Here is a 72,089-nt window from a genome sequence, read left to right on the forward strand (position 1 = left end):
AGATAAGCATTATCTTCATTAAATAACTTACATTAATCGACTGAATAGTTTTATAATATTGTAATTCATTAATTTCAAAATTCCTTCTTTCTTCGATGCCTAGAGCCGTTATATAAAAGATGTATAAACAAGTAATTAAATTAAATGAAACAAAATATAATGCAGTAATATTTTTTATTGTTTTTCTTTTAACTTCCCAATTTTTAACATTCAATTTTGGTTAGTATGTCTTAGTAAATTAGTCCGACTTAGTAAAGTAAATAAGTAAATAATGATTGCTTAGATTTTACTGGTTGAAATTTGCTAAGACTCGTACGTTAGTCTTAAAGTTTTGTAAAATTTTAACACACGCTATGTTTAATTAAAAATACATATTATGTTTTCTGAAATTGTTTCAGTGAAATTTGGATTAACTTTTAAAATTTTTGTGTTTAAAAAAGCTATGCGTATGAAAGCCTTGTTGTGTTAAGTTTGCATAATATATGCAACATCACTCCTTATTTGAGTTGGTATAATAAAATACACGAAGAGTGAAGGTACGATCAAGATAAGGCTGTACCTAAGTCGTGGAGGCTTTTCACAGTATGTTAATAGTTTCCCTATTGTGGTGTTTATTTATACAGATGTTTTTGTCATGAGTATTGCGTAGAGTTACATTTTTGTTAAGTATCGTCCGAGAAGCAAAACTATTTAAAATCTGTTTTAAATATAGTACTTTTTTAACATCCAACTGCTGGGTACGAAACTTGCCCTTCAATAGTAAATTAATTTATTTATAACGATATAGTAGTAAACTTAATAACATTAGTAAATTTAATATAATTGTAATGATCTCATGAAATAGTACTAAATACCAATATTCATTAAATACTCAACATGTTCTCCAAATTTTGATAGTGTACTCGTATCAGTTCAATTTATTTATATATAGAATTCACTAACCATAGATAGCTTTCTTATAATCTACTGACTCAAAGAAAATAATATGACATTTCAATGATTTATGTATTACCATGTTTATATATTATGATAGTGTAGTGAACGTAAGTACAATCTACATCGTCACAGTTGTAAATAAACATTATGCACTTATTATTAATAGGCAAATTGATTAAATTTATGGGCTGGCTGATTAACATTTTAAGTTTCGAGTGATGGTGTTACGAAGTTTAAGTAACGTGCCATATTTATACATCTGGGAGTACATACGATGTACGTGACGGCTTAATTACCAATTCGCTTAAACATATGGACGTAATAAGCACCTTATCAAGGTTTGTCTAAAATTTCATAAAGGTGCCAGCGCATCTGATAAAGGCAGGGTCTAATTGTGAAATATACATTTGCCGTCAACAGTTTAGTTAGACCATCTTGTGCCGTTTGACCCCGACTAATCCTGTTCTGCGTGTGGTATTTGATGATACTCATAAACCTACCTTCAATCAACATTTAAATTTATTCGTGAATCCCAAATAATTCTTCAATTACGTATATGTTCGTATTAGTAATCTACACGCAATACGTAGCATTATTTATTAAGGAAAAGCTTCTTTTTTTAAATTGTTTAATACTTAACTACGTGTGAGTTGTTTAATACTTAAATTTTGTAAGGTTTTAAGACTGCGTTTTCCTTGTTATAAAATCTTTAGTATCTACAACTATGTATGAATGTATATTTTAACTTTTCATTTTTATTTTTGGATGTAGATAGCTAAAAAAATGAACTATAAAAAACTAGTCTATATATGACAGAAACGAAATTCAAAACACAGTGAATACTGGACGTTGTTTTTCGTCGAGTCGTTTAAGGGTTTAAAAGCATTTAGAAATATATTTCGTAGGTGGTAGAGTCCTTTGTGTTTTGACTCCGACGGCATCACCGCCACACTTATTTCTGCCGCATAACAGTGTTAAGCGCTTTTATGTTCTGGTGTTAAGAGTGTGTTAAGGGAGACCTACTTTTCCGAGGCGTTCCAACTTAATCCTCAGGGGTAGCGGCGCATCTGTTGCCGACCTCTGGTAGGAATATCTAATCCTATCTATGGTTGATTACGGATGTCCTTGGGCAGCAGTAGCCACTTACCATCAGGTGGTTTTCATGCTCTGATACTTCTACATTATAAAAAAATATATAAAAAAGGATTACAAAAGAATAAAGAATAAAATACAATATCTTGTAGTAAATAGTTATACATATAATTAGACAGGTATGCATCTTTTTCATATGAGGTAAATCTTACAAATTAACTTACCTTTCAATAAATAATCAGTAAACGTCTGGGAAATCTGTTAATATTTTCATGTTAATGTTATTACAGGTAAGTAACATTTATTAAAGGAAATTTGTAATGCAGAAAGGTATATGGTTACCGCTTTGCCACACCGAATAGTCTATAAATATCAAAATGTTAATACGTTCAGTAATTTTATACTTAAACTTCTTCTTAGGATGTGTTATTCAATTAGACCTTTCATTAAAAACTAGAAATAAGCATTACTCTATTATGATGAGATATTATAAGACTACTTAATAGTAAAAAAAATATATTTTTATACAACGTATTTTAATAATGTTTGCTTTGTCCGGGATTCAAATGTTAAATGTCTATTATATATTTTTTTATAATTTAGGAGTAACAGACTAGCATGCAATCCACGTGATGGTAAGTGGTTGCTTCCGCCCATGGACAATCAACTCCTGATAAAATTAAGTTTCTACCTTAGGTCGGCCAGAGATGCACCGCTTGTATAATATCTCTTCTCTATTATTTCAAGCCAGAACATGAAAAAAAGTTAACTTGTTATTATGAAGGTGTAGGTGTGCCAGTGGTGGCTAAGGAGTGGTTCGACCACGAAGACTTTTATCACATAGCCTCTCGACCCTTTTAATTATTTTATACTTTTTTGAAAACCCGAAGCAATATAACCGAAAATATTTTAATGTTTCGTTTTCTCTCATTTCAGTACATTGTATAAGGTTTATTTGTTGAAGACCCGTAGACATGCACAAAGATATATGTAAAACTACACCCAGAACATAATATTTCGAAATTAATTATTTACGAGTACTTGTTTACCTGGCCAGGGTCGAATCTAAGACAAACTAGTATTGATCACTATGCCAAACGATCATCGATACACAATAAATATTACGTGAATACTCGTTTGAATATAATAAGTAATCGACGCTCATTACATAAAATATAACTAATATGAGTAATATTCATTTGGACACTAACATTTAAAGTTATGACTACGAGTACGTTACAGGGATATAGGACTGTGAATATATGTTGCTTACAATTCATTTTACTTAAAATGTTATCCTTTATTACTGTTATTTTCAACTGGTCTCAGGGACAGCAGCAGCAGCAGGGATAGCTCTTTATATTTCACTAGTGATGCCCGCGGCTTCGCCCGCATTTTAAAGAAATAATATGACATACATAAAACGGAAAATTTGTACCTGCATTGAAATGACTGTGGTGCCGAATCTGTCGAAAATTGGCCTTACCAACTCCCAAACCCTCGTGGGCTCTTGGACAACAACTTTGACAAAAATCATCACTCTATCAAATGCATAGTTTCCGATTCTATAACTACATACGAATTAAAAATCAATTAAAAAAACCTTTTCCAACGGACTAAATTGTGAATCTAAACCATTCTCAAGTTCCCTTGAACACACACAACAAATTTCATCAAAATCAGTCCAGTCGTTTAGGAGGAGTTCAGTGACATACACACGCACATAAGAAATATATATATAAAGATTTAAAATATGGTTATATTATTTCATTCTCTTTTTTATATTACTTATTATAATGTTTTTGTTGTATTTATTGTTGTAACAAATCTTGAACATAAATGGCAACGCAATTTATTTCTATATTCAGAGCAGACTAGCAGTTATACGCGGACTACACCAGTGAAAAGAGGAATCCAGTGGTTTGCTTTTGTAAATCACTAATAATGCAAAGTGTCGTGAAATGGAACCTGAAAAAGAAAATTACCTAGACGTAGGGTAATTAGATTAATCTACCACTAGTACTTGTCAATAGTCGTTCCTGGCAGTTTTGCTATGTCCATGATTTACTGCTCTCTATAAATCGATATTAATCGCATTTTAAGTGCAAGCCTTAGTTTCAGTATGTTCAGAGGCATAGCGTATCTGGGCAGTCCATCCTAGACGGTCTTCAGAATTACCTTTATGAAGGTATTTTTTCACGGATATATTTTTAGGGTACGGCCACTGCGGTACTTCTTCTAGATTATGAAACAAGTATCCCATTAATAATCTGTATATTTTAATCTGCTGTGGGTGCCTTTGTGTGTATTTCTGGATGTCTCATTTTTTGGCAGCGTAAACGGGTAGACGGAAAGTAAGTGAGTCGTTGAATTCCCCTAAATTGTTAATGATATGGGTTACATTCTTTCTACATAAATGTCTTTACAACAAGAAAGAACCTATGAAAATTCTATGAATGTCTCATTTAGTGGTAAGATTTTCATGACATTTCACAGTTTTGCTATATGAATTACTAGCTGACCCGGCAAACTTTGTACCGCCTCAAAATCTATTTATCAAATATATTTCATATAAAATATAGCCTATGTTACTCGTGGATAATGTAGCTTTCGAATGGTGAAAGAATTTTTAAAATCGGTCCAATAGTTTTTGAGCCTATTCATTACTACCAAACAAACAAAGTTTTCCTCTTTATAATATTAGTGTAGATGAGTCAATATCAGTTAGTAATTGTGATAAAATTAAGAGAGCTTTCTTTTATCTGTCTAACTTGTTGTCTAAGGATTTGTTAAAGTTAGGCATATTAAGTAAACTGGATTGTTATTACCACTTGAACAAATAAAAAGGTAAGAAATAAATATCCGTCAATAATATTCAACATTTTTAATCACATAATTATATCAAAGGATAAGTTAAAATATGTACAAAAGTATAAAATAAGTATACTCTTATAACACCTCCTTGGCATCTGCTGTTCGTCACATTACAACAAAACAAGAAAATAAGTTACATTTACGGGGTTATATCAGTTTCAGTATGTCCTGTATTATTTTATTTAAATTATCGAACGTGCAACAAATCGTTAGGCTGTTTTTCCACCACAGAGTGCGAGAAAGCTAAGCTATGAATGTGTGTTTCATCCACTATAAGATTGTAAACTATGAATGTGAGTCATTCACTTTTAAGATTGTTTGATTTTCATTGCTTAGGTTATGTTCGCTCTGGTGGAAATTGGTTCAACAAAGCTATGTTTTATATTTATAGGGACGCGAACTAATAATCGGACAAACGGTGATACGTATCTGCAACCTGTATAGCTACGTATATACTTTCGTGCGATGTAGTTAGTGCGTATTTAGCTTTGGTGGAAACAATAAAATAATTTCGTAGCTTAGCTCCGTTTTCTCTTACCGCTTAGCTACCTCGCACACGCTGGTGGAAAAGTCTAACTCTAAACATTAAAGCATATTATCACGGATTATGATTGTACACGTAAGAGTTCCTATCTTAGTAGCATTCAGCGTTTTGTGATGTCATATCAGTCCCTAAAATAAGGTGTACGTTAAAATACTCACAGAGCATTTTCAATGTCAATGGAAGTCACTGACTAATATTTAAAGTTGTTTGTGGGTTAAATGGCAGTGGTAAAGTCACAGTTTGTTCACAATATTGTCCACACTAAAACTATTGTTGATAGTAGAGACCCTTGTAGTCAAGAGCCGCTTTATCTTCGAGAGCCTTGGCAGCCTCTGGGTTGTTCTTGGCTTCAATGGCAGCGCGTTCCTGAAATTGAAAATAATCAACTTTTACTATAAGTTACGTACGATAATCGATTTAGAGTATCGATTGAACTATTATATATGTTCTGACAGAAAGTATAATATGAACTTGGAAGTAGGTTATAAAAACTTATTTTCTCCCACAAGAACGCAAAAAATACGAGGGTATAGGTTCTTTAGGTTTTCCATGTTCCCAAAAGAATAAATCCCATTTTAAAATCAATTATTATTTATCATTTCTCTTATTGTTAAATTATATCTATATTTAACGATTAATTACAATAAATTAATTAAGGCTGTTCTATATTTTACTGACATTGGTTGACCTACTGTATCTTTAAAGGCAATTTATATTTTTTACTATCTACTACTTTCAAAATTAAGTTAATGACTCAATTTATACAATACCTTAAGAATGCATGTATATAATGGATTTATCACAAATTTAGTGCTATGCATAAGTCAGAATATTATACCTCTTTCAGGATACGATTATTAAGTTTCATCAAAGTAACATAACTTGATATAAAAATCAATGTTACTAATCTACGATGACATTATGTCTGTAATCTCTATAAGAGATAATGTCTGTAATCTCTATAAGGTTTTTCGTAGTTGTTGTTATTTAAAGGTGATAGAAGCATACGTGGTGTCACCTCGGGGGCACCTGAGCCACGCCTATTACTTTCTTGTAACACCTTTCATAACATAGTTCGCTACTGCACTGTGGTTTTAAAGGTGTGGTGACAGAGATACACTTATAAGTGGCTTTTCGGTTTAGTCGTTAGACTCTAATCATATCTGGAATTGATTATAGATTTCCATGGGAGGCACTTTCCACTTACATACAGGTCACTAAAAACCATTTAATTTGTGATTTACTTCATCAACAACCCATTACTGTCTCACTGCTGGGCACGGGTCTTCTCATTATGAGAGAGAAGGATAAGGCCATAGTCCACCGTGCTGGCCAAGTGCGTATTGGTAGACTTCACATACCTTTGAGATTTTTTTTTTATAAATCTCTCAGGTATGCAGGTTTCCTCACGATGTTTTCCTTCACCGTTTAGCAAGTGATAATTAATGTCTAATACGCACATAACTTTGAAAAACCAGAGGATGATGAACCTCGGACCCCTTGATCGAGAGGCCGAGTTTCTTAACCACTAGGCTATCACTGCTAGTGCTGTGATTTACTTATACTACACAAATAGCTGCTCTACTACACAATATACAACAAGCGCAAGTTATTTACCGCGTTTGCCTTGATTCCAGCGTAGATCAGGTCCAAGCCCTTCTGGATTTCAGGGGAGACAGGTGGTGGGGTGGGGATGTGGTCTCCCTTAACCCTGAAGCCGAACTCGTCAGCGGTGTACTCGACGGTGATGACCTGTCCGTCGGGCGCGGTGTAAGAGTAGCTGCCTTGCTGTACCAGCGCTGGGTTGTCTTGGTTCTCGCCTGTGTTCTTCAAGTAACCTTCCTCCTCAGCCTGGATGTTGTTGCCGGTCTCGTAACTGGAATTTGATGAACAGGACATTAAGTAATGAATTTCCAATATTTGTTTGACAATATATTGGTATTAATAGTGGTAATTTTTTTTATAATAAATATGAAAACTTCTTAAAAACAGTTATTTCCTTTAATTACGGTAATATTCCTTGAGTTAATATTTTTTATATAAATATAAATAATATATGGTGTCTTTTACAACCTTGACTCTTTATAACGCGATAAAAGAAACGAATGAAGAACAAATCTACATAAATTTATGCAGAAACGACATATGACTTATTCTTCAGAAATTAAAAATTATACATCCAGTAACTGTTTCTTAAATGCAATGCATATTACTTTTACGTTATTTAATCAAGGAACTATATAATAATTAGATCTAGATTATTCAAATTAATTCAGTTATGTGTATGTTGAGTAATGTAATCGATTGGATAACGTAATCACGTGATTGCTAAATCTGATTTTATTGTAGACTTTATCCTCATAAATGTTTTTTAACAAGAGTAGATTTTTTTACAGTTTAATTTCATTTTGGGAATATTTTTAAAATATTTTGAGTCCGATTCACACTTGACCGATTTTAAGAACATTAGACATCAACGCGCGACACTTTTATTCAATATATATATATTTTTTTAAATAAAAAATTAAAAAGGTGTTTTAAAAATACATACGATGTTTTGTAGCTGCCATCAGTTCCCTGTTCCTTGTCGAAGCGGATGATGGGGATGTAAGTGGTGGTTTCCAGCTGAACCTTAGGCCTGAAGTCTTCAACCTGCTTAGGCCTGTATTCCTGTTGTTGCCTGAAGTCAGGTTGTGGCTGGTAGTTGTTGTAATTCTGTTCAGCCGTTAGCTGGTCTTCCTCGGCCGGGGCTTCTGGTTTCAAGGACAATCTCCTTTGTGGGATAGCTGCCGCAAGGGCGAGAGTAGCTGCGATTACCACCTGTAACACAAATCCATTCCTAAGTGAACGAACGAAGAACTCGTTATTTCTTGTAAACACCGATGTGGAAAGACATAGCTATTAAGTACGGTATGCAATTAGTAGGCAGATTCAATGTGACTGCAAGATGATGTCAGAAGAAGAGCTTAATCATATAGTATGTCGCAAGTAAAGGTGGAGCGGATACAATAGGTACTGCAATTGCGAAACGACCTCATCCGACACGCAGCTTGGGCGAAAGTGGGTTCGAGTAAAACATGCATTGGCTTGCATACTCACTATGGTATTGTTTTCATTCAGTTTTGTTCAAGTTTAGTTGCGCTTCGTTATCTAGTTCGACAATGTTTGCAGTTACGCAATAAACGCCATTCAGCTTGTAACTATTATGCTATTACTACGTGACCTAACCTCGAATGATATAATAGAAAGTCTTCTTTTAAATACATTCATATGCATTTTATTGTTCATTAGTGTAACGTTAACATGCAATCGATTCGGTTCGATCGTTTATTTCTTTATTAAGACAAAGTTATGTATTTAACGTAACCATACCTATAAAAGCAGATATAAGTCAAATTTGTAAAATGTAAGTTGTCTGGTTGAATTTTATTTAACTTAAATGTTTTTGAATTGCTAAAACATACCACGTTTGTTAAATATTGATCGTAAACTTTGATGTTCTGTTTTAAATAAGTGATGGGCTAGCACGAGAATACAGATAAGTTTAATATGTCAAGGTCATGAATACATTATAATGTCAAGTATGTGAATGACATATCGGGTTACTTAATCAAAGTATGCGGATTCTTATTGGATTCCTCAGAAGCCAACGCAATATTACTGGAATTGGAAAGGACTGAATAAACAATTCGCATGATTACACATCATTATTGCTTGTGGGATGATTCAATGATGCCAAGAACCAATGTAAACGACGCTTTTACGCCACCCACAGATAACATCATGTACCTCTGAGCTAGGGTTGCCACTTCATATAATATAATACAGTACATACAGTAACATACTATATTTAAGTCAATTGTATAGTACAATTTATAGTATGATAAAATCACTTGTAGTAAATATAGTAGTCGCCAAGATATTATATTTTCGTCTCTAATTCATGTATAGACTTCACCGATCCTCTATAATAAATGGGCAACGAAAAACAAGGTCAGATAAAAATAAGTAAAGACTGCGAAAATTAAACCTGATTATTGTATTTTTCTGGAATGCCCTTAAATACTTCATTTTTTATTTTTTAAAGAAATATATTTTTTAAAGGCGGCAACCCTACTCTGAGGCCAAATTTATAATGACCTAGAAAGTAATGTTATGCAAGTCGGCGCGATGAACGAGATGGTTTGTATAACGTCTAGTAAACGGGGTTATGTGCATATGAGTTACGGCAAAAAATCGATCGTTCAAAGCTAGATTGATTAACAAAGATAAGTGACTATATAACTAATTACTTCCCACTTGTACTGTATCGTATCTTTTTGCACTGCAATATTAATGAATGCTAATGGACCGAACATTATGATAGTAGAAAAAGTTTACAGTTTACACTTTGTTACGGAAATTGTCTGTGAAAGTTAAAATTGCACTTATTATGCGTCTAACATAACTATGAAACGGAGTATTTCATTCGTATATACTTATATTTACTTGGTATATAATTATAAAAGTTAATCTTATTTAACACCATTAAGTAAGTAATTTATAAAATATTGACCTTAAAACTAAAAAAAATAAAACCACTTTAAAGTAACGAAAATATTATCCAATTATTGTAAATAATTGCCATTATAATGTAATATGAACGAATGCTTAGTAACAGACTTAGTTATTTAATAATACGCCTAACAGTTTACCATATATTGCAAATATAGAATCAGATTACGAGTATCAAGAACGAGTTTATCTAGAAGACGATTCACGAGTCTCATAATTAGGGACTGGTATCCACCATTATGTCAAAGTTCAACCACCGACTCGTCTACGACCTTATTCGGGTTAGTCTCGCAATCGATTGCGGAAATTCCTTAATTTCAAATACATTTAAATTATCCTATTTGAAATCCTTAGGTCAAAAGTCATAAAAGTGAAAACTTTTTTCGTTAATTATAATTTCTCTGATAAAATTAAATTCAATGAGCTTTCTGAACTTACCAGTAGCTTCATTGTTGTGTTTGAATGTGACGTGGTGCAGCAAGGCACGTGTTGTCCTCGGAACTGTGTCAGAGTGGTAGTAGAGCGCCCACTTATATACTCCACCCCTGCCACTCGCTCTGCCCTGAGCCATCACACTTTCATACCCGATTTGTCGCTGCAATACGCTGGGTTTGCTGAGCCATTGGATGCCACGATTTCTGGTCACAATACCAACGTTATTAAAACTATTTCTAGGTTATAGGCACGCGATTATTTACATTATTATTTTACGTATATTTGATCTCAGTTAGATATTTTTTTTTAATACTTTAATGTGCATCTCTTATTTATTAACTGTCTTTAAAAGGTCTTATTCGACCGCTATGTACATACATACATATGTAAGCTTGCATGTACACGATCTTCTCAAAACCTATTGATCCAATTTTGATGGGGTTATGGTTTTTACAATAATAATTAATTTAAACATGTTTTTTATAAAATCGTATATTTTTATAACAATAATTATTTTGATATTCAAATACATTTGCAATAGTCATAGTAAAAGGAGGACTTTAACCTTACATTAGTCATAAAATTGGGCTCCAATGTTAAGAGCTCTTGATTTAGACTGTGCACTTGAATTATCGACAAAACACAACAACTTTAAACGGGTTAGCTATATAACATAATTCACCAAGTACGAGTCGAATTCGCACATGGAGGCTTCCGTACATGTTCATTATATTTTACTTATTTTTATAAAATAATCATATTAAAATATATTTTATTATTCTTATTTAAATTTATTATAATAGCAGTTATAGTAGTAAATGGATTGTAAAAATTTTTTCAACTGCCTTCTTAGTACGGTTTAACAAATAGATCGAGAAATGCCGAAAAATACAGGTTTGTTGTATTAAGCTTTATTTTATTTTTAGTATTTGTTGTTATAGTGGCCACCGTCATGCATCCGATGTAAAAAAAATCCAGTGTCTATCTATTACTGTTACAGAGATAGAGCCCCGTGACAGACGGACAGACAGCGAAGTCTTAGTAATAGGATTCCGTTTTTACCCTTTGGGTACGGAACCCTAATAATAAACAGCTCAAAAGTGAGCGACACATTTTATTCGCGGAAGTTTATTGTTCAATTAAAATTGTCATGATATATTATTTCAGCAGAAAGTAAGCTCAAGGACTAATTTGTTCCAAAGTTACTTTTTGGGACCTTAAACTTATAAAACTATGCCAAATACTATGAAATTTAGAAATGGATCACCTTAAAAATTTGACTTTGGTACATAACACAAAAGCCTACTGTTAAAAAAAAACAATAATGCTGTGAGTGCGACAAGAAATGAATGGATTTTGTAATGACATTTAAATGCTGGCTATATAATTGAATCAAATATATTAAATTATTGACATTGTATGTTATAGTGATAATAACTGTATTTTTTTAATAATTATTACTTGAAAGTTTGCATCTTTAACAAGTGAAACTAAGTGAACTTGTGTAAGTTCACTTATCATAAAAAGCGTTTTCCTAATAAATAAAACTGTGTAGTTTTATTTATTAGGAAAACGCTTTGGCGCTGTTACCTCTGTCAGAAAATTATGAAAATTATTTTGTCGATTAACATTTATTACTTTCTTAAAAAAATACATTTTTTCGCCAAAAAAAAAAAAAGATTTCATTCGTTTTTCCTTACATATCTTTCTGTACCCATACCCATACAAGTTAAATTAGAATTGTAAAAAACCATGATACACAACATAGGAATTATATAGAGCAGTTGCAACAATTAACTAAGTCCTTGATGGTGACATCTATAATAAAAACACCATCCATTTTATGTTGATTGATTCAAAGCTCTTGACATTAACAGATTCTTCAGCCATTAGCCATAGTTATTTGTGTTAATATGCATATTATACTTAAGTTGTTTCTATTTCATCTTAAGTACTTACTTATGGACTCGGGATTGTATTTTTGACTGTTATTAAATGTATTATCATGAAAACACCCGAGTGCTTAAAATAATTAACTGAAAAGTGAATAAATGTAAGATTCGTAACTCCCACAATTTAGACGAATGCAACGAGATCTCATATGTTAATATCCGTAAAGCCCTTTGAGCTGTGAACGTGTCAACGAATGAGACATACATATAAACATACGAGTACATGCATACGTTCGAAAAACATTACCCCTCGCAGTTGGGTAATAACAGATAATTTTATTATTTTATGTATGTATGTATTTATGAAAATTGGATTGAAATACTCCTAATTCTACTGGTACTTTGAGTTTTTTAGTATTAGTATAAACAGTGACTATGAGAGACTTATATTCAGAAATAGAACGTAAAATAGAGAACGGTCTCCTACACATATAGACATACATACGAACATTACAATAACGTATTATTACAATTTTACATATGTAACGAGCTATCCCGCGACTGCGCTTTGTACCGTGTATAATAACCGTTCTTGTACAGAAAATATATGTTAACTCATTTACTTGATGCATGGAGAATCCAACCGCAAACCACAAGCATTGGTTAAAATAAAATTATGAATTTACCATTTTTTTTATTTATAACTACTGTACCACTTCATAGGCGTGTTTTTTATGGATCTTCCCTAAGTCAAAATATACATAATTATATACTTCGGATATTTTAATATAGTATTAACTACATAGTTAAAATGTTTTAAATATATCCTTAATAGTAATATGTTGTACTAATATGTATGTATTAGTATTACATTTTACTATTAAGGATATATCATGTTTAGGTACCTACTAGTTAGCTTTAACTTTCATATCCTGTTATACGCCTATATAGAGTGGTTTTGGATTTCTGTGTCACACTTATCTAGTTATCTAATTTACACTGAGTTATTCTATTTTAAAAGACTGCTACTGACGACCCACGTGGCGGTCACCATACCGGTCTCACACATATAGTTCCGGCTTAGATTTCAGATGAATTCAACATCCCTACAAAGTTATTACTCCTTTTCATTTTTCGGGGACAGAGTAGGTACCAAATGAGGGAATATTTTAGCAATTAACTGTAATATCCGATTCCGAAGGGGTTTCCCCTATTAGGCCCAGTAATTTTATTGGGGCTTCCCTTCGATCACTAATAGTTCCTATTCCTTCCTTCCATAAACTTCTAAGATTATTCAGTTGTTATTACAATTATTAATTTGCGCTTAATATATTACATATTTTCTACATAAATATACTAAATCCTGTTCGATTGTCAAACAAATATAAACATTACATATATAACGTTCTTTAATTTATTTCTTCGATTATCAAAACCTATAAAGACACTTTCATATTCTTTACAAAACTCATTGTGCGTAAATCAATACACTCCATTGCACGGAGATGTCTGGTATGGTAGTGTTACATAAGTGGAAGGCGTTGTTTCGCCTGCCGTGTAGCAACGTATTAGTATCAGTTATCGATGGACTTGTGCAACAAGTTCAAAGGGTACCTGTCCAACCGCCGTGCTCATCACCACCATTCAACCTCGAAGCTTGTACGCAACGGATTATCTCCATCTTCGTACTAGCTGTGCCCGCGGCTCTTATCGTATGACAGCTACATAGAACGTTCGCGGCGCGACATGATTTTCGTTTGGAAAAATACATACAGATAAATTTGCTACTACTTATCAAAATTAAATATAGGTGTAGTAGAATGTAACAAGATTACGTATTGCCATATTTAAAAAGAAATTAAATAATTAATTAAAAGAAATTTAATTAATTAAAATTTTAAATTAAATGCGCACAAACGGATAGAGGGGCTTATATTTTACAATATGTAAAGATAATATTTATCCGAATCTTATATCTCTTTTATATTTTTTATTTACTTTTGTTTAACATATCTAGGAAGTGGCTCGATGTTCTTTGAAGGGTGTAAAATGCCAGGACCACTGACATATGAAGCAAGATTAAAAATAAACAACATAGGGATATTTTTTGTTGTTTTATCGAAGAATTACGCAATTTAGATCGATGTTGTTTTAATTTTGTTTTTGCTGTGGAGGTTTCACTGTGCAGCATAATATAGGAATAATTTTGAATACCATATTAGTGATTACATACCAATAACATACTTTACAATTATGTAAATCATATAGCAAGGAATGAGATAATCGGTGATAAAATTATAATAATCGAACATCAAAATCTAACGTTACTGAATATAGCCTTAATAGATGTAACAAGCTCATTCTAGGTATGAATATATTCATTCATATCATTTCTCAGCCAATATAAATATTAAATCTTGTTAACATTTACAATTCACAATGGTGTTAATAGGATTTATTATGTAAAATGACTTCCCAGTTCTTAACGACTTCTTCTCTGATTTGACCTCTCAATAATTTTACTTTAATGTTTAAAAAGATCTATTAAAAATGTTATTTCATGTTGTGACAACTTTTTACCCGAAATCAAACCAAAATCAAGTCCAGCATTTTTATTTTATATGTAACTATTATATTTAACTTAATGTTTTTTGGTGAATTGAATTTTCCGAGATTTCGAGAAATAGTGTGTACAGCAGTTGACATGTGTCGAACGCTACTATGTTCTGGTTAAGGGTGTGGTAAGGGAGACATACTTTTCCGAGGCGTTCCAGCTTAGTCCTCAGGGATCTGTGGCATCTGTGGTCTCAGGTAGGAATATCTAACCCTATCTGGAGTTGATTACAGACGTACATGGGTGGCAGTAGCCACTTACCATCAGGTGAACTGCATGCTCGTGTACTTCTTCTATATTTTGTAATGTTGACTGTCTTACATAGTTGTACGCTTTATTGACATAACTTGTCATTACTTTGCTTGTTTGAGTGCTTTTAGTGTAAAATTCCTAGATAATATTCATGATCTATCTTAAAACAACTGCTTTAAGATGTATGCGTAAATTCGCAATGAGAATTGTTTTTATAAATCATAATTCATAAATTAAAGTGCGTTAACAAATATTGATTTATGCACACTAAATTATTAAACAAATATCCTTACTAGATATAAAATATTAGTAAATCTTGAGCTAGGCTCGAAATAAGTGTTTGGAAAAACGAGTCTGTCGTTCAATAGATGCATTCACTATTGCGAGCAAAGAGATGAACCAGTTACGTAAGGTGAACTCCGCCCATAAGGTTACCAGCGCGTGCCAGGCTAATGGTATAAGCTATTTGTATATTATAACTCTCACGCTAAAAAAGTTGAACAATATTTTATTTAGGACGGATTGTTATTTTGAAGATTTTAGCGCGAGCCATGGAGGTTCTCATAATTATGCGATTCTTCGAAATTGTGTACTCATTAGGAATTAACTATGCTTTTACGGCGAAGTAAAACATCGTAAGAAAATCTACATACCCAAAAATTCTTGAAAAAGTTCGTAAACATTACACTACGAATAAATGACTTTGGCTAGCGTAATGATGCCCTAAGCCCTTCTTAACCTGAGAGAAGGTCCTTACCTAATAGCGGGACAATTGGTTAACAATGATAACTTTTGTATTCTATTGTATTAAATAAATAAACAGTATTCTAAATAAGTATAATTATTTATGTGACCAAGTACGAGTAGTAAGTCATCAAACGAAAAGAGACATGATGTTAAAGTGTACACTGCATCTTATAAACGTCTGCATTTTGCCCCATATAAATAAATTAGCTACATGAAGCCGATCAACATTACATTACTATATCTGGGCTTTACCGCACCCTAAATACCAGTATATATAACCGTGTGTATAATTATTAACAGCCAAATTAGCGTCGGTTCCAACTAACAGCGGCTAGCAATAATCAATCTTAACCAATATTTGCCTACAGAAGTCCGAAATTTGATAATTTGTTTCGAGGACTTATGGACGGATTAAATTGTAACGATATATTTGTATAATTAAATCTTTCGCTTTTATTAAAAATTTAGTAAGTAGTAGTTTTACTTCTGAATTTTTTTTTTTTTGGTAATTTGGTATAATAATAATTTGTTTATGAAAAATAACAATCACTTCGGTATTAGGTAATACTAAAATAAGATTTAAATTTTGTTTGCAGAAAATTCAACATTACTAAAATTAATTAATATTAATTTGTTTATTGTATACAAATACGGATTAAGAGACCATATGTTTTACGAATAATGCATTAGGAGCCAAAAATATTTTTTAAATTGAAAAACATATTGGGAACAAATATTAGTAATATAATAAATACAACGTATTTCGGCTAATTCATTGCATATTTAGGTGATACTTAGAAATGTTAATGGCGATTTTTAAATATTGAATAATGCCAAATATTATAGGCATGTGTCACATATAGGTGTGGTAAGAATCTTAAAACGTGTGTGACTAGAGGACCTATAAAATGTTACACAACAATAACGTGAGCTTTATATATGATCGCGGATTTAATCAATTCGCAAATTGTAAATAGTTCTAGATGAAGAGGTTATGTAATGCTGTATTTGTAACTGTACAAGCGGACATATAGCGCATTTGATATAGACTGCAACATTCTTTAAAATATAGTCTTTCATGCTTATATAATTATATTTAGTGATTTTGTCGACATACGCTGATATAACGTTAATATTTCGATCATAATATAGTATTTACATGTAGCATTTTAATATAGTAATAGTAATCTCGACCTGCGTGCCGGAGCGGTCACCATGCCGGTCTGACGCGCGACGGGTCCCGGGTTCGATCCCCGGTCAGACAGATATCTAAATGACGAATTTAGATTTCTGTTTCTGGGTCTGGGTGTTTGTGTATTTGTCTATGTGTGTGTTCATGGCATCCACGACATAGGGAATCCTAGTGTGGGCTGTGAGTGTAGAAAGCGTTTAGCGTTTAATCTAAATATACAGCCTAACGGTTGTGTCTAATGTTTGGCCTACCAAAAATCGAAATTTGTTAATTGTAGGAGCCAGATATTGACAAATCTTAATTAGACAAACATGTTATTAAATAAACACGTGTTAACAAACATCATCATTAAACATTAAACTATTTATATGTATACTAGTGGTGCCCGCGACTTCGCCCGCATTTTAAAGAAATAATATGACATACGTAGAACGGAAAATTTGTACCTGCATTGGAATGACAGTGGTGCCATCTGTCGAAAATTGGTCTTACCAACTCCCAAACCCTCGTGGGCTCTTGGACAACAACTTTGCTAAAGATCATACCTTGATCAAATGCATAGTTTCCGATTCTATAACTACTTACGAATTAAAAATTAATTAAAAAACCTTTTCCCATGGACTAAATTGTGAATCTAAACCATTCTCAAGTCCCCTTAAACATACACACAACAAATTTCATCAAAATCAGTCCAGTCGTTTAGGAGGAGTTCAGTGACATACACACGCACATAAGAAATATATATATAAAGATGTCGTTTCTTCGTAATAATCGGTATGTAGGAGATCTATAGATGTTGTATCATTAAAATTGTAGATATCTCAGGATTGGTCGTGCACACGTAATAAGATAGACAGGATGTGACATTTAAAAAAGTAATCCTCATTTTTAAAACTGACGTTAACTGAGATAAGTACTAAACGTAACCACTCTATTTTAATAATCAATTCGTCACGAAACAACGCATTATAAGTTGCACGTTTCGTCAATCATGTATGAACATGTACCTACAAAAACGTTCGATGTATTAGAAGTTTGATTACTTGTTGTTAAGAAGGGACGCCAGTAGCAAAAAGTTTAACGAGTACAATAATAATCTATGAGCAACTACATGTCGGCTAATGCGTTAACCTAACAGCATTGTGGAGGTTATGGTCAAGCTGTACACACGATAATGATTAGATATTTCTCGAATCCTCTGTCTTTTCTATAATATCTTGAAAAACCCTTCCTCTCCTTCGTACCGGCAGCATCGTTTCTCGTATGCACGGCCTTCTCTGGCACCCTGCAGGTCACACCTTAGATCTCTATTAAATTACCCATCCCATAAAACCTCTCTTTATTCTCACCCCTTCTCTGTTCATGTTTAAACGAAAAGTTAATGAGTATTACCTGTCACTTTCATAACTAATTGTATATGTGTATTTTCGGTATATATCCATCTATGTTATATATATATGTATGTATAGTATATATTTATTATTATTATTATTGATATATATTTTTTTTTTGCACACTAATTTTGCCTTTCGCATGCACATTCCTGTCCCAGGGTTGCTGGAAGAAATTCCATTCGGGAATAAGCAATCCTTTGTACCTTATTTCTGACTTCTGTATTGTATGATTTATTTTGTGTACAAAAACTTATTAAATAAAATAAAATAAAATAAATATTTAGGTAAGTAGCTACCGTATCCGTATGTAGATTTTAGTTTTTTTTTTTATACATAGATGAAACTTGGCAAAATAAAAAAACAGGCTATAAAGTATTAACTTTATATCGACAACCAGAATGTCGTATCGATAAAAATATATTATCCTCGTTCTATTAATATTGTTCAGATAAAACAAATGGACCACAAATAAATAATTGTCTTTATTTCGTCATTCTAGTGTACTTTTTTAAATTTAATCTTATTCAAAACAACATGTCTGTTGTTAATGTAAACAGATTAAAAAATGGCAAATGGCGCTAATTTAACCACAAACAATACGAACAAAACATCTCACAAAAGGTCAACAAGTAAATTCAACAAATCATAACTGGTTTATTATTGGTTTATATGGATTTAGTCTGAATAAAATGCTCTACACTACTTGCGTATACCATTCCCTCTATTCAATAGATTGTCAGATGCTATTATTACTTAGAACGATGCTATATATTGTGGTTATAAAAAATATATTTAATGCAAGGACTGATAATAGGTTAAACATTCCTTGTTGAAGATAATCTAAAGTACACGGTACTATGATTCAAATTTAAAATTTTAAAGCAAAGATCGAAACTTGACTTGAATTTGTTTCAACCAGAAATTGTTAATTGTCAATGTTTGCTAGGAAAAATTTTCAGTAAAGATCGAAATTTAACAATTTCTTTCTATCAGAAATTTTTAATTGTCAACCTTTGCTACGCAAAATTTTAATGATTGATTATTAATAAGTAATGCAAGACTAAAAGTAAAATTGTACTCGTATATATTCCTAAACGATCCACTTTTGAATTATGTAAAATATAAGCTTGTGTAAGTAGGATTAGGGTGTCGTTTTTTTTTGCAAAAGACAATAAATTTACATATTCATGTTTGTCTTTTTTTTACTTCATTTCTCATATAAGTTTCGCCCAAATGATGTGACTAATACTTAATTGGAACTTTTAAGGTAAAATAAGTCATTGCTTGCACAATAAAAGTGAGAGGAGAAGCAAAGACTTCTTCACGAGAATGCGTTGGAGACGTACTGATCTTGATGCGGCTTGATATTTCAATTACATTTTGGCTTAGGCATGCAAGATGTATGCAGATAAAATACTTTCTTTTAGGCAGATTTATCTGGTACTACTATCACGATAATATAAAACGTTAAGTAGTATAATTTATTATCAAAAACATCACGAGTAGACATTAAACAGTAAATCTTAGATCTTGTCGTGGACGTATTAGTTTCGCTTTCGTTTGTATTAAAATTTGGTTGATTCTTCCTGGTGTCAGTTTTTATAACTGATTAAAGATATGACAATTTGTCATCTAAGTTAGCAAAGCATCAGTTAGTTAATCATTAGTCAGGTTAACTTCAAATATAACTCCTGCCATATTTACGGCAAACGCTAGATCAGTATCAGATACTTAGGTTAAGTATGAGTTTTTAAGTTTTTACAAAAATGACTGTATTTTTATTTGTTTACGTATTACTCATACATTTCCAATCAGTTCTAATACAGTCCGCTGGGGGCGCTGTCAGACAAAAACAGTCATTTTTATTAAAACCTAAAATCTCATACTAAGGGTACAACATTATTAAAGCAAAGCGCCTTATTACATAAACGTTAAACGTACGACTAAGTGTTGCCGCGTTTTGTTTATTAGGCGTATTTCAAGTAAATATTAATATTATGTGTATTAAGCAGTGATAGCCTAGTGGATAAGAAACTCTGCCTCTTGATCGAGGGGTCCGAGGGTCAAATCCCAGGCACGGACTTCTGATTTTTCAAAGTTTTGCACGTATTAGAAATTAATGATTACTCGCTTAAACGGTGAAGGAAACACTGAGGAAATCTGCACACCTGAGAAATTTTATTTTTACTATTAACTGTTCCTTATTTGATTCCTAGATTGAAAATTATTTTCGACTTTTCAGTTCATTTTATCATATAAGCGTGTTTTTTAGCTTTTTTTTAAATATATATATATTTATTATTGTTTAGTATTTGTTCTTATACCGGCCACCATTATGCATCCCCTGTAAAAAAAATCAAGTGTCTATCTATTACGTTTTAAAGGATAAGAGCCCCTTATCCTTTGAGTTCGGAATCCTAAAAATCATTCTACAAGAGGGCATTATAGATATGTTTCAGAACATTTGAGTTATAGGGAAATAACATTATCATTCAAAGCTAAAAATCACGCTATAACAGTTATTGAAACTAAAAAGTAATAATTGTTGCAATCTAGTAACTTTGCGATGAACTTTTTATAAGGCGCTCGAACAATAATCTGAGGATGTCGATAAGGACAATGGTACAAATGATTAAAATCGTGTATTGTCATTGGATTTTGATAATTCTTTAATTTTTTTAATTAAACTGAATATTTAAAGTAGATAGAAATCGTGTTCAAAGATTCCGTTACTTAGTTACATACATACACCCCAAGCTAATAAAAGCGTGTTAAAATGTTTTCAAAGGTATGTGAAGTCTACTAATTCACACTTAGCTAACGCAGTGGACTATGGCAACATCTTTCTCATACCGAGAGGAGACCCATGCCCAGCAATGGGACAGTAAAGGGTTGATGATGATGATGATGATAATGATGATGTATTACAACCCCTGAGAACTAAGTTTGAACTACCTCAACATCTACACTCCTACACTCTTCGTTAGCATACCTAATGTTCTATCTACATTTATCTAAAACAACAACTGAAATAAAGATTTTACTGCTTAACCTTAAAATACATGTGTTCTTAAGGTTCAGTATTTCATTAGTATGAGTTTGGTAATTATAATCACGTGTCTTTCAATGATAACTGGAAGACGCTAACAATGGTTATGCGTTACAATTAACACATGACTTGTTTTATTAGATAACAAAATTGTACTTCAACTTGTGTTCTATTGTATACGTAAATTTAAGGTCAGTTCGAAACGTATTTTCATAAGTTACCTAAAGGTTACTGTATACAGCTAAAAACGCAAAGGTTTCCAAAATAACCCTTAAACCCTAGGGATTAAAAATCCAAAATACCGGATAAACGACATCAAAATATTTTTTCATAATGCCCTTCTATGAAGTATGACTTAATGAGCGAGATTACAAAATCTTTTTCATAAGTCGGAGTATAGCTAAATTAAAAAGTTTTTAAAATAATTAGATCACTGATAGATTTTTTAGTGTTATTCCTTAATACATGTACTAATATGTATAAGCATTTGTAGTGAAATTAATGTATTATTTTAGTAAAGTACCTATTCATTAGATGTCTAAATTTTGCATTATCACTGCTTGTGGTAGGCTGAATGTTATTTGAATTAAATGTAACGAAAGGAATTTTCTACTTTTCTTCTATTTTCTTGACGGCTGACAATCAGTGTGCGGACAAGGTTTATAATTGTTTTTATTAGGGTAGTAATGAAACTCTTAATATAATGGTTATAAATTTCCATTTATTATATTATATTGTAATATATGCTCCAATATTTACAGAAGGCAGTGTGAATAATATAACTTACCTAAGACTTAGATTTCAAGAGTAATTGCATCAAAATCGCACTATTTTGTCATTCGTCAAAAACAATGTGTTCAAGCAATATAAATCACCCGTACCAGTAAAGTATATTAAATTTTAATAAATAGTGATGAAAACATGAATCACTGCTTAGTGTTTATACTTTACTAAAAGCTATAGTCCAAATGATAATCTGTTTGATTAAAGTGAAACAGTTGTCGAGGAAGGTTCTCCAGGCGCTGGTTGTTCGGAAGTCGGGGCAGGAGCTGATTGGTCAGCATCAGCTGCAGCGGGAGCTGGTTGCTCCTCAGTTGTTGCAGGGGCTGGTTGTTCTTCAGCAGCTGGAGCAGGTGCTGGTTGCTCATCGGCTGCGGCAGGAGCTGGTTGCTCATCGGCTGCGGCAGGAGCTGGTTGCTCTTCAGCTGCAGCAGGGGTTGATTGCTCATCAGCTACGGCAGGGGCTGGTTGCTCTGGTGCCGCAGCAGGAGCTGGTTGCTCTGGTGCCGCAGCAGGAGCTGGTTGCTCTGGTGCCGCAGCAGGAGCTGGTTGATCAGCAGCGACAGTGCTTGGTTCTTCCGCGGCTATTGTAGACGATGGCTCAGCAGCGGCGGCAGCAGTAGTTGCTTCGTCTACTGCAACATTCGTAGTGGCTTGGTCAGCAGCTACAGTTGTCGATTGGCCCGCATCAGACGCAGTAGTAGGTTGCTCAGCAGCAACTGTTGTTGGTTCAGCTGCGACGGGAGTGCTGCTTGGCTCAGCCTCGGCTGTTGCAGGCTGCTCTGGCGCTGAAGCAACTTCAGTAGGTTCGGATTCAGTAGGTGTTGCAGATACCGATGCAGATGATTGAGCAGGTGCAGCTGGAGCGGGTTCTGGTGCGGCCTCGGGCTTGGCAGCAGCAGCCGGTGCTGAAGCAGCTACGGCACTATCAGCCGATTTTAGGGCACGACCGGTTTTTTCACCTGAACCAGAAGAAACCTGTACTGGTGCGGGAGCTCTGGGAAGGTGGTCTCCGAAAGCCTGGAATCCATTTTCATCAGCAATGTACCTGATGAAAAATTAATTGTTATGAGTATAATATAATACAATCATGTTAATCTATAATTTAACCAAAATAAACTTTTTCATACTATGTAGTTCATTTTGTGGTTTATTTCTCATTAAAAAAATATAACTTGTTAGGCAATTAATTTAGTTTATTGTTATTAGTCCATGGCTTTGCTTAATTCTTATACTATTTACATGTATATATTTTAAACAAATATATTAGAAACACAATGTGTAGAGAAAATAAGTATTTAATTTTTCATAATCGTGTGTCATTCGAATGAATTTTGCATTTAGTGAAAATGTTAATTTACCTCAGAGTGATAATAGTGCCATCGGGTGCTGTATAAGAGTAGGACCCCTGCTGCACGTGGATTTCGTCGCTCTCGTCACTCTCGCCACCTTCGTTGCTGGAACTACGACCCTCTACTTTAGGCACTACCTTGTCATATGAAATTTCTTCGCGCTTAATACCATTTCCTGTTTCATAACTGAAAAAAATATATTCAATTATTTAAAGATCCGGTTAAAAATTAAATGTAATAAAGATAAAAAAGTATCACCGAACGCAATTCGGTTATTAATATAAAATAATCAATCCACCAATTATAAAGTTGAGTTGTAATTGAAAAATCCTGTTTCGAAATTTCTACCCTAATCAGTCTGTTAACAAAATTCCATACCTGAATTTATAAGTCCCGTTAGGTTCCAGTTCATCCGACTGAGATATGATCGGTATCACCGTCGGCTGCTGTTTCTCTAACGGCACCTCTGCTGGAGCCGCGAGAACAGCTGCTGCCGTGAAGCACAATATTACCACTTGATAAAACATGGTTTCTAAGTATTCACTCCCGAAAATCACTAATGAATGATACTCCAGACTTCTTGCCCACTTATATGTAAGACTCATCTATTTACACTATCCTCCCCCCGCCTTCAAGCGGAATGAGCCTTTGCGTACGCTAAATACTTCAACCTTAGCAGTTGACTGATGTATTCTTCAGAAAATTGCACAATCGTCGAGGTGTCAATAATGTGATATGAAGGGTGACAATCGCTCGCAATTAAACTGATAGGCACTACTGAATACTAACTTGTTTGAACTTTGAAGTGTAAGTGTAATTTCAGATTTCAAACAAAGTTTTAGAAAATAAACATAAAATATCTACGTTAAGTTTAAATATAATTTTTCACTTCAATATTTTTTACAATGATGCTGTAATAAAACCTGCGCTTCAATCGAAAATTGACGTAGAGACACTGTAGAGTTTAGGGCGGGCGGAAACAATATATAGCTACACTTTGCAGCAGATCCTGATAAGTAGAATAATGTACATTACTCAAATCACATTTTTTTTACTTTTACAGTGGTAAAAGTTGTCATTTAAATTGTTTTTATATATTTGTCTGTGTTCAATATATTTAAGTCATTGTATTATTTTTAAAATATTTGTTTATTACTAGTTGATTAAAATTTTAACTATTGGTAATTTAATATGAGGCTTTCATATTTTCTTTAAAAATGACACACAATTTATGCACAAGTGCCTGCTCCATTAAAAAAACAACTGACATGTATTTAATTTTGCAATTTTAATAAATATTACTAGTTAAATTAATAATTTGTTATTTACAGTATACGAATACATACATATATTCATATTTTTGTATTCTGACAAAATATATGTAGTCAATGTTCACAATTTCTTTTATTAAAGAAATTTAGACCTAACTTAGCTAAGGAGATTGCATAAATACAACCCCAATAAAATATTTGCAACAAATATTCGTTATCGTTCGACATATAATATATATTACTCCATACTAATCGTTAATTTTCATAAAACGTTGAATGTGATTTCTATAATCCTCAGAACACTCCTTGTAATTGAATACTAAATGCAAAAAAAATATTTAGTTCCGCGTTAATCGAATATATAAAAGTTGACGTAATGAATTTAACAATATAGCCTAATGCATATAAAATAATATGTTTAATTCTCGTCTGACTGGTGGTTTGATGTTCTACGAATTTAAAATTGATTTAGCCTAAGTTGACTCATCTTCATTACGAGTTCACGCGCATCAGTCGCACGTTGTTGTGTTTATTAAAACAAATATTTGTGGTTCAGAATGTTAATTCCGAGCTGGTTCCTTCCTGGCATTATATTATTAGTACAAAGTGCACAATGTGGCGATGTACAAGACGATAGAAGTTTAAAGGAGTCGTCTAAGCAGATTCAAGCGAGATCAGAAAGTTACAGATATAACCACCCTCCGCTACCAGAACCTGAAGAAAAGGGAGTCCGGAATGAAAAGTCACTTAACATCAATGATCGTTCACCTCAAAACAGAACACGTTCAAGGGTTGTCAGGCGACAGAGACTACGTAAAACAAGTACAGCGTCTACTTTAGAAATACCTGTTGAAGTAATTTACGACACCGAACCTACAACAAAACAAACCACAAGTTCTCCCTTGAAAAGTACTACTAGAAAATTTGTATCACGAAGACGTTTGCCATCTGATACAAGTAAGAAGTTGGATGTAAGACAAACAACAAACAACGCAAATATTGATGAACATAACGTCGCAGCCAGTACTACTACCACTACTACACAAGTAACTACTAATACAGTGAAAAACGATGATTCATCATCAACCGAAATTCCAAAAAGATCAAGACAAAGCTATTTCAAAAAGAGAACCGAGCCTCCTGCACCACGTGTTAAGATTGTGGAAGAGAAAAACTTTGTCTACGCACACAGTGGTAATTTTCACTACAGGTGAGGTTTCAAAATTATTTTTATTCAGAACTATGTATGAGAAAACATAAATCTATATTTTGATTTACTAAGCGGTATGCGTCGGTCCTGTTTAGTGTTGTTTAATTAATTGAATGAATCCCTGATTTTTTTCATATACTCATATAATGGAGCAGATACATGCAAACAGCTTTATTATTTTTTGCAGTCTACCTGATGGTAAGTAACTACAGCCGCCCATGGATATCTTTAATCAACACTAGATAAGATAAGATCCCTATCTACCAGTCAAAGATGCGTTGCTACCCCTGAGGACTAAGCTGGAATGCCCCGAAAAAGTATGTCTCCCTTACCACATCCTTCAAACCAAAACATAGTAGTATTTAACGCTGTTGTTATTGGCAGAATAAGAAATGGCGGTATTGACGTTGGAGTCGAACCAGAGAGGGTTCTTCCACCTTTTCATTTTAATTGAATCTAGCCAAGCCATTAACATAAATGTTTGTTTGCATTACAGTTACTTGGGAGGTGATGGAACCAAAGTTTCAAGTAAAGGTACACTGAAATCTTATGATGATGAGAAAACTGGTGAAGCTGTATCCGGCAACGTCTCTTACAAAGTAAGTTATAACAACATACTCCTCTACTTCGGATACCTTTTTGATTTCAAGGTATCCTATTTCTTAGCATTATGCAGTCCACCTGATGGTAAGAGGCTGCTGCAATCAACCTAACCATTTGTAATCAGCCCCAGATAAGATTAGATTCTGATTCTACCTGAGGCTTGCCACAGATATGTTTTTACCTCTTTACCTGATCGCAGCATCAGTGATCAAAGACGCTTTACGAGTCGCGGCAGTTTCTTCTTTCTAACACGGTTTCAATCCCCGGCTAGGCATCTATCCCATAAAGGTTTACAATTGTTATCGGATTTAGATTAGATTAGTGTATGTATTTTGGCTTAGAAGCAAAAGCTTACATTTTTTGATTTGATCATAAGTATCCATAAAAAGTAGTAAATTAAGAGCATCTTTGATATTCTAAGTCTCTATTTGTAAATACAAATGACTTATTAAACAAAACTATTTCACAAGATATTGAGTTAAATTGAACTGAGTTGACAATTGATAATGGATTCTGAGAATAGGATTTCCTAATCCATAGCTTTCCAAAGGCTAGAAGTTACAAGTTAGCATTTAAGGCAGAAGTCACGTAAGATTCGTCATCATCGAAACAAAAATATAAAAGTATATGTAGTAGTTAACTCAGGTCTGTTGTCTTACCACATCTTCAAAGATGTATATACGAGTCGTCATCAACCCGTTATTGTCCCACTGCTTGGTACGGGTCTCCTCTTAGAATGAGAAGGGATTAGGTCATAATCTACCGCACTGGCCAAGTGCGTATTAGTTGACTTCACATACCTTTGTGATTGTTTATATAAATATCTCAGGATTCCCCACGATGTTTTCCTTCACCGTTTTAAGCAAGTGATAGTTAATTATACGAGTATTTTCATCAAAATACGTTCCAATTAGTATGTGGATGGACAATAACACAAAATAATTCAATGGTTCATTTTTATAATGGTTATCATGGTTTTTGTATAATAACGTATTAATAATATTTCCGCATCATTTATTTTATTTTTTTTTTTTTTTTTATAATATAAGAGTAGCAGACGAGCATGCAGTCCACCTGATGGTAAGTGGCTACTGCCGCCCATGGACATCTGTAATCATCCCCAGATAGGATTAGATATTCCTACCTAAGGTCGGCCACAGATGCGCCGCTACCCCTGAGGACTAAGCTGGAACGCCTCGGAAAAGTCTGTCTCCCTTACCACACCCTTCAAACCGGAACACAGCAGCGCTTAACACTGCTGTTATTAGGTAGAAATAGGTGTGGCGGTGGTGCCGCCGGAGTCGAACCACAAAGGGTTCTACCACCTTTAAAATTTTAAAACATGTAAATCGTAAATTTATAAAAATATATATCTTTATTTATATAAACCTAAATTAAATCTATATTTTTTATTTTATAAAAGTATTTATTAACTAGAAAATTATTATAAAACATAAAACCCGCATGCTTAAAAATATTTATATGAAAAAATGTCACTCCCGCATTATAGACGAAGTGAACCACAACTCATATTTTAACATCCTTCAAGCCCTTGGAGCTGTAGGGATTGCCAAAGAGGGAGACATACAAACATACATGCGCTCATAAAACATTAGTATCCGCTAAAAATACTCTAAGTTGAAAGAGTGAGACTTTTTTGTACACAAACTTTATGTTTTAATTCTGTCGTTTATGTATTTTATAGGCAAACGTTTTTAGGAGTACGTCTCCAGCAACTTTGTTACTTTCTTTCTTTTAGCTCCAACTCATTTTCCAGCTGAAACAATATGTTGCCTTTACTGTGTCTATTGCGACATTTTATCATGATTTAGTCCCATTTTTCATTAAGCTCCTACGCATGCAGTACACATGTTTTAAACTTTTTGGACTGTTTGACGCAGTACGAGAATACTATTACATTTAAAAATAAAACTTATCATTATTTAATGTATATTAGAGCAATTCATGGAATAATTAATCCTATATTAACCTTGACCCATAGGTACCTAAAATTTTAGAAGCTGCTAAACCAGTTGTATTTTCGATAACATGCTATATACCTATTTTTTTGCTATAATAATACATAAGTTTAAAAATATAGGTTTTGTAGTATAATGTTAACTGCTAAAGTTTTTGGGACAATTCGTAACCACAATATTTAAACAATTTGTAGTCCATGAGGTTATAAAATAAAATTCAATTAGTTCTGAGTTCTTCTATAAACTTCAATATTAATTTATGTAACATAATAATGAGCAACAAAATATATTTCTTAGGTTGCAACATAAATAACGTTCACACTGTCCTGTAAAGTCTTTACCAGTCCGTGTATATTTCTCATCAACAGCAAATAGTACAGGATTCCTATCTGAAAACCTTTATTATTATTTTAACTAATATTATAAATGCGGATGTGATTTGGTTTGTTACACTTGATTGTAATGAAATTTTATACATAATTATGTCGTCAGGTGATCAGAAAAAGACAACTCAGACAGACTCAAACTGGTTACAATTATTATTATAATGAAACATTAATATGTATTGAATATTTAAAATAAATTAAAAAGTATGTTTATAATTATTTTTAGGACAAAGACGGAACTGTCTTCAATCTATCGTATACAGCTGATGAGAATGGCTACAGGCCTGTGGGCGCGCACCTGCCCACGCCACCACCCCTACCGCCCGCCATCGCTCGAGCGCTGAAATACATCGCTGATAAAACGACGCCGTCACCTCAGGCAAAAGACTAGTTATACATACTAATACAATATTTTAGAAATAAGAAAACAAGGAAATTTATAATATTTGACTAATAAACGAAAGGACAACGCAACGACGAGTCATCAGTTTCTCGCACAAGTTGCGTATTATGAAATCATCGATTTTATCAGATTTGATGACCAATATAAGGTAAGGCAGGTAAGGACAAAATATGCGAATGACGCAAGTTTATAAAAAAATCTTTTAGATAGTGTATCATGTCCGGTGTTTACTCAGGTACTCTAAGACGAATAGTGTTTCGCTCTCAATGTGCAACAGATAGTCGATATCGCAGATATGTACATTGTATATGCATTGCAGAAATTAACACACTGTATTTCAGATTTCATTAATTATTGTAATGGTACTCTTATTAACCCGACAAACTTCGTACCGCCATAGAAATAAATCTAGTTTTATTACCTAATTATATTATTTTTTATATAATTAAGATAACATTTATGAAGTTTAGTAAAAAATCAAAAAAGAGCTAATTCACGTGTTGGCATATGGTTTATTAAATTGAACCTAAGTGATTCGTGATATTACACTATTTTTGTTAGATTATTTATAGAATGGGTTGCAATTGTGTCGATTATATTCAATGAGCAACTTATGATAACTTTATTTTTGTTTTTATGCCAGGCGCGAGAATTAACAAAGCGAATGATTTGATTACAAGTGAACATGCTACGTACAATTGACCATGACAGAAATCTTTAATTGTTTTTCTTAATCTTTTAAATGTTTAAATAGTAATTTCAATCCAACAAATGATAAATTATTAAAATCTTGAATTCTTGACTTTAAAAATGATGTGACTAACACCTTTTCACAAATTTGGTTTACAATAAAGACTTATAAAATAAGGGACATTATTGAAGAGCAATTAATGTAAATTAAACAATATTTATAATTATTTGCAAAATATTTTATGGACATCGGCCATTAATTACATGTATAATGACATAAATGTAAGTTATTTTTATGGATAGTATGGATATTTTATGGGACGTTTATAGAATAAAGCTGTTGGGTTTAAACTTGAGATTTAAAATATTTATTTTCTTGCCATTAATTTACAGAATATTAATAACACAATTTACGACAGGCATTGAATAATATTATCTAGAATAGACGCAAATATCGCGAATATTCTATGCCGATATAAAAGTGTCGAAAAATGTTATAATCATTAAAATGTTGTAACTTCCAAAACTTAAGATGTAATTACATAGAACTGATACAAAGTATGCAAAATTATCAAATCAAACATCCTACACGTTCATATATGTATGTATGGATATGACGACAGTATTTGACATAGTGCGTATTATTTCTATTCAACCATTGAAGAAGCAGGTGTAATGAAATACAATGAATATTTAACGGATCAGCTATTGATAGTATATGTAGAATTGTATATGGTACTTGTCTTTTGTTACCAAATATCTTAGCAGTCAATTTGTCAATAGTTTGCTTAAACCTAATTACTCAAATATTATTAACATCCTTTACCAGCAAACTGTGATATGTACTTACACTTTTTGTCAACACAGCCTTCGACACCTTTAACCATATGTTCTCCAAGTGTTATCTGTCTAATCTATTGTTTCAACATTTTAATTTTGATTGTCTTCGTTTAAGTAGCTCCAAGATCCGTTTAGCGGTGTTCTCATCAGTGACCTTGGGACGCTCACTTCTACAAACAGGTTTTTCGAAGAATGTCGGTCTGAAGTGAAGCGTCTGGACCGCTTTTGCTTTTCACCGGCACGTACGTCTGGTTTCGTTTTCTTGGAAATCATGACGAGGGTTTACATCAGACAAGTTATGCTTAAAATTACCAGTTGTTTACGCAATACCTATATACCTAAGATTTTTGAGAATTATCATAATCGAGTTTCGCCACACAGCTTCAGTCGTACTCTACACGTGATTATTCGACTTTTTTGAGAAATCCTTGATGTATCTAGCATAAACAGTAAAAACAACTTTCATGTATTTATAGTCTATGTCACACCCCGTGAAATCACTGTCTTCAAATGAAATATTGGTTTTATATTTCCTAAGGACGGAAAGGAAGCTTATACAGTGGTAGTTGTGTTCATGTTAAGATTTTAAAATACAAGGAATGAACAACAGTTTCAAGAATACCTATATGACGCATAAAGCTTTGTAATTTTAGGATTTTTTAGATTAAGGTTTTGATAGGAAAAAAATCTATTTTCCTTCCCTGATTGTATATCTGTCAACCACTAGATATTTACGAGTATGTGCAAAAAATGCAAATGTTATTTGTCGAATTACACAAAATATGTTAATCTATATAAATAATACGTAGGAAACAATTGCAAGATCAGAGCAGAAGCATCTTCCTGCTAAGTTGTTCATCTAGTATTTACCCAAACGACATGTGCGGAGAACATGTTAAATCTCTTTTCAACTGTTGGTCGTAAGACTCTCCTACGATGAACTTATGAAATAAAACGAATTGATAAATTATGAGGATAACTGAAGGTACTCTAGGAGGGTTGTATAAAAAGCATATTTTTTATGTTGTTGTATAATAAGCATTTTTATAGTTCTTTATTGCCGTAAAAAATAAATTTTATGTCTTAATCATTGCCAATTGGCTGAATTGATACATATTGTTCTATCCTTTTATTGTTGAGAAAGTTTGTTTAAAACTGCAATAAAACTAGAATTTCTGATATAAATAATTTCCTGGGTTTGTATAGATTTTCTTAATCATTATTCTCCATATTTTATCACTAATAAAATTTAGCTGCAAAGGGTATATAAATGTCTCTCACGTTTCTCTAATATCTATTTACTTATTTCAACAAAAAAAATATTTATCCTGGAGGTAATTGAGGATAGAATTTATTTATTACCACTGCGTAAAATTTGTCAGCCATTCTGCGAAACTCAGTTCTATAAGTCACTCTTGAAACATAGATCAACAAAACGGTTTATTCTGAACGATCACGTAATTGTACACGGATTCTATTTACCTCGTCATATCGTACGTCTTTTGTACTCATTGTTTTGATGTTAAATTATAGTCTATATAGGAAATGACCTCAACTATTAACACCAGCTTGAGACAACATTTTGTCAACTCTCATGCTAATCAATACTCTTCGAATACTTGTGCGTCATTTATAAATATTTTTTTACCTTGTAAATTTCAATAAAACATACCATTTTCATTTGCAATGCATCTTTGGCACTGAATTTGCATTTATTTAATAAATAATAAATAGCATTAATATTTTTGTCCATGCAAACATCGTCGTCTATCACAGATCAATCGTTGAGCATTCATTTTTATATGATTTTTTAATGCTTTGAGTATAAAAAATGCTTGTGCCGTTTTGTAAACACGCTAAGTTTGTTCCATACAACTGGTTTTAGTGTAGCAAATATGAGTATATACAAAAAAATATATTGTATGTATAACTAAGGGTGTTTTCAAAACGACACATGCGTCGGCAGGCGTTGTATGAGTAGGTGAAGCATGTCGTCGTTTGAATCATGAAGTGGCTTAAGATCTGGATGGCGGCGGCGGTGGTAGCGTTGCCAAGTAGTCAAGAGCCTTCTGAATTGCTGGCGGTATCGGAGGAGGTGTTGGCAGATGCTCTCCCTGGAAATAAAAAATGAAACGATTACAATTAAATGTAATAAATGTGTTTTACTAAAACTGTGTTTTGAGGAAACTGTTACAATGCAAAGTATTTCAAAATTTTATGTAATATAGATAATAAGTATATTCTAGTTTTAAGAAAAGGTTAATGAAGGCTCATACGCAAAGCACTTATTAATGGCGACTTGATAACTTTGTATATATTTTACTTGGTAGGTCGGTCAATAAAAACTGCTCTAAAGATGTTTTTTTTATGTACGTGCGTACATTGTGTACAAGCTCAAGCTCATTTGAATCAAGATCCAATTTTTATATTTTAAAATAGTAATATTTGTTATAAAGTACCTAATATACATTTCAAACAAACGTGTCAATGATTATAAAATTGACTACATATTGTTTGACATTTACTTAAATTGCATCCTGTCTATAAGGAATCTTTCCACTGTGTTTAGCATAAACATACATTGGGCCGTTGTATTAAGTATTTTGTTTTCTGGCTTTTGTTATTTTATGTGTAAGATTAAATTCAATGTTATTTTCTGCAAAATCATTATATTATTTCAAAGTTTACTACGTCAAAGTTTATTACGTTTATTACGTAGCAAACTTTACAACTAACAAATTGCCATATTATTTTGTAAGGTGATGTATTTAAAGAGAAAAGAAAAACATACCGTTTTATATTTTTGCCACCCCTCAGGGCAACCCGTAGCGGACCTCAGATACGATTCTAATCTCATTATCTCATCTCTCATCAATTACAGATGTCCAGTGGCGGATGGCCAATTACCATCAGTTGCTGCCTCTAAATTATGAAACAAAAACTTGCCTCGGGTTTGAAGCCATTTTCATCATCGGCGACGTATTGTAGGTTGATGACAGTGCCGTCAGGTGCTGTGTAGCTGAATCCTCCCTGGGCTACGATGACGTCATTACTGTCAGGTCCACTGGCCTTCTTCAAGGTGCCTGTCTCGTCTGCCTTTATACCATTTTCAGTTTCGTAGCTGTAAAGTGTAAATTAAAACGATCATGTATTAAGTTACATGAGTATCGATACACAAAGTTTTGGAAGAGATTAGATTTTACAAAATTCTTAAACACTAAACCTCAATCGAAAGTTACGCCTACTTTATTACTTACTACTTTGTTAGAGACCTTTACACCTTTATTAAAGACTTTTAAGGGCCTTTTATATAACTTACTACTTTATTAAAGACCTTTAGTAATTTTACAGTTTTGTTATCTGTGCACTCGCGCTAGGACATTTAAGTGTTATGGAGTTAAAAGTTATATGATTGAATAGGCATAAGATGTAAATTCATCAATTGGTAACTAAACTAGATACAATTCGTCAGGTTGAAAGGAAATTATGTAAATATAATTGAGAAGTATCGCTTGTTAGATCGATTTGTTCAGTTAAAAAAATCTTAAACAAGTCAAAGTTTAACATATCTGAAACTTATTTTAAGAAAGTTCTCAAATGTATAGGAAGTCTTACAATGGGCTCGACACAGGATCAGTCACCATTGTGTATACAGCACAACGTAATGTATTTAAAACAAGGACGTACAGATATCCAGCTTTTACCTGTAAACGTAAGATCCATCTGGTTGCTGATCGAAGTCCTGCTTGATAATCGCTATGACCTTATCCCCTGGGCCCTGAGGAGCGGCTACAGCTAAAGCGACCACGCTGAGCAAGATGAACACCCTCTGCAAACAAGGAGTTGTGAAATCATTAATTATTCAATACAAACAGATACCAATCTCAGTTATAGGGTTAGTCGATGTGGTACGAGTTGCTTTAGTCAATGTTAATATTAATACCGCACTAAGTATATTTTAGGAAATTGTATCACATATGACTCTAACTTCAGAGATAATTCAGATGATCTAGCAATTTGTTCGAGCGCAGTTGCATTTTTTTATAATATGGGAGTAGCAGACGAGCATACAGTCCATCTGATGGTAAGTGGCTACTGCCGCCCATGGACATCTGTAATCAACCCCAGATAGGATTAGACATTCCCACCTGAGGTCGGCCACAGATGCGCCGCTACCCCTGAGGACTAAGCTGGAACACCTCGGAAAAGTATATCTCCCTTACCACACCCTTCAAACCGGAACACAGCAGCGCCTAACACTGCTGTTATTAGGTAGAAATAGGTGTGGCGGTGGTGCCGCCGGAGTCGAACCACAAAGGGTTCTACCACCTTCAAATTGCATAGTGTTGGTTACTGTTTTTTACAGGAATAGCTCGGCAAAAAAATCAACGGGAAAAAAGTACTTATGTAGGTGTCTAGCTCTATATTACTCAATCTGTATTATAGTAAATCATCTAATCATATAAAATAGAAAAAATGTTTTATTATATTTTTTCCTGAAATTTCCAAATATTATATTTTTTTTCCATTTTTAAACAAGTAAGTTTAGTCCCCTTCGAAATAAACGTGGCAACCCTACTCAAATACAATCCGCAATGCCTACAGTGATTGCAGAGCAAACAAAATCTTACACCTATCAGACTATTTGCCACCCGGTAGGCATTCGATCAATAAAACTCGAGATGTTTGTGTGTATAGTTTAAAATTAAGTATTAATTACACATGTTTGTACCAAAATCTTAGAGGGTATAAATAATTCACATGAACGCATGACATTTAACTAGTAAATTCCGGCAGTAGAAAAAAATAATTTTACAATACTCAGGCATTTTAGTAGCTAAATATACAAAGTTCGTGTTTATTTCATTTAGTCTCTTAGCTCCTAAAATATTTTTTAAACTTAATTTATGATTATGCTTATAGCGTCCGTAACAACGCCAGGAAGAAAAGTTAGAATACTAAAAGACAACTGGTCTTGTGAGGAAGCAATGGAGATATAAAGGTGAGATGGAGACAGGTACTCAAATAACTTAGAGATGACACCCTGTTTAAGGAAGTTGTGAATACATAGAATCTTAAAATAAATCATGAATGCGTTGAAAACTATAGAATGCTACCGTGAGTTGTGTGATTTCGGTGACAACGCCGCTACATGTATTTCTTTCTTATACGAGTATCATTCGTGTTGCTTTTTCATGACTTAAGGCGCGTGTGGGCAGTTGCCCGTCACGGACCAAATGTGGATTCGGCATAGAACACACATCCAGCACACGGCGGGATGGAAGTGAAAGACTTTTTGGAGTTTACTCCTTAAGAAACGATTTGAGTTATAAGGCCCGGTACGGAAATTTTATGAGGAGTAAAATCAAGTGTAACACGAAAAGTTGAGGCGTAACGGAAACCAAAATATGAATCAAGAGTGCTTTTATTAATTTAAAATACAGTAAGTTCAAATCCCATATGAAAGTAATTATTACAATAAAAATAATTAGCAATATATAAAACATTAAAACGTCATTAACTAATTTGTTTACATTTTTGCATAAATTAAGTTATAGGTTTGATCATTTATAAACACTGTGAAAAATATGAACATTGGCGCCATAATATGATTAACAATCTTTTATGAACGTTTTTAAAGAAGAGTAACATATAAAATAGCAATTGAATAAGATATAATATTAGCAAAATAAGTTTTTAACATAAAGAGGCTTTTGTAAGTTACTGATATATTAATTTAACTTATAAAAATGGATGCATTATTGATCAGCACCATCTATCAACGATAAACGGGCAAAATCAAAACAGTATTATTTAATATTTATTACAGAATTATTGCTAATGAATTATGTTCAAAATAAGTTATATAAAATTAGCAATACGTTTTAAATGAATTCTAGAATTATAAAACATTCAGAAACAATCCAAATTACATATAATAACATGTTTATTGAGTCTCATATAAATTTCATCCGTAAATTGCAACAAGGATATTTTATAGATGGCAAAGAAATTATAATTATTAAGTTTTAAGTTATAAAACGTTTAACATTGTTTTAAATATAAATAATTATATTATATTAAAATTTACTTTAATATAAACAATTATATTAAGTTACCATTATAATATTTGGAACCAAAATACATAGATTGATAAACTTGCAAACTTACAGTTTATAAAACTTGCCACTAGATGGCGCTATTTTATATTATTTTGTAACATACTTTATGTAATACGCATTATTGAAGTAATATAAATAGTCCGAATAATTACAGATATATGTTTGTTTCTCTTATCATTTTAGCAGATGCGTTCATTTACCTACCCTTTTTTTCTATTCGATATATATCATAATTATCATTCGTAAGGAGTAAACTCCAATCGTGCGTCGTAGCTGACACACACACACTTTTTTTTTATTTCGTCGACCTGGGCGTCAAAATTGTATTCACGCCAGGACGGAACACCTCAGAATGCAGAAAGTAATGATTTTATTTTGTAAAATAGATAGGTAACTATTTTCGTTTTTCGTTATATTTCATGTTATATTTCGTATTATATTTCATGTCGTTATTTTGTACTACCTATGGCTCACGATGATGGGCCTATAAACTCTGAACCTGTTGTTTACATATATCCAAAAATGACAGTGACTATTGACTACCCGGGGTCTCTTGCTACTAGAAATTAAAAAATCCAGGGAGACTGATATCCGGTACCCACTAAACAACTGAATTCATTGTATGAGATCTAAATTTATGATTAAGTGTCGGTGTGCAAATCTTTAACTGTTTCAAAGACACATTAAAATCAAATAGGTCATGTACATTGTACGTACACTTGCATAATTATAAGGAAGGTAATGCACAAGCGTCACCGGTGAGGAATGCAACGATATATGGAAATTTAGATTATTACCGATACGATATTATTATATAAGAAAAAAAATATATACCGAAAATTCTAAATATTTTATATATTAATAGGACAAGATCGCCGAGAAAAAGGTACACGTACTTCACTATTTTTCGATTTTATCGATTACAGATCGAGTCATTAAGATCCATATTTATATCGATATATTTTATTCTATCGATTATTTGAAGGTGGTAGAACCTTTTGTGGTTTGACTCCGGCGGCACCACCGCCATACCTATTTCAACGACTAACAACAGCGTTAAACGCAGCTGTGGTCTGGTTTGAACGGTTTGGTAAGAGATATATACTTTTCCGAGGCATTCCAGCTTCGTCCTCAGGGATAGCGGGCACCTGTGGCCGAACTCAGGTAGGAATCTAATACTATCTGGGGTTGATTACAGATGTCCAAGGGTGGCAGTAGCCACCTACCATCAGGTGGACTGTATCCTCGTCCGCTACTCCTATATTGTAAAAAAAAATATATATTTCAAGATTTGCGTCTCTACCGAATACCTTTACCGGTAATAAACGGCGACAGTCGCCAACCCGAACTATCTTTCATATACTACCTTTTAGTCGCCCGTGTGTTACCTCCCTAACATACGCAACGCCTGCTAATTGCCTAAGCAAGATAAAACAATTACCTGAAGTGGCCGGCAAACAGCATACAACCTTCACATGCCGATGACACGTGTACAAACATAGTTACCTATTCATCCTCATCTGTATACGTTAATTAATCTACACTAAACCGCGTTATCGAATGAATCTCATCAATATCCTGTTAAAAGTATTAAACACAAAACGATAGAAAACTTCTATTTTTTTAATTAATTTAATTAGAAAATACTATTGTATTCTGTGTTACTGTAAATTTATATATTTCCAGAATTTCATGGGACTCCAATATATTTATTTAGATTAAGATCCATGCTTATATATCATTTTTTTTCACTGCAAGTAGAGATTTGCTTCATGGCTTGTTAATTTATAAATGCCTGTCGATTTCAATAAAGATTTATATACTGCACTTATATAAACACATATACAAATGCACCTGAAACTTTGTGAAGTATTTTAAATGTTGTGTATAATTTAAGACAAACACTATTACTAACGATACATGAATTAGCGTTGAAAATAGAACACGACTTCTTCAAATACTTCAATAACTCTCCATACATTGTCATATGTAGAGCTACAATAATATCACACACGACGCGTATTGTGATAAACTTCATTCGTGATTTTAACAAAGGCTATACGTGTGAAGCAATCTCATCTTTTTGCATTAAGTGACATTTTATTTGTTCGACATTGACCGTTTTAGCAAACGAAGATATAAATTACGGCGCGTATGTCAGTTGTAAATCAATAGAACTTGTCAAATGGAGACTCATCCACGCATATAACATTATGTTAAATCGATTTATAATTATTTTATTCATATGTAAGGATTTAATGACTCGTATATTATATACAATACGATGGAATAATATTACGAAGGTCGCGACCCTTCACGGGTCAGTAATGTTGAATGCATACAAAGTAATGCTGCTACCGGTTGACAAGTCAAAGATTTATATACCTTTTAATCATATTACAAATCCTGGTTTTAAAAATCTGGAATAGAAGAATCTATTTAAAAATATATTACATATTCATAACAGAGTCGTTCAAACTTTGTTTTTGTATAAAATTAAGATTAATATGCGATAATCTAGCTATTTTTAATAAGCGCAATATATCATATGAATATATTTTATTATCCGGTTAAGCTTTATGATAGTATCTACTTACAAATAATCCGACAATATAAGGAACATATATAATTATTGTTTCCGGGATTCATGACCACTAGTGACTATTTTTCACATGCGTTTCCGTATTTTAATTGTAATAATTTGTAAATATGATATTTTAAAAATTGCTAAATCCTATCAGAGGAATGCAGTAGACTGCACTGACCAAGTGTGAATTGATGGTTTTCATACATAAAACCTCCAATCCGTGTCTAAAGTTGATAACGAAGATCGACCAATATTAGGACCTCAGTTAACCTATACTGTTAACGTTATCACCATTCCTTACTGAAGCAACTTAAATGAATATGCATTAGGCCAACCTTTAGGTTAAAGGGCAAGCCGTTGGGGCAGCAATAAGAAGCAATAGAGACATGATATAAAATTAAATAATTGTTATTATTTTATTCAATTAAATATATAGATTTCTTTTATAATATAGGAGTAGCAGACGAGCATGCAGTCCACCTGATGGCAAGTGGCTGCTGCCGCCCATGGACATCTGTAATCAATCCCAGATAGAATTAGATATTCCTATCTGAGGTCGGCCACAGATGCGCCGCTACCCCTGAGGACTAAGCTGGAACGCCTCGCAAAAGTTTGTCTCCCTTACCACACCCTTCAAACCGGGACACAGCAGATCGTAACACTGCTGTTATTAGGCAGAAATAGGTGTGGCGGTGGTGCCGCCAGAGTCGAACCACAAAGGGTTCCACCACCTTCAATATTATTATTATTATTTCATACTCTACATTATCACTCGATGATTAGCTAGACCTGATTTTAATTTGGGCGGAAATGTGCCATACGATAATAACCGGTTGCTGATGATCCGGAACCCATAAAGCCGTATTGTATTATATTTGTAACTAGATCTATTAAAATTATGTATTCCACTTTTATGGCACCTACATCGGAAATTTTAATGCTTGTCGTCACGCTAAATGCCTTAAATTGCGATTCACCCGTGATAAGAGTATATAAAGCTGTTTAGATGGAATTCAATAGCAATTAATGTATTACAAGTTATCTAAATTTAAAGATCATTTTATATTCAGCGCCACCTTTTTCGATATTTGACAATTGACTCTACTTATTTTCACAAAAACTGAAATAATACATTGTATTATGTACCCTAGATTTATTATAAATAATTAATTCTAGGGTGTATTTATTCACCAATACTTATAAAAATAGTTTGGTGGAAAAGCTCCAGGTGCTTCTTATAATTATTCTAACTCTTAATTCCTCGATTCCTTAACATTCGATTACTCGTTATTTGACCTCAAATGTTTTACGCTCGTAGAAACTGAAGACCAAAAATCAAAATAGCCTCGAGACTTCAACACAAAACAACTGAAGAGTAACGCTCCGTATTATTTGGCAACAATTGAATGGAAAATCATAAATAGGTTTCTCTATAATTTACGCATACAGACATCTGCATAATAAGTTGTCGTTTTGCAAGTGTATTGAGGTGTGGGAACGTGGCACAGAATTTGTGAGTCGCCTCCAAAGACAATGTCCTAAGTACAAAAACAAAAGATTTGCACTTAATTAAGCGCTCGCACGCCTCTCGCGGTAACAGAGACGGACTGCAACACTTGTTTCTTATCGTTTGGTCAATAATAATATAATTATATATTTTTTTATAATATTAGAGTAGCAGACTACCATGCAGTCATGATGATAAGTGGCTACTGCTGCCCATGGACAGCTGTAATCAACCCCAGATAAGATTTGATTCCTACCCGAGGTCGAACAAAGATGCAACACTACCCTTGAGTATTAAGGTGGAATGCCTGTAAAAAGTATGCCTCCCTTACACACCCTTCAAACCACAACACAGCCGCTTTTAACACTGTTATTAAGCAGAAATAGGTGTAGCGGTGGTGCTGTCGGAGTCGAACCTCTGCGAGTGCTACCACCTTCATACTCGTAATACGTTAATCGATAAAAATAAAAGTAACATAATGCTTTTAAAATAATAATCCATGTTTGTTACAGGAATTAATGTTACGAAACTACGAAGAATAAAAAGCACCTACATAATACTCTAATAAATATTGAAATATATATGATAAATAATCATTAGTAATGATTTGACTAACTAGGAGCTGTCTTTATGTCAATCTGACGCAATACACTTAACACCATTGGAGCGCTACTACCTACTACAGTTTAAATACCTACTAGTCGTATATTGTCTAGGTCCGCGATAGAAATTATTTATGACTTCTTGTTCTTCTTTCGGATTTATTATTTTTAAATGTCAAAGTTCTAAATTTGGAGACTACGTTTTACAAACTGTATAATGAAGTAATGTATAATGAAATACATTTATTTTTTATTTATTTTTCTATACTTCTTTTAGGACGTTCGGAAAACGAAATCAGATAGGCTAGTAATATTGCAGGTAAAATGTTTTAAGGATATGTTACGATACAATACATTGTACAATACATTATTTTGTAATAATTTATAATATCGTTTACTTTACACTCTTTGTATTTTTTATTAAATACTCCACGAACACGACATAATTATTATACAGTGTATATCGATTATATACACTGTATACGTAAAATTGCGTGTAATATATATACTGTATACGTGTCAAATACGTCCAAAGTTTGTGCAAAATATAACAAAAAACGATAAGTAATTGGATGTCAATACAGATAAATTATAATTACACAGTTGCGTGAGAAAAGCTTGCATGCGTGCCACTTATAAATTACTTTCTTAAACTTTCAGCACACACTTATTTCTTGTCAAAGTTACAAAAGTGACTGATTAATATCTGGGTCACTAACCATATACACAAACACAGGAAAGAACAAATGTACCTAATGTAGTCGCAAATGTACTTATGTATGTAGTAAAATGCTTCGCTTATCTCGTAAGACGTTTCGGTGATTTTTTTTTAAGCAAACTAGCGGTTTCAGGAATGTTTTAGCTTGATATCTATCACACATTCTAGAATGCTACAAAAAATTATCAATACTACTTTCTACGTTAGTTTTACTAAATATTTCACGAATTTTCGGTTAAAACAATAAAAAATAAGAGGAAATGAATTACAATCAAAATTAAACTGATATTTAAATAAATGAACTCTTTCGAATTTTAATATCAGAGCATTATTTGAGTACAAAATTCACCACTCTTTACTACATCAAATCATAAAAAATATTTAGCTTCATATTGACATTTGGAAGATGCAAATATCTTCACATATAACAACCCTAGTAGGCCATTGCTTATTGAATATTGAAAGAACATGCCTGCCTCTAATGCCACCGAGTCGAACAATAAATATTCCTTCAGACGATCTTCGCTCATCACCAAGATAAACAGCGTGGTGGTTGGAAAAGGTTAGGTATTGTGAATGCAATAAATGCACGAGAGGTTGCATAACGACCCGCGACAAACGGTTCGGATGCCCTATGCGCCATCTTCCTAAGATCCCCGCACGGTGATATCAAATACCTACTTGTTGCTAAGAATTTATTTTGTAGGTCTATTAGGCAAGTGTTAGGTTAAACATTTGGCATTTTATCTTAGAGTTAACCCAAATTCTAATGTGTGGTTACGAACCTAATGGTATATAATATGTGACATATATTACCATGATGGGCCAGGAACTTAGCTCCATACTTTATTATTTTGTAACTCAATGAACTAACTACTTACAATATTTAAAATTTAATAAAGAAAAATAATATTTAATCCACGAAAAAATATCGTAAGGAAGTCTGCCTATGGCGAACACCATCCCCAAAATCCCCAAAATTTGATATAATGATATCAAATCATTACATCAAATTAAATACATATCATACATGATAAATCTATTCGTATTTTATTTCTTTATATACCCACAACTTTATAATTACTACTCAAATTAAAACTAACATGGTTTACGTATTAAATAAAGATGGCGATTTCAAGAATATTTCTAGTACGCACCCAAACTAGGTAATTATCTCTAAGTCTAGCATTTCCACAGAAACTAATGTTAGTGTCTAGCCATGTGCGAAGAGACTTTTTATATTTACGAGTATGTGAATGCCGCGGCATTGATTAACCTTTTAGTTGCAACTTAATCCGTTCCTATATTCGCGTGTTTTACAACCGGCCATTTGAATTTACATTTTTCGAGTAATTTTCCGACATTGTCAAGCAATATTTTTGAGAAAAACCAGTTTGTCGGTCTTTTTAGATGAACATAGGTATAATAATGAAAATGATTAACGAACCTCATTTGTAGGCCACACTTTTATTTAAACAAATTCCGAACAAACAAATTATCTTATATGTTTTATATACTTAATTTGATTCTTTTACAGTGTGCCTGGGCTATTCCCGAATGGGAATCAAATTCTGGAACTTCTGTAGTTAATAAGAGGTTATGGTAAAAATTACTACTGATAATACTATGCGTGTGTTCCTCTAAATTTCGAGGTTATGTTTATTTTATAAACGTAACGGTGAACGATAACAACTTGAATCTCACGTGTAAATGATTGCAAATTTATCATAACATTTTCAAATTGATTGAAGACAAACAACACGCACTTCATCAGTTTACTGGGCAATTGCCTTAAACCCATAGTGGGTTTAAAATGACCATGAAATGCTAAAATTCATTGTTAATAATGACATATTATTCAATGACATATTATTCAAGTTTTACAACGGCGCCTCTTTCGTAACTACAAGTTATTAACAAAGTTAGGCTCGTCTACAAAGTTGTTTGTAAACTTTAGTAACTACAAATTACCGTGATTATTTTGATTTATAATGACAGGATGGTACGTTGGTTCAAAAAGCCTGAGGCTCTACGAGGTAAACTAATGGAAGAATGCGTATATTGCAAAAAAGAACTTGAATATCACATGTAACAAATACTTCACAAATATACGAAAAAGTAACTAAAATTGGAATGTCTCTTAATTTTATCTGTGTTAATTATGTTATGTACTTAATATAAAAATAATACTTTTTGTCTCTGTTTGCGCCTGGATAATCTTAGAATATTGAACCGATTAGAAACGGACTTTCACGTAAATTAAGTAAATCTTACAAAACGCAACACAAGCTTATTTTCATCCTGAAGATATTTAGAACTTGCATAGAAATCCCAGATAGGATTGGAGTTATACTTAAAGTTGACCACAGATGCGTTATTAGCCCTGAGGACTAAGTTGGACCATCTTGTATAAGGTCATAGGTTTCTCTATTACTATTGAACGATCTCTAGTACTGTTTTTTCTTATGGTAAATTGAACCATTAAGGGATAAAAACAAGAAGAAAGGCAGCAATGTCCTGCTACAAGATAATTTATCTACTGCACAACTTACAAAAAACTAAGTGCGATGATTATGGCAAAACTAGCTTATTAGCTATTTCCACGTTCATTTGTAAGGGCTTAAATAGCAATAAAGTGTTTTAATTAGCGTCTCACAATTAAAAAAATAGACGTAATCATGCCTGTATTTTAAAAGCATTTTCTTTATGTTGGTTTGTATCTAGCTAACAATTATTGTGGTATAGACATTATTATAATAACTATCCTCTTTTAATAACATAATGCATTTACCACAATTATTAATAACATAATTTTATTACATAAGACAAAGAAAACAGGTGTAATTATAAGGAAGACGCAGAATAATAAGGAAAAAGCATTTCCCTATACATAAAAATTAAAAAAGTCCTTTTAAATATAATTATAACTTAAACATATATTACATTATATATATTAATAATAAACTTTTAAACGTCTTTTAACGGTCATTCGACATTAAAACCGAATTATGTAATAAAAAAATAGATATAATTACTTAGTTAACTAGAAATTGCGAATATTTTTTGTTAAATAAGATATTTTAGTCATTAATGTAATTGAATGTTATATTATGGTATATTAAATAAGGTACTTTTAAATAAATAGTATTGGATAATATTTAAAATCAAAGTTTTTTAATTACTAAGCTGCAATTACGCACTATATTCTATGCAATACATACTGTACAATTTTTAAAAAACAAACACGAATAACATACTAAACTAAACAAAAGGTTTAACTTATCTAACCTAATGTTTTGTTTTTAAAACTACCCACTTTAAATAAGTTTAATAAATTTATAAAAAAATATAAACTCCCTATGAAAATTTTATCGTATAGTTTTGTGAAACTTACCGTTTTCATGTTGGAAATCACTTGAAATATTAAGGTCCGCAAATATGATATCCCATATGGGATGTAGTGGGTGTCGACGGCGTGTGCCGATTGTACTTAGCCATCTAATCACATGTCCCTTTTATAGAGACGCAGGTTTGTCTAGCCATTGCATGCAGAAGGGGAGCCTGCAACAACTGCAAAGTACAGGGCCGTACTTAGAGCGAAATTAAATTCGCTAAAATTACGCAGAGGAAATAACGATTCGCTTGGTGTAGATTACGACGCGACTCGTTACGCCGCGACGACATTCGTTTTATTTAATAAGTTATACATATATGTATGTAAGTAAAACTTTTAAATGTTTAATTTTAAGAATTAATTAATTAAATTATTGCCTGAGTAGGTTATAAATTACATAAGAAATGATGTAGGTTAATAGTCAAACTATTTGATAAAGCTATGAGGACAATGTAATGCAGCTCAGTAATTTCTAATTTTAATTTAACATGACAAGTAAATTAGTAGTAGTTTACTTTATTAAACGTATTATTAAAATTTATGAAATTACATAAGATTTTTGTTACGTATTTTTTACAGTTATTAACGTTGTTACTATCTTAGAGAGTTTTTTTTTAATATTTGCAATTAATCAGAGTTCGGCCCTTTTTGCAACATTATATCGTTCATGGTTACAATAGAGTAACCATCGAGTGACTCGTAAAACTCCAGCCCACTAGATGTTATGTACGCTTTACGTCTAACACTGTTTAGTAATCATTTTTAACATACTTTATTACTTAGGTGTTTAAACCAATGTTTATTAGTAAGTTAACTAAATATGTAAATTGAAATATACGTGTGCGGTCGGGAAGCCCGAGGAACGAAGTTCTTAAATATAGTAAATAGTAAATTAGAAATACAAGAATATTAAACGCATCTAAACACTTAATACTTGTAATATGTTACACAACTTGATTTACTTTTAATTAAATAACAATTTTATTTAATCATACTTTTCTAAGTTTGCATTATACATACTTCTGAAGTGCCCATTTCTCAAATCTAAATCTAAATTTCATTTCATAATTGCAATAATGAGAAATTGTAATTCTTCATTATAACTTGCCGCGCACGACGCTCGCCTGCTGGAATCTTAAGTCTTGAAAAACACATACAATAGTAAGTAATAGGAAAAGGGTGAGAAATAAAATGTTGCACTCAGGGGGCATAACGATTTTTCCTAACGTGACAGACGTGAAGATTTTTACTATTCAACAGCTATCACAAGCCGCTTTAAAATAAGAAGTTTCATCCAAATAAAATTGTTTAGATACATTTCAAATTATTTTTTGTTATTTATCTGTTTATACAATGTAATATCGAATGTTACTGACTTGTCGAATTTATTTAAAGATAAATTCTAAACATTAAGACATATTGTGTAATTTCCATCCCTAAATCAGTGTACCTCTAAGTACGTGAAAAGTAAGGAAGCTTGTATTGAAATGAAATACGCATGTTATTGGTAATTTACTACTGCGTAAAGCTATATGCTTTACGCAGTAGTGTTTAACAGTAAATTTATTATGTTGTCTTCATAAAGAAAGAGCTACCTGTAAGTAAATCGTAAATCAGTTAAAGTAAAGAGTATTCACCTATAAGTATACACATGTGTGTAAGTTCGTTCTAAAGATCCTTTAACCAGTAAAAGTAGTCAAGATTTCGTAAATTTTTAATATAATGAAATTTATTTATTTATTTATTGCTTACTGTTAAGAAGAACGGTTATACACCAATAACTTTTACCACCAATTTATTTCTATAGAGTATAGAGATATAAAAATTAATTCAGTTTTAATGTCGATGTTACTAATAATAAAAAAATGTCAATGATGATAAGAGATAAGTTATGAAAATACGAAATAGTTAAGTATTAATTATTACATTTGAATTCCATGGTTAATAATATAAAAAAAATAATAGAAACGAATAACAAAAAATACAATTTAAAATGAACATTAAATGAAATTGTCGACGTCAAAATAGCAGAGAAAAAAAAATATTATTTTTCAGTGTATTTTAGTAGTGTGAGTATAAAAAAAAACCTTTTTTCTAAAATAGGTGTAAAATTTCATAAAATTCGTATTTAAAGTTATTAGCTTTCATTGTATTCTGTATAATTAAACGCTTTAATTTGTTTCGAACATAGGGACCTATTTCTGTAATGCTTCTCAATACAAATCTTGAGAGCCCAAACTCGACGGGTCTACAGTTTGTTGTTAAATTGCTTCTATGGTAGCAATTACAGTGTCATCGAGGTGCATCGAATATGCAAAATTGTAGCTCAATCGAAAATTTGCAAGGTTTTTTGTTTTGTAAGATTTGAGTACAAATAATAGGATAGAAAGAATTATCTTCTTAATGATGGATACTCTATTTTGAATAGAGATCTTATTTTAAAGTTCCCACGAATGAGTTATTACTCCTCAAAAGTGAATAAAAAAAAATTGTTTGGTGGTGACTTTGATCATGGAAATTCTATTATTTACTTATTTTGGTTCTTTCGTCAGATTTGTGCTGTACCTTTTGTTATACCTATATTTATTTTCAATATACCTCCTAAACTAACGTTTAAGAAACATTTCCATTATCGCATTATCCTCTCTAATTTACATAAAATACCCATAAAATTCAGTGCCTACACTTACAAAATTTTCCTTCGCAGACAAACATATATATAAAAATATATGAGTTTACATATGAACACTGGTTATTATAAAATAACATACTTATAAGGATATAAGATAGAAACTTTTAAAGATTTTTAAGGAAAGATTTAACAGGAAAATATGTATCACATTACGAGTACCTACTAACTGATGCAAAGGTTTATGAGTAAGTACACTGACAATTAGTAAAATAAGTTAACTTATTTCTTACTTGCTTATTGTTACTCAAGAAACATTTATTTTTATTTATTCTATGTTATATGTATACGAAATACTTGAAAGGTTATAGAACTAACCCTTCGTAGTTCGACTTCGGAGGTTACCGCTGCACCTATTTGCATCTTATAAAAGTGTTAAGCACTGCTGTTTTCAAATAAGAAGAGTGTTGTAAAAACGTGCAACTTAGTCCTCGACGTATTTAACGCGTATCTCAAGTACGACTCTTATCCTGTCTGGGGTTGATTATAGGCTTCCATGGGTAACAGTTCCCTTGTCCCTGTAGTTCCGTTACGGCTACGGTATCCCCTGCCAATCGTAAGAGGCGACTAAAAGGGGACTTCCGGGGTTACGTGCGGCAAGAGTGGGAGCTCAAACCGCCCGGTCAGCGCTGCAGCGGCCCCGGGAAGGACGGCGTTATGTGTGGTCGCATACCGTCGTACGCACCAGGCGGTGTGGCGAGCGTTAAGCTAAGAGGACTCCGGTTGCGTTCCTTTGGTGATCCCTCTACGCAGCGCCGAGGACGGCTACCGGGGGGGTTGTAGTGCGGTAAGAATCCCACATAACTCTGTGTCGCTCCCACGGCACCGGGTACCTTTTGAAGGTTTCCCCCTCGATACCACAAAAAAAGGGTAACAGTTCCCTCTTACTACAATATACAACACACTTCTACAGTATTCACTTCAGAATTCACATCTCATCCTTGCAATAATGCTCGAGGTTAAAGGTGTACACTGAAAACGGGCATAGTCGAATATGTCATCTCGTTATTGCGCCGCGGGGAGTAGGTCGAAGCGCAAACGAAAACACATCGGAAAACGAGTCTATTAAAACACGTAATTGACCCTTCGTTCAAACTGGAAGGATGTGCCAATCGAACATTAGGATTCACTCGAACATTAAGGTAACTACCAGATACATATTATATATGTACATAATTAGACAAAACATTTGTGCAATAACATAAGCAATTGATTACATAAGCCCAATAGACTTTATTGGACCTTTAATGTTATTCAAAAATAATATAAGAATTATACTATATAACATACAAATTGCGTGTGTGGTGTGTTACCCAAGTTTCATGTTCAAAATTGTAGTTTTATGAAATCTAAAAATAATGATTTAATAATAGGTCTAATTATATGTATAGTGACAATATACGACTGTTCATTACTTTATCTTATTGTTATTTTTTCTTTATATTTTATGTTATTTATAGCAAACAAGCATGCATTGGACGTAATGAAGTCGTTACTGCCACTGATCAACAACTTTAATTAAGCCCAAATGAGATCACAGATCGCCTGATACGTGTTAGATTATTACCATGTAAATATGTACTAAATGATATATTCGTCGTCCCTTGGCTGAAGTAGCACCGCCTATTTCTGCTTAAGTATGTTGTTTGAAATATGTAAGACAAATTTATTTATATAATATAATGCATTCTGTCTTTATGGGATGTAATGCACTTAGGTACGAATATGTACATACATACATACATACATACACATACATACATATGTATGTACTTCAATTAAGACTTATTCTATTATTATCTTCTATTGTATAAATATGTTGCAATATAGAATATTCATTTTTAATATCATTATTTGTTATAAAAATTCTATTTATGTAAAGGTGCTTCTTTTAATTTACTTTTTTAAATTAGTCCGTGAAGTATGTCTCCCTTCTGCTATCTCACTACGGCGCACCCAGCAGGTTTATGATCGGATCTCGTAAACTAACATTTATTTTCATAAATGAAGTGTCCATAAAGGTATCGCGCTATTTTATAGTACATAGCTAATATGATGGCACATAAAATTTAACATGCCGGCTTATTGCTGACATACAGTGCTACAAAGATAAATAAATTTATAAATATCTTGCACATCCAATGATCCCCTCAAGCGTATTAAAAATACTATTAGAAAATATAATTACGAGTATATGGCACGTAATATTATCTATATATTGGGTTGTCATAGCCGTCGAATAAAAACCGGATACATAAGAAAGAATTTAACGTATGTACATCCTTTTTTCCCTTTTTCCATTTTTTATTTTTTATTTTTTTAATACTCGTCATTTAGGTGACGAAATCAGTAGGTACTTATCGGACGAACACTGGACAACAGAAAAAACTATATAAGTTATATGGTATACGTTTATAATGTAATGTAAGCTCATCATCATCATCATCATCAGCAACCCATTACTGTCTCACTGCTGGGCACGGGTCTCCTCTCATAATGAGAAGGATTAGGCCATATTCCACTGCGCTGGCCGAGTGCGTATTGATAGACTTCACATACCTTTTTTAGATTTCTTTTTTATAAATCTCTGAAGTACGCAGGTTTTCCTTCCCCGTTTAGCAAGTGCTAATTAATTTGTAATACAACATAATTTCAAAAATAAGAGGTGCGTGCCTCGGGTTTGAACCTCGGACCCCTTGATCGAGAGACCGAGTTTTTTTAACCATTAGGCTATCACTACTAATGTAAGTTCGAAAAGTAAATTACCTATTTTTTTAAAATGTGGATTAATCTATTCTTCTTTAGAGATCTTTTTAACCGCCTTCTTTTATCTAATGAATCTATATATTATACACACTTATCAATTCGCTTCTTATTAGAATAAAATCTTGTGTTAAATAAAGGTGATCCTAGGTGTGCCCCTTGAATGAGAGAATCGCAGTCAATAACATTTACCGTACAGCGTAAACAGTCACCAGTATAGTGTGTGGGACGTCTTACACAATGAAAGCAACGAAAGCCCTTTTCATCTGTGAACTTTGCAGTTCAATTTAAGTGATTCTAAGCACGCAATTGAATGAAGTTGAAGATGAATTTTGATAAATGTTTGCACCTTTATCTTAAACTCCCTGTGAGATCAGTTATATAAATATGGTCACGATAGATTCGAGATTTATATCTCGGGTGTAATATGGCGAGTGAAGATCACGTGCGTTGAGATGCTGTTTAATGTCGTAGCGAAGTCGTTGCGTTTACGCGACGAGTTCACGTGCAGTACGTACTTTTAATACGAGCATTATTTCGCTAGTAAAACATTGACATTCAGACAAGACACTTAAATGACTAACATTGAAGTTTTTTACTTAAAATAATTATTTTTACACTTTTTGCTTTTTGATACCTGTCAACCAAAAAAGTTAGTGGTGAATTAGTCTCACTAGCAGGCACCCATTGTGCGCTAATTGTGCGCGATTGGTATCTGATTATTTTAATAGGTCACCGGTCCAAATTTTAAACAATAAAAGTATTAAAGTATTGTTTTCGAGCACAAAGGCAATTGTACTAAGCATCTATGCGAATTCCTCAGTGAGACTAGAGTGTGAGTGCGTGACCTAATAGGGCCATAAATTTTGTACTCTTCAGGAGAGTCCAGTAAACTTTTCTTGATACATTTTTTAATTATAATAAAAAATACAAGCATAGTAGATGTGCGCTTGCTTTTTAAAGGTTACTGTTTTTAGATGTTTTAATTATTATACTTGTAAGAAAGAGTTTCTCCAAAAATGATGTATCAACAAAAGTATCATAGAACCATACGAATGTGTACGCCAGTTACTTCAAATCAATTTATAAATGCATCATTACAATTTGTAAACTTTTATTTCCATAAAAACGTCCCAAATTAAAGATTGCGAAACCTGGTTACCGTTGCGTGAACGCTTCACACGCGTTATCTAATCTGCGCGCTGAATATCTCCTGTTACGATTTGTGATTTATTAACAGCCCGTTAATTACTATCATTGCTTTAGTTAAAACAATCTACTTTCATGCATTTTCTGTTACAATTTACGTCAATAATAAATAATTTATTTTTCTTCTTGTAACATCCAATTGTGAACTTTTCTTTGTCTTTTGTCAAATTATTTATAGCAAAAAGAAACCATTACAATTATAATAACAATCGTTAACTGAATAAAACAGTTGTAACTAAATGAGTTAATTTGTAACATTTATTTACGGAATTCCGTTTTTGTATTGCTTCTAAAGCGCGTCAAGAATTTATTCAATGTAATGTGTTTTGGTTTGTAGGGCATGGCAGTTATATGCATGTGAGTAAATAAGACATTTAAACTTATTTTTAAATTTATAACATTGAAGTATATAACAACCTTGCAATCTGCTTGACTTTAATAGGATACTGTCGCCCACGGGCAACTGTAATTTAGGATTAGGGTCCTATTTGGACAGCCACAGATGCTTTGTTGATCTTCAAGGCAACACTGCTACTTTTGGACGTTCATGGAGAATCTAAATGTTACAAAACGTGTTAAAATGCGCATTTTCGATACCACATCCAAACGCAGCAAGCCGTCCAAACGCGATTCAGCATCGACGCAATCGCTAAAAACGATTTACTAATATTAGAAGTAGCCAGTACCCTTAGTTTGAGTTTTTACGTTTTTACAAAAATTACTGTTTTTGTTTTTGTTTACGTTTTTCCCATACTGTTCCAATCAGTTCTGATACTATCCACTAGGGGCGCTGATTGGAAATATATGGACAAACACGTAAACGAATACCAAAACACTGATTTTTGTAAAAACGTAAAAACGGTATAGTTCACTAGTACCGTAAGACAATTTGAGTGTCATAATGCAAACATTTTTAATGACAAAATTAAAATTATTGTATGTTGTTATTCTGTTAAAATGTATTGTGATTAACTAAGGTCTATTTTTTAAAGACAATAACCACATCAGTTTTCAAGTCTATATAAATATTCATTAACCCAAGTTTATTTTTTTAAACTTTTATATCAGTTTTCAAGTAAACCTATATAAAAACAAACTAGCATGCTAATGAACTACTAATGACCGTTACTAACTGGTATCACCCCAAGAAAGGAAGGCAGGGAACCCTGAATCATCTTTATTTAGTTTACTAATAGCATAAGGCAAACCCGGTATTAAACAAAAGATCACACACCTACTCGACTCTCATTTTCACACGTAAATGGAATGGAATGTTTTAGTTCAGGGTTTCTCAAACCTATAACTCCGCTTATTCCTTTTAGTTTTTAAAACCAACCGCAAACTCCTTTAAAAAACTGATCTCAGATAGAACAATAAAGTTTTTTAACAAAAAAGATATGATTATATACAGCTTTAAGTGCATTTAATAATTATATTGATGTTTGTTCTCGTCCGAAATTGAGCCCATTCTTAGAATAAAGCTTTGATGTGGTTAGCTAAGTCACCGCAATTTTATCGCACCCTTACCTCCTACAATGATAATTACAGAAGATAAAACATATACCCGTAACACTTTGAGAAACCCTGTTTTAGTTTTAAAACACTTTTATTTTCTTGTTATTTAATTCTTGTAGTTATTTATCTCGTATTGGACAATACGATGATGCATGTTGCAGATGTTACAATGTAATCAATGAATATTGAAGATGCAGGATGCCTGTATAAATTAAAATATCTGAATGGCAATTCTTATGTGAACTTTTATATTAAAATGTTGATTCATTCGTCATACTACATTACTTCAGTGCACTTTAATGACTAGTCGCATATATTGTGTAATTAATGCAGGTACATTTATTGTATTTCTACCTAGAAGTAAATTCACACAAGTTTCACAGTTTGCCTAGTTTTTTTTTCTAAAACATAGATTTTTAATTTTGTGCTGATTAGAAGAGCTCAGAATCAGAACTTCTGAACGCATGGTAAATAGTCAATATCAAATAAATTTAGAAAGAAGTCTTTGTAACAATGTCGTTTAGTAATTAATTCATTAGAAATACCTTTGAATCATCAAATATATTAAGACTAGCTGTAACATCAGAAAGTATATTTATCATTCCTTATCTTGCAGTCAATAGTGTTAAAAGTAAAATCCTTTATTTATTGAATAAATAATATCGTATAAATTTACGTCCAAATAACAAATCAATTTAAATTTTGTTTAAAATATCGTTAGATGATGTACAATTTATGTTTTGATGTGACTTGATATTTTTCTTTAATTTTGCAGCATAGATGACGTAATAAGGTTGAAATAATACATTATTGTTACGACTTTAACAAATGTGAGCATGTAAGCTACGTATATTAATTTAGTCAAAAAATGAGAAATGGCTAAGAATGGCTGCTGTAGGGTACCAATCTGTACATCTATAGTCACCTATAGTCCTCTTTATAAAATATCTATAGTAAATAAATAAGTCCGCCTGTCTGCAAGAAACAAACTAAAACTATTAACAAGGCTACGATCAAGTGAAACATTCTTGGAAGCATAGAAAAAATAACAAAGGTTTTAATTTTCTTTGTTGGCATTAACACTGAGGGCACCAATAGACATACTACTTTTATCTTTGGCGATCGATGATTTGGTTTTTTCACGAAATCTTAATTCAGCGATCAAACGCAACGCCCTGTATACGTTTGGGCAACATTCGTATCTAATTTGGGACACTTGATGAAGCAACTAAACACTAAAAACGCGATGCAGTATTGATGCAGTCGCAAACGCGCGTTTTCCATACCACAACCGCACGCAGCAAGTCGCGAAATCGTGATGCGGCATCGATGCAATCACCAAATCGTGAATCGCGAATCGCCGATACTAAAAATATCTGCTAGGGCCGTAACTTATGTCCTTAGTAAAATTATCATTAAATTCACATGAGTTTCTATTAATGAATACTTGAATATTTATATAAATAAGGTTGGCGCTAATTATACATACCTAAACTTTATGCACAGGTCAAGTTAATCATTACGCTACTTAGTTGAAATGTCATACTGCGGCTTCTTCGCTATGTCCTTCAATGCATGAACACAGTAAATAAGCATCATATCTACATAAATGTATTTTAATAAAGGAATTGTTTCACTGTTTAATTTTAAAGTACTTTACTATTACTTTACATTAAAAATGTTGTTATAGTAACATTATTGTAACGTTCAATTAAAAATATATATATAAAAAATTAAATAATCAATGACTACCACCAAATTATATTATTATAATCTAATATTCAGGAGTATGGATGTAGCCTGAGTTTCATTGATTTTCCTTTAACGTAAATAAATATATTTATTTTTTATAATAAATTAAAATAAAACTGTTGACTCATTATTCACATTATTTTATAAAATAAGATAACGTTAATGTGTGTTTTTAATATATAATTAAAAGAAATATCTATGTAATTAATGAATGTCAAATAATTGCAATGACACAAAAATAAAATTTTAACAAATTGTACTACCTCATTACAGTCAAACAAAATCATCATCTACTACCCATTACTGTCTCACTGCTGGGCACAGGTCTCCTCTCATAATGAGAAGGATTAGGCTATAGTCCACCGCGCTGGCCAAGTGCGTATTGGTAGACTTCACATACCTTGGAGATTTTTTTTAATAAATCATTCAGGTATGCAGGTTTCCTCACGATGTTTTCCTTCGCCGTTTAGCAGGTGATAATTGATTTCTAATACGCACATAACTTTGAAAAATCAGAGGCCCCTCGATCGAGAGGCCGAGTTTCTTAACCACTAGGCTATCACTGCTTTTTACTAGGCTATCATTGCTTTTTTTTGCTTTGCGTTGCTTAAATAGCACTCCATGATCATAATTTTGAAAAAATTACATAGTGTAATAAGATTTAGTCAAACGCCTCAAAAATAAATATTAGATTTTACATATACATTTTCCTAACAAATGTACTGAATGATCGTACGAATATACAACATTGGACATTAAGCAAAGTGATCATTAAACAATTTCAAGGTACTAAGATGGCACCTATAAAAGCAACAAAAACAAAGAACGCACACTAGTTTGTAAATCAATGAGCTGATGTGTACGCTCCATTCACCGTTTTGGCACATACGACTCTACAAGTATGTTACATCAATATTTGCGACTTTTCGTAATTGATTTTTTAATGTCTGTCTAAAATTCTAAATAGCTACCGTTTACATGAACACATATAATTTTTATAACATTAAAGTAGCAAATGAGCATGTAGTCCACCTGATCGGACTCCGATCCGATCAGATAAGTTTTTGAAGGTGGTAGAACCCTTTGTGGTTCGACTCCGGCGGCACCACCGCCACACCTATTTCTGCCTAATAACAGTAGTGTTAGGCGCTGCTGTGTTCCGTTTTGAAGGGTGTTGTAAGGGACACATACTTTTCCGAGGCGTTCTAGCTTAGTCCTCAAGGGTAGCGGCGCATCTATGGCCGACCTCAGGTAGGAATATCTAATTCTATCTGGGGTTGATTACAGATGTTCATGGGCGGCAGTAGCCACTTACCATCAGGCGGACTGCATGCTCGTCTGCTACACCTATATTATAAAAAAAAATACGTTACTAATTTCTGGTCCCTTACAACCCCTAAGGCCCATATGGACTAAACTGAAACGCCTCGAATGAGTATGTGTCTATTAGCACACCCTTTAAAGCGGAACGCAATAGTGTTTACCACTAATATCATTAGGCAGAAATAGGTGTGACAATGGTGCTACTGGAATAAAAACATAGGGGTTCTAACACCTTGATATCCTATCAATATAATGGTTTAGAAAAACACAGTTTTTAAGGATGTTGCTTATATTTATATCTACATATTTTATACAGTTATATGTTATTATTTACTTTATCTTGTGAAATAATAAACATAATTCACAGGAATTTACGTCAAATATACCTACAAACATAAATGTCAATGATACAATAAACCTCCAATCCATCTATGATTCTAATTCGATGTCCCATAACTTATAGATTTTATCTGCTTACAAAATACCAACAACCAGTTCATCGCGGATGTATCACAAATAAAACATTGTGATAAATTTTCAAGGTACACGCACGATACTTAGCAAAACGCTGACATTTTGCCCGTCTACTATCGGACGATTACTCAGAGCTATGTGATCGTGTGGCATTAACATTACCTACATTTGAACATTAGAGGACATACTTGTATAGGCTCCGATGCACATGACTTTACGTCCTTTATCATTATTATGTTGTAGGGTATTCAATTTACCTCAGCGTAGGACGTGTAATAGGTGAGGCATCCGAGTAGCCGAGAAGGAAAGAAACTCGAACTCTGAACTTTAACATATACCGGCACACTTGCTTAATGCAACGGTGTCGTCGCAGGGCGGGTTCCATGATTATTTGCTCATTTTCTAGCTCACTTCGAGCATCTTCTGCTTAACATTTTAAGTTACAAAATACCAAAGTAATTTTAGAATTATTTTCTGCAGGTAATAAGTATTATGATTTTATTGGATCAGGTATAATTGTGGCCTTTGAGAAACAATTTTTCTCGCTTGTAATACTAGGTTACAAATCCCGTGTTCTCAAATATTATGGATCATTTTATTTATTGTGCCATATAACTACACATGTTTTACTCTATTTTATTCATAGCTAATAAATAATGATGTATGTTATCTTGAGAATCCTTTAAAGAACATAATAATGTTTAATAACCCGAAATTAATTCAGTTTGATTTCAAGTTATTCCAGTTCCTTTAAAAAACATACACCTACTTATTTAAGATCCTCTTTTATGAGATACTTTAATATAGTTCAAATTAGCGGTGACTCAGTGGAAAAATATCTAATTTTTATCGCCGCACCGAAAATACTAATATTGGTAATATGTGAAGTATATTTTAACCCGGATACGTGTAAAATGATCACAAGTTATAAATTTATGTACCTACTTCATTTTATAAAATATTTGCTATTTTAGATACAAATTAATTTTAAATTAGTGGATTTTTGTAGCTATGTCATAACAAACTGTCAATGTAATTAATCGTAATATTTGTAAATCATGTGTTGTTATGTTTGTGCTCTAATCTCCGAAATCATTTAATTTATTCCAACGTTCTATGATGTTTATGATCGATTCCAGCTTCAAAGATATACGTTTGCTGCACATATAAACTTTAAAATGATACATTAAACCGGTGTAATTAAGATAAATTTTTTGTCATGAAGCTATATTTGTCCACGCCTACCATTTATTAGGTTTTTGGCATCAAAATACAAGAAACTTCATGTTTTATCTCATTAAATAATGCTCACTTACTAAATTTAAATATTGCAATATCTTGATGCAACGCAAATATTTAAATATTTTAACATTCAGATAAATCATGTCGAGAAGGAATTTTATCAATGCCATAAGAAGTAAGTAATAAAAATACTTATTACCAATAAAACGTTTTACAAATTCGCCTCTTCAACACATGACAACTGGTATAGTAACAAACAATAAATTATTGCAACCTACCTAATGTCTAAAGAACCCATAAATTTTAACGTTTGGGTCTAAGACAGAGACTTCACTTCATTAGCGCTAGATATTTTAGATAATAGTGAGTCACATCCTAAAATACCATATCCTGAGATTGTAAATTTTAGGCGACATACAATTATACATAATATAACAATACTTCAGGGATGTATAACATTACTTTTACCTTATGTGTTTTTATACTTCTATTATATTCGGATATAAATACCTTATTCAATGTATAGCTGTAATCCATATCATAATTCCCGATACTTGTCAATTTTCTGTCTCTACATTTCTTTTTTGTAGCACGTATATTGTCGCGTTTAGCGCGTATAAATAATCAACCCCAAATGAGATTAGTGTTCTACCTGAGGTAAATAAAAAATGCATTTCTACCAGTGAGGATAAAGTTGGACCGTCTCATATAAGTGTTTTTCTTTTACACTTCAATCTAGAAAACTAGAATTGAACAACAAAGAGTTCTGGACCATACTTCATCATACTGCTCTCATTTTGAGATATTATTTATTTTATGATTTTATACAACTTAAAAATATATTCATTGTACAATATTAAATACCATTGCGTCACTTACTTTAATATATGCTACCTCTTCTTTGTAAGCAACACTATATTTATTTTATGTTATATCGAAATTGGTAACCCTGATATATTAGGAGGGTAAGCTGTCGTATTCAGTACCAACAAGACATGATCACGACGATAACAATTACAAGACAACAGACGATAGATGTGAAATTACATTTTGTCCTTTGCTTGGACTGGGAACGAGAAATGTTTAATAGGTTTCTCGAAGTTCGTTCGTTATTATTCCGTAATTTAATAATATTAATAACAATTACAATGTTGTCGGTCTTTTAGCAATAACTGCTATTGCCTCCAAATGCTAAATTAAAGCTGTTATCGTTACATAACTCTATTAATTCATCTCTTTTCTTGTTTCTCCATCGTCCACATTTCTCTATTTGATATTTACAATGTAATAAATATAAGTAAATACCCTAATTAAAATTTGTATTTTTATGGGATAAATATAAAACTTTTTAAAACATGTTTTTTCCTATTGTTCTCAGGAATTCCTTTCATTTGATACCCATATCAGGGGGTTACAAAACTAATTAATTTACCATCTCGGGGCGTTCGCAATATTGAATTTACACTAAGCTAAAAATGTATTATCATTTAAACGTATGTGTAAAATTTCAGGTCAGTGGAGTTTAACTTAAAATTCCGTTGCGAGATTTGACCCTCACATACGTTGGAACTAACAAAGTTAGTTATATCTATAAAAGCTTATAAAAAGCCTATAATTGTTATTGTTATTTAGTAATAAACAATAAGTATATAGTATAAGTAGCTACGTCGGCATATCAAATGCTAAGGCCGCGCGGACCGCATAGCATCACGATGGCTGCTACTTGCGATGAGAAGCGCATCTATCAAGTTACACAATTACAATATTTGTTTGATTATAGAGAAAAAGTAAGAATAATATATTAGAGCATCAAATGTACAATTATTATTAAATCAAGACATGTTGATCTTGTTTATGCGAAAGTCATAAGTCATTCTTAAAACTGCTTTCATTGTTCATCAGGTTTTCAGGTTTTAATTTACTATTTCTCCCTTAGAGGACATAATTGTTTTACTTTTATGTTATATTACATTCATATTTTGAAAAAGCGATAATTTGAATGAAAGAACGAACGTACAAACAGAGGTACGGATTGTGAGATAGTACGAAATTATTATATGAGCTCCGTTCGCTACCATTGTGCTACAGAACCATAGATAATTTAAGGAAGTTGCACGGTATATATGTTGTAGTCAAAACTGTTAAACAGTCAAAAGTATTTTTAACTGATTAAAAAAAGTTTAGGTTAGGCTACGTTAAAGACATCATCAGCCTCAAGGTGGCACGCGCGGTGTTCCCGCGCACACCTCAAAGACGACAGGATGGAGTAGCTCCAGCTCCATCCTATAGACACGTGCCCTGTTGTGGGCAGACACCGTCGGGAGCACGGACGAATGCTTTTGCGTACCCGTAGTCCCGACAAAGGGCGTACAGAGGTATACCGTAGGGTTTCATTTAAATATTTTTATAATTATTCTACAGCAGTGATAGCCTAGTGGTTAAGAAGCTCGGCCACCCGATTGTTGGCTTCGAGGTTCATATCCCATGCACGCAATTCTGATTTTTCAAATTTATGTGCGTATTAGAAATTAATTATCACTTACTTAAACGGTGAAGGAAAACGTCGTGAGGAACCCTGCACACCTGATAGATTTATAAAAATCTCAAAGGTATGTGACGTCTACCAATACGCACTTGGTCAGCGCGGTGGACTATGACCTAATCCTTCTCATTCTGAGAGGAGACCCGTGCCGAGCAGTGAGACAGTAATGGGTTGATGATGATGATTATGATAATAACTATTCTCCCATATTAGTATTAAAATTATGACTGAAATAACCATAAAAAACTTCTTTTGACAGAATCAGATACTCAAAACTACCTTTGACAGTGATTTCATTTCAGTCAATATGCTATTGTCGAAAGCCAAGCTCAAAAATACTTTTCACTGATTTAGCTAGTTAAAAGTGTTTTTGACTGGTTATACGTTTTGACTGTAACATTAACATTATTAACAATGGTAATGCATATTATTTTGATGCTAAATCTTTCGCTTACAGTGGAACATTTTAAATGCTAAGGTCACTTGAACCTGGTTCCATCAAGACTCATACGAGTTAGCTTTTGCTTACCAAAAGTATGTATTGAATACAATTACGGAGATTATTATCTTTTACACTACAATCGAATTCTATTTTATAATATGTGATTTACCAAAGTGGTAATTTTCAAATTAGCTTACAAGTATGTTACAATTACGGGTATAATTTCAGTTCATTTCATTAGGGTAGCGAGTATTATTTCATTTCATTTCATTAAGTTAGCGATCTATAAATCACAAATTTTTACAAGTACCAGGGTGATGTTTTTAAATAATACTCTACAAATATGTAGGTATAAATCACATACAAAAGATGGTCGTGTTAATAAATTTAAATATGGAAATAATATAGTTAGGCACAAGAAGCATGTCTCACATATATATTTAAATCGTATTAGATACATAACCTTCGTGTTTTGCGATAAATCATGCAATCATTCAATTTCTTCACTATCAAGACCGGTACAATGTCTTAAACATCTTTCATCCACAGGGTCACGACATTGACATTTTTTTAAATAATTCTAAATAAAATTGAATTTAACTAATCTACTTTACATTAATATAAGTCTAGATATACACAAGCAAAGTTACTTCGATATCAATAAATATGGCGTAACATTGACCCAAGTGCTTCTTGGAAGATTACGTTTAAAATCGAGTATTTATATAAAATACCGTCATAGATGTTATTTAATGATAAATAATGATATATCTTTATAGAATAGATATTAATAGATAGAATAGAATTCATAAGTTTACAAGCTCAGACACTTTCTTTAAGTTTATGTGAATTCACATACAGTTATAAGTGATTTTGAAAATAACTTCTTAAAAAACAAAGTGTATCAAGTGTACTGCCAACCGGCATCTAATGTCCCTTGCAATGTAGCCAGCTGCTGAGAAGGCCTTCTCCGAATCAACACTGGTTGGCAACAGCGTGATTAAGCAATTATATACAAACTGCAAATATCTCCCCCTTGTTCCTCCACAATCCCGTCAATCTCGTACGAGATCTCGTCATATTATGCTTCGGGATTGATCCCGAAAAATTACATGGGATCTCGCGAGACCGGGATTGCATTTCCTAATGTGAATTTATCGTCAGTCTATTTGAAGGTTGTAGAACCATTTGTGATTCTTATTTCTACCCTACACCTAATAACATTGTGTACTAAATTATGTTATTTTATTCAATAAAGATTTTTTATTATTATTATATTATTATTATTATGTCTACCTAATAGCAGCATTGTTGAGTGCTGCTGTGTTTAGTTACATTTATTCTAAAATTTAGTGTGTATTTAATAGATTTGAGTAGCGAAATATGATTGTTGATAGAATTGCCCTAATAGTACCTATCCGAAATTTCTCCCTAGGTTGGTAAGACTGCGGCAAAATGCTAAGTATAAAATAATAAGAATACGAATATAATGGAATAACGGTCAGTAAAACATATCATGGCAATAACAGTCACTATACCAGTAAATGTCAACATAATTGTGATTTTATTACAAAATTGAATATTAATAAATTTAATTTTTGGAGTTTACTCCTTAAGAAACGATTTGAGTTATAAGGCCCGGTACGGAAATTTTATGAGGAGTAAAATCAAGTGTAACACGAAAAGTTGAGGCGTAACGGAAACCAAAATATGAATCAAGAGTGCTTTTATTAATTTAAAATACAGTAAGTTCAAATCCCATATGAAAGTAATTATTACAATAAAAATAATTAGCAATATATAAAACATTAAAACGTCATTAACTAATTTGTTTACATTTTTGCATAAATTAAGTTATAGGTTTGATCATTTATAAAATACTGTGAAAAATATGAACATTGGCGCCATAATATGATTAACAATCTTTTAAGAACGTTTTTAAAGAAGAGTAACATATAAAATCAATAAGCAATTGAATAAGATATAATATTAGCAAAATAAGTTTTTAACATAAAGAGGCTTTTGTAAGTTACTGATATATTAATTTAACTTATAAAAATGGATGCATTATTGATCAGCACCATCTATCAACGATAAACGGGCAAAATCAAAACAGTATTATTTAATATTTATTACAGAATTATTGCTAATGAATTATGTTCAAAATAAGTTATATAAAATTAACAATATGTTTTAAATGAATTCTAGAATTATAAAACATTCAGAAACAATCCAAATTACATATAATAACATGTTTATTGAGTCTCATATAAATTGCATCCGTAAATTGCAACAAGGATATTTTATAGATGGCAAAGAAATTATAATTATTAAGTTTTAAGTTATAAAACGTTTAACATTGTTTTAAATATAAATAATTATATTATATTAAAATTTACTTTAATATAAACAATTATATTAAGTTACCATTATAATATTTGGAACCAAAATACATAGATTGATAAACTTGCAAACTTACAATTTATAAAACTTGCCACTAGATGGCGCTATTATACCCATGCGCCCATATATACATCTATATACAAGTTGTATATAGATGTATATATGGGCGTATTGTATAATACAACGTACATAAACAGCAACCTAACCATCAAGTTTTAATGTTTTGATTTTAAAGTTTTCTTGTACTTCTATGCATTGATACGTGTATTTTTATGTACTATTAAACAAATCATCAAGTGATTAAAGTTGAAAAAATATTTGAAAATATGCAAGAAATTGATTTAGATGATAATGAAGAAGAATCCAAAAAACACATGGATGCGGTTAATTGGTATTTTCTATTCGATATATATCATAATTATCGTTCGTAAGGAGTAAACTCCAATCGTGCGTCGTAGCTGCCACACACACACTTTTTTATATGGGTAAGATTTCACATAAAACTGTACAACTGATAAAAAAGTTTTAAAATTTTTATGAAAAGCTATAAAGTCAATATTTATTTTATTTCAGACAAGTGCTAAAAACAACTTAAAGGGCCCTATATAGATACGGTAAATGATGTGATGAAACCTCAGCATTTAAGGAAGGAAAACTAAATAAACTTTACGAAAGGTGGTAGAGTAAGTGTGGTTCGACCAGTGAGGAACCATCATAGTCCACAGGAATCTTTTTTTTTTTATAACATAAGAGTAGCAGACGAGCATACAGTCCACCTGATGGTAAGTGTCTACACTGCCACCCATGGACATCTGTAATCAACCCCAGATAGGATTAGATATTCCTACCTAAGGTCGGCCACAGATGCGCCGCTACCCCTGAGGACTAAGCTGGAACGTCTCGGAAAAGTCTGTCTCCCTTACCACACCCTTCAAACCGGAACACAGCAGCGCCTAACAATGCCGTTATTAGGTAGAAATAGGTGTGGCGGTGGTGCCGCCGGAGTTGAACCACAAAGGGTTCTACCACCTTTTAAGTTGAATCTATTGTATACAGAGTTGGTCACAGATGGTCTACGAGTGGCGGTTACCACTTGCTACCAAATTAACTGCAATTTGCTAGTCTTATTTACAAATAAAAACAACTTACGGTGACCTTTACTTTCTATCGTTTGTTTGTTGAAACTAACAAAATGCATCGCACGAAACGTAGTAGTAGTAGCAGAAATTATTTTCCTTGCATTTTGCGGAAGCACTTCTCTACTCGACTATTTCTAGTTTGTGATGTGTTTTGGATTGAAGTACATGGTAAGGCAAACAACTTTTCTCGTCAAATCAAGTGTTCTCGTTACATTATGACGAGTATTTCCTAATTACTACGTTATTATATTTTTACTTTTTATTGTTTTCAGGTGCAATTCATACCTTACCTTGCATGAGCTGTCATATTACTCACCTTAATAACAGTTGGATAAATATATCATAGATAATTATGCCAAAAAATAAAAAAAAATCTTAATGTTCTTGAACTTGTTGAACTCAATTGCGTAATATTAATAGATAATAATGTGATAACTACCTTAATCGCTAAGTAGCTCATTGATCTCTTGTAAAAGGTGTCAATTTATTATCTTAATAAAATTAAAAGGCAGTAAAGTGCCGAATAAAATTAAAGCCTAACTGATAAAGATTATATCATAAACGTACCCATCGCGAATAATTTAATGATTTTATTCACGGTTTGTTTAAAACGTACTTTAACGGTTTAGAAAAAGTGTTCATTAATTTCTGTTTTGTACAATATATAAGGTCGTTTTGAAGATTAATCTCTCAAACCTGTTTACAAAATTTCTGTAAGATTGCGTAATCAACGAATGTTGATGAGCACCGGTCAGACGCGTGGGTTCAGCATCATGCCTTGAACTAATGTGACACCTATAAAAACCAAGGACAAATCGACTTAACCGATGTGATACGTCTCTAATCGATTTATAGTTCCATTAACAACTGGACGACTACTCCAAAATTATTTAAATTATAATGTGTCTATGTTCAATATTGTCACAGTCGCTTATTTATACAAAACGATAAACATAAACCCTTTGTACATTAAATTGCAAAATAAGATATTTTTTTAAGTTTTCACTTTATTTTGCATCATTAAAGTCAATTTTATAAAAGTTACAGATTATCGTAGAAACCACTAATTTTTAGCAAAACATTTACCTAATAATATTATACATGAGATAAATTCAATGATCCCAGAAATATTTACGGCTTTTGCAAAAATGTGGTGTCTTGAGTAGAAATTCTCTTAAAACGAACAAAGCAAAGAATCGCATGTATCGTTTTTTAAAGCGACGAACTATACGTTCTAAAGAAAGAGTTATAAATATACCTAAGCTGTTTATAATCTATTAAAGATAAAAACAGCCACACGATTATCCAATATATCTACATGTGTATAAGTAATATTCTTTAAACTTGTTGTTGGTCATTCAACTCAGACCACGCCATCAGCTTCACTAAAATACCACCATTTATATAGTGCTGTCAACGCACGCAGTCTCGAAACGAGTCCTTTAATTTTATCTTTTAAATCAGAAACGGAACTTCTTACAAATCATAAAACTAAAGTGTTTAAAGTTCAACAACAAAAATATTTTATACCTATATTTACTGCGCATATGTTTCTATGGCAAATTAATATCACGGTGCAGTGCCGTTTATCTAGATTATATTGACTTCTAGATGAAACTGCTTTGTCTACAAGTTTGATTACAAGTCCGTTTTTTATGGTTACTCTATTATATATTTTACTCATATTTAAACCGTCATATGCACAATTTTATTCGTCTTACTTAATCAAATGAGCATAGTTAATAATTTAAAAAAATACTGATTTTATACCCTATCCTACGCTACCCTATAAATACGCTGGATTGTAGAGAAGATAATAAGGAAAGATGTACATCTTTTACAGTTTTCCTTCTTTTAAATATTCTAAATTTCATTAAGTACCTTTTTATCTATTTTTTAAAGGTACGTGATATCTTTAGTATTATAATATGTATCTATTTACAAAAACGTATTTTTTGCTACATCGAAGTGATGAATGAAATAGATTTCCTTGAACTATAAATCGATGCATAATGCATAATAAACAAACAAAAAGACAAACAGAACACTCCAAAATATAACGTTTCGAACTAGTTATTACTAACGACTTGGCGTACATAGTGTTTATGAGTTAGTGTTGCTGTTGATGGGTATATATGTATTGCTGCTGGGTTGCACTACGATGTTGTTCCAATTCAGATTGACGTAGGAACGTAGGTAAGTGGTCAACCCGTCCTGAACGTCTCCCAACCTCTCATATCAAGATTTTCGACTGGGTTTATCGATTGCTAGTAATTACTAATTAGAAACGGAAACGATGGATAAAATTGCCATATAAAGGAACAGATGAAATTTTCTTGTAGTAACGAATTTCTGTGTAGTAAATAATATAAGTTTATTTTATACTAATACAAGAATAAGATTTTTAAGGGTAAATCCAATTCGGTACCCTTAGTATGAGAACCCTGTATCAGAACCGATTGGCAATGTAAGGGCAATACGTAAACAAATACAAAATCAGTCATTTTTGTAAAAACGTATAAACTCATATTAAGGGTACTGTTCTCAGCATTCTCAACTTTAACTTCAACTTTATTTTATAAGTCATCTGAAATCAATGATTAAAGCTCATTAGATATTTACGTAAAGTAAAAGTCACGTTCCTTAAAGATATGTAATATTTCTAAATAGATAGACAAACATGCTGTTGCCATCGGTAACATGCAAATAAGCTTAGAAGCTAAGAGAGATAGGCACTTCAATTTTATTTATATGGATAGATAAAACCCCAATGAATGTTTATTGTTTCAATAAATTAACATTTGTAAAGTGATGCTTTGTGTTTAGTTGTGTTATATTCACGCCTAAAAGTACAACATTTGTTATTGAGTTAGCATTTTCGATTTGTTTATTGCACGCCTCATAAGCGAAGCGTTGAGGTTGTGCTCTACTCTCGACATTTCAAAAAAAGCAGTTTTCTCGAAACTGAAATTGATTTTTTGTTATTTATATTGCACTTATAGGTTAATTTGAGTGCACTAATATCAAGTCAAATAATTTATCAGGCACATAAAATATATTTTAATAACAATTTTTTTGTTTAACATAGTAAATAATAATATTAAACATAATCTTTTCTGGACGTCCGTGTATGGACGTCCGTGTATGAAATTGGTCGAAAAAATGATCGTATCGGAATATTTTTTTTTAATTATCTAAAGTAACACACGAAATAATTTCTTAGTCAATATGAGCGTTTAATTCACTGTCATTAAATTATTATTTATAAAAAACTAATACAACAACAATCAAAAAAAAAATTGCTAAACTTCTTTAAAATCATTTTTTTTATTTGTTTATTGAATAGAAATAAATAATAAAAAATTAAAAAAAAAAAGTCAAATGTAAAATCTTAAGTTGTAACCTCGTGAATATAACTCCATCTGATATCTATAAATGGTACTTTTTTACAAGACACTGTAAAGTTACATTGACTATTGAGGTGTTTTTCTATTTCTACATTATTTATATAATATACACTTTTACAAATAATCAATTTCATTGTAAAAAAAAAATGAGATTATGAGGCGTGTACTTTTGGATTTTCCAAACTTTTTTTTAAATTAGTTAAACGTAATTTTGTATCCAATTTAAACTTCCTCACGCCTACCACTCGTAATTAACCCGAAATAAAAATATTATGAAACACACTATTCTCTCTGGGAATTATGGCGGATCATTTTTCTTTTTTTATATATAGGAGTAGCACCAGCACGCAGTCCACCTGATGATAAGTGGCTACTGCCGCTCATGGACATCTGTAATCAACGCCAGATAGCATTAGATATTCCTACCTGAGGTCGGCCACAAATGCGCTGCTACCCTTGAGGACTAAGCTGGAACGCCTCAGAACAATATGCCTCCCTTAACACACCCTTCGAACCAGAACACAGCGTTTAACACTACTGTAACGAGGCAGAAATACGTGTGGCGGTGGTGCCGCCGGAGTCGAACCACAAATGGTTTTACCACATTCAAATTATCCTTTAGGTGTGCTCGTATGTAACCGCGCCCTACTAAACATACCTTACTACGTATTAAATATTATTTCGCACAGCTACTATAAATCAAAAATAAAATAAAATCGTCTTTATTACCCGACTGCCAAGGAAGGGTTATGTTTTTCGCGCGTATCTTGTATGTTTGTCTTTCTTTATTTGATCCGATCTAACAAACGGCTGGATGAATTTCAACAGTTGAAGTGTCATTATATTTGTCTCAATGACCCGAGTGTCCTTAGATAGGTGTTAGTAAAAAAATAAACAAAATGGCGGATTTTTGGCGCGAAATAGTAACACATTAAAAAAAAAAGTTAACCGAACCTATCGAGTAGGGTATCAAATGAAAGGAAATTAAACGGAGATTATAAAAACATATTTGTATATATATAAAACAGTAAGGTGACTGACTGACTGACTAACTAAATGACTTTTTCATTTTTCAGAAATCAACGTACAGCCTAAACCAAGGACCTTACAGTTCTGAAATTTTGCGCACAGGTTCTCTTTATAGCTTGAATAAGTACTAAGAAAGGCCTTTTGGAAATTCTACCCTTAAGAGGGTAAAATAGGGGAAAACAGTTTTTTTTGAAATCCTTTAATTTTGAAGCAACTACTATAAAATTTTGTATTTGGCTTTCTGGATAGGAACAAGGACGCACTTATTTATCCTCCTCCGAAAAATCAACCCCGTAGAGGGTAAAATAAGGGGTAAAAGTTCATTTGAACAATCGTCAATTTTGAAGCAAACACTATGTCATTTTGTATCAGGCTTGTTGGATAAAAATAATAAAATGCTACCTCTAACGAGGTAAAATAATGACCGAAACTTTGATTTACTGAAGTTATATATTTTATAGACCGTAAATGGTGAATTTTTTCGCAAAATAGTAACACGTTTTAAAAAAGTTAACCAAACCTATCGAGTAGGGTGTCAAAATAAAGGAAATTAAGAGGAGATTACACATACATTATATAATATATCTTATATATAAAACTCTCGTGTTAGTTACCGTACTCCTCCGAAACGGCTTCACCGATTTTCACCAAATTTTATATACATATTCAGTAGGTCTGAGAATCGGCCACTATCTATTTTTTTTACACCTAAGGGTTGTTCATCCTTAACATTTTTTTATTTATTTATGGCAACACAACGTTAGCCGGGTCAGCTAGTGCATATATACTCGTATATACACATCGAGATGACTGTCTGACTAAATGAGAGAGTTGCTGTGCCAGAGATCAACGCAAAGGGAAACCGCTGAACTTAAGCGTTCTGGAATTTTACACATAGGTTCTTTATATAGCGTAAATGAACACTACGAGGATAAAATAGGGTAATATTGTTTGAACATCTTTTGTTTTTGAAGCAGACACCTACTATGAAACTTTGTATTTGGCTTTCTGGGTAAAAATAATGAAATGCCTATTTCACTGCTTTTGGAAATTCTACTTCAGCCTTTTTGGTGCAGTCGGGTTTTTGATTTTTTAAATTAATTACTTGTTTAATATTTATACATATCTGTCGTTAATCCACTCGTAGCTTGTTTTATTAGTCGCCTATGACGCGTGATATTTAATAATTATTTAAATATTAACATTTTAAATTTGTGACAGGATTTCCGGTGTATGCAAATCATCCACTTGAGTTCAGGATTTATAAATAATTAGCTCAGCTTAGACTTTTCTACACAGCCACACCCATTTCTGCCTAAGAACAGTGTGAAGCGCTACTTTGTTTTATTTCCAGGGTGTAAGGTTGAGACTCTTTTAAGGGAATGGCATTATCTGAGGATGATTACAGAGGTTCATAGAAGGCCATTACCACTTATCATTAGCTGGTCTGCACGCCCGGTAGCTACTTCTGTCATATCAAAAAACATTTGAATATCCATAAAAATAACTTATTTACTATATTTATTTTGCTTATAGATTAAAGAGTTACGCTCGATTATTTAACAAACAGGTACCTACGAGTATTTGACAACCCCTCAATGAGAATATTAGCATCATTAATCAATATCAAAAACTCATAACAACATGAAAATTATAAGACTAAACATTTTCATACACATTTAGCATGCATTAAAGTCTCATTACTGCTATTACAATTTGAAGGTTGAATAGTTTACATACAATAAATAACATCTTCTATATATAAAAATGTTTTTTTGTCTGTATGTCCTTTATAGAATCGTAAACTATACTTTGATCATATGATGATCTTTAGAGTTGTTGTGCATGAGCCCACGAAGGTTTCTGAGTTGGTACATTAATTTTTGAAGGCGGTAGAACCCTTTGTGGTTCGATTCCGGCGGCACCACCGCCACACCTATTTCTACCTAATAACAGCAGTGTTAGGCGCTGCTGTGTTCCGGTTTGAAAGGAGACAGACTTTTCCGAGGCGTTCCAGCTTAGCCCTCAGGGGTAGCGGCGCATCTGTGGCCGACCTCAGGTAGGAATATCTAATCCTATCTGGGGTTGATTACAGATGTCCATGGGCGGCAGTAGCCACTTACCATCAGATGAACTGCATG

At 32.6% G+C, this 72,089-nt stretch overlaps 4 protein-coding genes across 6 annotated transcripts; 1 reads left to right on the forward strand and 3 right to left on the reverse strand.

The window, feature by feature from the left end:
• Positions 1-4,897: 4,897 nt before the first annotated feature.
• CPR34 (cuticular protein RR-1 motif 34) lies at positions 4,898-10,581 on the reverse strand. The gene is made up of 4 exons (XM_073084089.1): positions 10,439-10,581; positions 7,998-8,266; positions 7,064-7,322; positions 4,898-5,812 (listed from the first exon to the last, which is right to left on the reverse strand). Exons 1-4 carry the CDS (start codon positions 10,448-10,450, stop codon positions 5,714-5,716), a joined length of 639 nt encoding a protein of 212 aa, XP_072940190.1. The 5' UTR covers positions 10,451-10,581; the 3' UTR covers positions 4,898-5,713.
• An 11,736-nt stretch (positions 10,582-22,317) lies between these two features.
• LOC140751003 (uncharacterized) lies at positions 22,318-31,624 on the reverse strand. 2 transcript variants are annotated; one of them, XM_073084793.1, is made up of 4 exons: positions 31,100-31,624; positions 24,086-24,194; positions 23,717-23,893; positions 22,318-23,403 (listed from the first exon to the last, which is right to left on the reverse strand). In XM_073084793.1, the coding sequence occupies exons 1-4, from the start codon at positions 31,134-31,136 to the stop codon at positions 22,560-22,562; spliced, it is 1,167 nt and encodes a 388-aa protein (XP_072940894.1). In that variant the 5' UTR covers positions 31,137-31,624; the 3' UTR covers positions 22,318-22,559. The 2 variants fall into 2 exon arrangements, with proteins under 2 accessions (XP_072940894.1, XP_072940893.1); XM_073084792.1 differs by lacking the exon at positions 31,100-31,624 and having other exon boundaries at positions 24,086-24,462.
• On the forward strand, positions 25,402-29,870 carry CPR36 (cuticular protein RR-1 motif 36). The gene is made up of 3 exons (XM_073084794.1): positions 25,402-26,188; positions 26,685-26,787; positions 29,383-29,870. The coding sequence occupies exons 1-3, from the start codon at positions 25,536-25,538 to the stop codon at positions 29,545-29,547; spliced, it is 921 nt and encodes a 306-aa protein (XP_072940895.1). The 5' UTR covers positions 25,402-25,535; the 3' UTR covers positions 29,548-29,870.
• Positions 31,625-32,763: 1,139 nt separating the features above from the next.
• Positions 32,764-46,155, reverse strand: LOC140750531 (endocuticle structural glycoprotein ABD-4-like). Of its 2 annotated transcripts, none has more exons than XM_073084090.1 (4): positions 46,020-46,155; positions 34,794-34,918; positions 34,036-34,210; positions 32,764-33,203 (listed from the first exon to the last, which is right to left on the reverse strand). In XM_073084090.1, the coding sequence occupies exons 1-4, from the start codon at positions 46,026-46,028 to the stop codon at positions 33,105-33,107; spliced, it is 408 nt and encodes a 135-aa protein (XP_072940191.1). In that variant the 5' UTR covers positions 46,029-46,155; the 3' UTR covers positions 32,764-33,104. The 2 variants fall into 2 exon arrangements, with proteins under 2 accessions (XP_072940191.1, XP_072940192.1); XM_073084091.1 differs by having other exon boundaries at positions 32,764-33,199; positions 34,032-34,210.
• Positions 46,156-72,089: the final 25,934 nt, after the last annotated feature.

The sequence above is a fragment of the Epargyreus clarus genome, unplaced genomic scaffold (genome assembly GCF_041222505.1).
Source record: "Epargyreus clarus isolate Ecla_fem2 unplaced genomic scaffold, WU_Ecla_fem_2.2 ptg000021l, whole genome shotgun sequence".
Taxonomy (NCBI): domain Eukaryota; kingdom Metazoa; phylum Arthropoda; class Insecta; order Lepidoptera; family Hesperiidae; genus Epargyreus; species Epargyreus clarus.

Coding starts and splice junctions, on each gene's coding strand:
- LOC140750531 (XM_073084090.1), bottom strand. Junction 34,211..34,793: donor GATGGATCTTACGTTTACAG/GTAAAAGCTGGA, acceptor TACACTTTACAG/CTACGAAACTGAAAATGGTA. Junction 33,204..34,035: donor AAAATGGCTTCAAACCCGAG/GCAAGTTTTTGT, acceptor TTTTATTTCCAG/GGAGAGCATCTGCCAACACC.
- LOC140751003 (XM_073084792.1), bottom strand. CDS start 24,312: ATGAGTCTTACATATAAGTGGGCAAGAAGTCTGGAGTATCATTCATTA. Junction 23,894..24,085: donor AACGGGACTTATAAATTCAG/GTATGGAATTTT, acceptor TATTTTTTTCAG/TTATGAAACAGGAAATGGTA. Junction 23,404..23,716: donor GGCACTATTATCACTCTGAG/GTAAATTAACAT, acceptor ATTTTTCATCAG/GTACATTGCTGATGAAAATG.
- CPR34 (XM_073084089.1), bottom strand. Junction 7,323..7,997: donor GATGGCAGCTACAAAACATC/GTATGTATTTTT, acceptor ATCAAATTCCAG/TTACGAGACCGGCAACAACA. Junction 5,813..7,063: donor CTGGAATCAAGGCAAACGCG/GTAAATAACTTG, acceptor TTTCAATTTCAG/GAACGCGCTGCCATTGAAGC.
- CPR36 (XM_073084794.1), top strand. CDS start 25,536: ATGTTAATTCCGAGCTGGTTCCTTCCTGGCATTATATTATTAGTACAA. Junction 26,189..26,684: donor AGTGGTAATTTTCACTACAG/GTGAGGTTTCAA, acceptor TTTGCATTACAG/TTACTTGGGAGGTGATGGAA. Junction 26,788..29,382: donor CCGGCAACGTCTCTTACAAA/GTAAGTTATAAC, acceptor AATTATTTTTAG/GACAAAGACGGAACTGTCTT.